Source organism: Clinocottus analis, unplaced genomic scaffold (genome assembly GCF_023055335.1).
Source record: "Clinocottus analis isolate CAN_PGR_092001 unplaced genomic scaffold, fCliAna1.0.p SCAF_11, whole genome shotgun sequence".
Lineage (NCBI taxonomy): Eukaryota > Metazoa > Chordata > Actinopteri > Perciformes > Cottidae > Clinocottus > Clinocottus analis.
The window spans coordinates 9,266,797-9,329,986 of NW_027175832.1; the positions used below are offsets into that span (position 1 = coordinate 9,266,797).

Below are 63,190 nucleotides of genomic sequence, written 5' to 3' on the forward strand. Positions count from 1 at the left end.
TGGTTGTATACACTTGAGTGGAAAATTAAGGAACTTTTATCGCATAATTTGGATTTGTTGAAGCATGATATCTTAATGTAAAGAACAGAACTACGGTCAGAGATGGGCAAAAATACATCAAATCGTATGTCGATACAAAATACCCTTCAAATAAATGTATTAAAATGAAATACAAAATACTGGTGCCAGAAAATGTAACAAATGCATTTAAAATACAGGAAATACTTTTTTTCTGGACTTTGGTATAGCAGTGCATCCAGGTTTGGGCTATATAATGTACACAAAGCTATTAAAAGACAACAACTTTATTGATTATGTATATATATACTCGTATTAATGGGACCTCAAACTTATAAAACAGGTCGATCAAATCAAGCATTCTGATTGGTTGAGAGTGAGTCAGGGTGTAGTTTATTCAGCCATAAAGTACTGCACAGCCTGTTTACATTTAGCAGAGCGTTTCATATCAGTGCACACTCAAGAAAACAAGTCGATTAAAATTGCGTGACCGTTAGTTGTCATTTAAAGCTTGACAGTTACGAAACATGTGGAGCTGGGGGTTTCTCTTGCGCCTATACTTGTATAATAATAATAAAATAACAACACGCTGCTCCGTTGACAGGACTGCAACCACTTTATTCTGGTCTCCCTTTTCACTCAAGCAAATCCTCCTCCCACCCCCACCCCACAACAAAAGCCCACTTTCGATGAGGTTGTCAGCGGTGAATATTGTGTTTGTGGTCCGTGTTCCTGCTGTACAGTCACACGTTGTTACAATCAGGAGAGAGAGCAGATAACACTCTGAGAGCAGGCTCATTAGTGGGGAGCGAGTGCGTAAAACTGGAAACTAAGATAAGGAATTTTAAAAGTTTGATCACAAAATCCTGATGATTTCCACTGAGAGATAATCACTGTCGGTAATTCCTCAACGTGATGCAAGTTCTCTAAACATCATGGAGAGGGGAATAATGGAGGAATGACGGACAGAAGCAGCGAGAGCACTTCTTTACATCGGTGGCTAAGTGTCATCCTCCACCCTGCTTTCAACCGGCCTGGTCGGTAAATCGCAGATTTTTACTAGGTAGCCATTTTTATATGTATGTGTGTGGCGGTGACGCTGGTGCAGAAGAGAAAGACACAAGCGCGGTTGAGTTGCCCTCCCGGGCGGGAAGGATTACCTGTTTTTTTGTAAGGCAGACAGAGATGGAAATTCTTTAAATACTGACACAAGTCCATGTTAGTCCTTTCCACTTTCACTGGGCTTGTGTAAACTGCTCTCCGTTTGCAAGCAAATAAAGAATCGCTCAATTCAAAAGTTGGGAGAAGCGACATATAGATTTGACTGAAAAATTTCAGGAAATAACAGCAACGTCAGGTTTCCTGTTTGCTCCTAGTGTGTGCTCCCCTGTGTGTTTCCCTCCTGTTTGTGTTGTTGTTGTTGTAGGCCATGTGCTGATGTTAGAGCTGCGTAACTTAAGACCGACATGAGTGACAGTCACGCTCAATGCGTGACACGAGAGATCCCTGCTACCTTAGTCTCTCTGCTCCTCCTGAGTTTCTGTTACAATTAAACATCTGCATACATATTAGGGGTGTTCAAACATATTCTATAATTCCTAATACTATTTCTCACTTTTCACGTCCAGGTTTGTGCCCAGTACATCATCTCTCTCACCAGAGACCCCAAGCCCACCCATTGATTATATTATTGATATTATTCAGTATAGTAGTGTTATTAAGGGCTTGTGTGATTATATGTACAGTACATCAACGGACCGAGTTGGCACAGTATCTGCGTGCGGATTGTGGTGGGCCAGTCTGGACCAAAAAGTCCAGGGCTGAATTTTTGTCCCAGTCCAGGCCTGTGTTTACCTATTTTCTCTGGAGATTTTTTGCTTGCCGATTATTTTTTTTTTACAGACTAGTAGAGCAAAAGACTAGCTATGAGTATCACAGGTTCTGATGAACTGCGCAGGACAAACATCCAGGAGAAATGGTTGATGGAGGAGCCAGCCAACATTCAAGAAGATCCTGAAAAAAATGCTGCTCGCCAGGAAATTAGTCCATTTAAGGGATGTTTTAGAGAAGGTTTAAAAATGAACTCACAAAAGAACAAGAACAGCGGGCTCTCCAGAAGAAGGATTTTGAGCGGGAACACGCAACTGTATTGAAGGAGTCTACCGCGTTTAAGAACAAATTCATCATAGAAAAATCAATCAGGCAGCAAAAGGAAGGAGAATTAAAAAAACTGAGGTGAGTGAAAATGATGTTTTAAGTTGTATTCAAAGTCGGAGGACGGGGTGGTGGAGTTAGTGTGTGAACCCTCTTAAAAAGGTAAATATAATGTTTTTTCATACTGATGAATAATTCATGTTTACGTATTTTCTCTGAAGATTTTTTGCTTGCCGATTTTTTTTTACAGATCAGTAGAGCAAAAGACTAGCCATGACTATCACAGGTTCTGATGAACTGCGCAGTGCAAACTGCCAGGAGAAATGGTTAATGGAGGAGCCAGCCAACATCCAAGAAGACCCTGAAAAAAATGCTGCTCGCCAGGAACATAAATTATGCCCTGTTTACACGAGGAGAAAACACATATATATTCATGCAGTTTTGCCTTTCATTTACACGAAAACGGAGATTTTATCACGGAAAACGATCATTTCTAAAAAAAACTCCGGCCAAAGCAGAGATCTATGAAAACTCTGTTTTCGTGTTTGCGTGTGCACTCAGTCAAATGGAGTTTTAGGTCCTCAAACGTCACCGTACACGACTAAAAATGCATCACGTCATATATGAGCGTCCTCTGTTTACGGTTTGCTTACTGATCACGGCGCTCGGTGGCGTATTTATGCGGTTTCATGTAAACAGAAACTTTTTGGGAAACGATCATGTGTGTACAACGTTATTTTTGAAAACGGAGGGGCAGAAATATTTGTTTCCGTAAACACCCGGCTACGTGTAAACGTGGCATATGTCCACTCAAGTGATCTTTTAGATAAGGTTTAAAAATGAACTCACAAAAGAACAAGAACAGCAGGCTCTCCAGAAGAAGGATTTTGAGTTTTTGGGCAAAGCTTTGTCTCAATGCACGCCGACAGCCTCTGCAGATGGCTCGCGAGCACCGAGCATGCAATAGCCTCCGATACTCTATAGGTGGTCAAACAAAATGTTCCGTTAAATAAGTCAACGAGTGGAACCGGAAAAATTAACCTACACAATATAGAGGAGGAATTCTGATTAACTGTAAATGCATATCACATATTCACAGACTATTTATTGAGTGACTATGGCAGTCGCATCTGAAAAGTATTTTTCTGCCCATCCGCACGTTGTTGGCTGGCGAAATCGCCAGCCTCACTACGGCGACCATAAACCAATCAGGCAACGCTCTTGTTCCGGTACGATCTGTTACTGTGTTTGCAACGCAGCATTAAGTTGAACTAGCTTGTTTGTTTTTTTTTACAGTGCGGACAGCTCCCGCTTTCTCCAGCTGGAGAACAAGCGACTCAAGGATGAGATCTAAAAAGAAATCGCAAAGCTGAGCGCAAATTGGCTAATAGTTACAAAACTCACAAAAGAACTCGAACAGCGGGCTCTCCAGAAGAAGGATTTTGAGCTCCCGCCCCTGCCCCCTCTGCTCAGCGCAGACGACGCCACACATCTTGACCAATCAAATGGGATAGGGATAGGATCTGAGCCTGGAGAAGTGCGTGATCTCTGCAGTGGCTCCCTGCTACCAAGATGTAATGTAAAATGTAGCATTCAGTTCAATGCAACATTAATTGTTGACAGTTTAAAAAATCCAACACTACAAAAAATTATTTGCGCTGGTTAGGGGGTACTTGGCTGAAAAAATTACGATAACACGATAACGTACTTGTCTCAACTCCAGCTAAACCAAGCTAATTGTGTGATATTTTTCAGTACAAGCGGCTGATTACCCATTGCAAATATTTCACATATAAACACTCGACTCTCTTTTTCTTTTTGCGACTCGCAGCTTAAATCCAACTGTCCTATTCTCACTTTGTTTGTTCTGCTAACGGTAGCTACCTTACTTAGCTTAGCTGCTAGCTATATCTTCCTTGTCTCCTGCTCAGCGTGTCAGACGTTAGCTACACGAAGATGGTGACGCCAGAGACCACAGTCAAATGTATTTCTGGGGCCAGGTCGTGCGACGTTCAGTTCTACCTCAAACTGTTGGCTAAAGAGAAACGTAAATACAGTAGGATTGTGATACACATCGGCGGTAATGAGTCCCGACTTCGCCACTCGGAGGTCACTAAAATCAATGTTGAGTCGTTGTGTTACGCCAAAACAATCTCGGACTCCGTAGTTTTCTCGGGCCCTCTCCCAAACACGGTGACTGCTTAAGTATTGCTGCATGGCAGCACTCCACCGTTGGTTGTCACGCTGGTGTCCAGCAAACAATGTGGGATTCGTAGTTAACTGACGGTCTTTCCGTGTACTCCTAAATATTAGATCTTTATCTTCTAAAGTTGTATTAGTAAATTAATTAATATTAGACAATCATATTGATTTGTTCTGTCTTACTGAAACCTGGCTGAGGCATGATGAATATGTCAGCCTAAATGAATTTACTCTTCCAAGTCATACTAATATTCAGATTCCTCGAGGCAATTGCAAGGAGGTGCCATCTTTGACTTGGGGCTGTAAATGGGTCCTAAACCTAGATTGAATTATAATTCGTTTGAAAGCCTTGCTGTTAGTATTTATTAGTTTCTTAGTTTATTCAGACAATAAAGTACTGTACAGCCTGTTTACATTAACCAGCGTTCCATTTCAGTGCACACTCAAAATAACAGGTAGATTTAAATTGCACGACCGTTAGTTGTCATTTCCAGCTTGACATTTACTGAACGTGTAGCGGGGGTTTCTCATGCGCCTATACCTTTATAATAATAAAATAACACGCTGCTCCGTTAAAACAAGATGTAAGACAAGACGGCAACCATTTTATTCTTGTCTCCCTTTTCACTCGAACAAATCCTTCTCTTTTTCCGTTTCCCCTCCACAATAAAAGCCTTATCTGTTTACGTACACACTGTAATAGCTTACACATGTTTCGTGTAAACTTAGATATCTTGGGGGAAGTGACTTTCGATGAGAATGTCAGCGGTAAATAATGTGTTTGTGGTCCCTGTTCCTACTGTACAGTCACACGTTGATACTGCTTACGATCAGGAGAGCAGACTAATTAGCGGGGAGCGAGCGCGTAAAACAGGAAACGAAGGTGAGGAACAAAAAGGGTTTGATCACAAAATAGTGTTGATTTCAAGTGAAAGATAATCACCGTCGGCAATTTCCCGACGTGAGGCAAGTTCTTTAAACATCATGGAGGGAGGAAATAACGGAGAAAAGACGGACGGAAGCAGCGAGAGCACTTATTTTCATCGGTGGCTGGGTGTCATCCTCTACCCTGCTTTCAACCGGCCAGGTAGTCAGTTTTATAGACCCGTATGTTCGTCCCGTATGTGTTTGGCGTTGCAATGCCATACACAACTTTTGGTGTCTACAACTATATTGGGTTGAAAGGCAGCTTACTAATACTGTTTATAATGTCGCTGGTAACCGTATTATAAAAGCAATAAGGTACTCGAGGCAGTACTGTATCTACTAACAACACCCTCGAACAGTACATTATTGAACAATACAGTACTGCCTCTCGGACCTTATTGCTTAAATATAACATCAACGATATTATGTTAACTTTTTCGCTTGAAGCCATCCTACTGAAAAGGTCCAGCAAGTCTGCTTTGATTGTCTCGTGATAATAATGCATTTTCCGTAGCCAAGAAGGAGCTCAATGATTTTAACAGCGACATGTCGGCTGTGTACCATACAATTCTTTTTATGCTCTCACTGTCTCATTTGTGCTCTCATCCTCTTCTCCGTCCTCTCTTTGTAAAAAAACAATCATATAAATGTGAAAAATAACATCTTTAGAAAAAAAATATGTACATTTGTATTTACCTTTTTTAAAAGAGGGTCCACACTTGCTCTCCTCCTCACCGTTGCAAAAACGAATAGAAAGAAATGTAAAAAAAAAAAATTTAAAAAGCAAAATTGTACGAATCAAGGTGAACATATGAATAATGCATTAGAATAAAAAAAGACAGACATCTATATTTACCTTTTTAAAAAGAGGAGGTTCACACTTACCCGACCCCTCCTCTGTCCTCTCTTTGTGAAAAAATAAATAATCTTAAGAGAAAATAGGTAAACATAAATTATCCATCAGTATGAAAAAACATTATAAAACATTATATTTACATTTGAAGAGGGTTTACACACTGACTCCACAACACCCTCCTCCTACTTTGAATACAACTTAAAACATCCTATAGAATGTAGAAATAAAACTTAACACAAAAAAACATGAAATAAAACGTAATACATATAATAAAACATCTAATAAAACGTAACACATCTAAAACGACTTAACACATCAGAACATCAAAACAACATCTAATAAAACGTAATACAAATAAAACTTAACATCTAATAAAACTTAATACATCAAGTAAAACTAAACACATCAAATACAACTTTTTTTCTTCTTTTTTTGTGTTCAACCAAACACATCAAATACAACTTAATACATCAAATACAACCTAATACATCAAATACAACTTGATACATCAAATACAACTCTTTTTTCTTCTTTTTTTTTGCTGTGTTCAACTAAACACATCAAATACAACTTAATACATCAAATAATAATAATGTATTTGTGATTTGGGGCTATATAAAATAAACTGAATTGAAGATTGTTGGTTATGTGTGAATTATGAACATTTTCAAGTCCATATATTGTCATGTGTGCACCATGTATGATCTGTATCACCTAAAAGTTATATTTAACACAAACAAATAATATGTTTTATTAGTATTTATCATTACTGGACAGCGGGTTCGCAGAAAGCAGCTTTGGTTGAGATAAACTTGTTTAACCTTGTTTACAACAGTCAAAAGGCAGTCCTAGTAGATAAATATATACTAATAATTGAAAACATTTGCAATCTTAGCATAACAATCATGTATTTTGGAGGTTCAGGAGTCACAGTGGTCTGAAAAAAAGTGAACGCACATCTTGATGTAACAAGTCGTCGAGGGTTTGACTGGGTTGCACGAACGTCTGCTTCTAGGTCCGGGTGCAAAAACTCCTAGTATTAAGTTTTTTTTCAAGATTTCGTTGAGGTAAAGTAGAAATGTCTGCTTAAGCCACTTAAAGATTTTTCAAACGTAAACAAGTGTAGCTACGTTTGAATATCATATAAACATATGACCGTCTGTAGCAACATGACCTCATCCAAAGGTCGGAACCATGGCAACCTTCAGGTTAACTGTCAATCAAAAACGTGCCAAAAAAAACAAAATGATTGAGACGTGCTGTCTCCTGTCATGTCTGAGACATGTGATATGTCAGGCACGGGTCCACCACAATTTAATTACAAACTTTTTACAAAACACGTCTTACATAAAGTAGAAATAATATAGAAATACATGTTTGGACCCAGTCCGTGGTCCTCATTTATGTAATTGCAAGTCCACAATTCATACTCCATCAATACAAATACAAATAGGATATAAAGCTCTGTGGAAAGGACATTTCCACAGACACTGTTGTAGCCAGTAGAACTGGAATAGCTTCATCAAAATGTCGTGACATTTCAATATATTGTTGTACAATGACCAAACGAAGGAAACTTAGCGCTAGCTCACAGAAATGCTCTAACTTAGCTTTCAGTTGAACGTGGACGTTGTCCAGAATGCCCAGCAGAGGAAACTTTGTTCTTCCTCCCGGCAAAGGTTGGCGCCAGGTCGGCCCTGGCATTGCTGGCAAACGGCCGCTCTTTGCACCACACATAAAAAAAACAGCAGTTCTTCATTGTGCTCCCACACGCTGTCGTTTTTTCTTCTCTTTTCTGTAAAAACATTAAGGTGATGACATATGAGATGTCTCCCCGCAGACACAGCCTGGAATCACTAACTCGTACTGCACACTGCAAAAGTTAAGCTAAGTGAGTGTTAGCAGTGGCTAACGTTAGTTTACTAGCTAGCTCCCTTCAGCGAACTGCCTTCTACACTTGTCTAGATTGTCTCCCGATGGTTATCTCAATATATACTTCAGATTATTAATAAAACAACCCGATGCTGCATTAGTTTGCACAAGACAGCAACCAACTTTTAGTCACACACTTCACCAGAACATTTCCTCTTTTTTCCATTTTCCCCATCACAATAAAAGCCCCAGAAACATAGACCAGGCCTAGAACACTGCTTGCTAGAGAACTGTTTAAGTACTCAATATAATAGCTTATGTAATAATAGTATTTTAAAGTGTAAAGAGCGAGTATTCTGTCCCGTCGTTTGAAGCCACCCGCTCAGCTTCAGAATCGGTCTCCTATTGTTTACCAGTTCACGTTTGAATTTTTAAGAAATGTTTAGCTAGGAAATCTTCCATTTCAGTGGTTAAAGCTAAATATAAGTAGAGAAACGGCAGAACAAACATAAAGCTCTCCCTGGTAGTGTTTGCCTCTCCTCTGTGGTTGTGTCAGGTCAGCGAGACTAAACAAGTTCTACACGTGAAATACACTTCCTAATATATGTAAAGAAAGGACATGTAATAGAAGTGTTTACAAATATTACAGTGGTGACTAACAATGAGAAATGCAAAAGGCTCAACCCAGTTTGAGCATTGTGCAATCTGAGGCGAAGCATCGTCACAGACAAACAATAAATGTAATAAAACTACAGCCATGCTGGTGGTGAGGGTATTATATGTAATACAACATATTGAAAGAATGTGGAATACAGAGCACTTGAGAAAAAAAAGAAGAGAAAAACACATTGCTATTCTTGGCCAACACAAGGCAACAACAAAAAAATAAAGAAGTGATGAAGTTTGGCCTTAAGGTGGCACCATAGGTATACAAATGTTACAAAATCCCAAAGTTAATCTTTTAAAAAGTGTCAACATTTAAAATGTGATTAAATTGTGTGCAAAGACAAAAGAGGTATATCTCAGAATAAACTAGGATGCTCAATGCAACACGAAATCCTTTACATACAGCAGCATGTTTCATCTGCATAAACTCATTATATTGGGACTATTGGTGCTCCACCACCAATTTAACCCGAGGTTGGCTACGATGTCAGACTGTGCATATAAGGTAACCATTGCTGCAGAAATGTTGACTCTTACAAGTCAACAGAAAGCACCAACTCAATTAATACAAATATAAATACTAGTGAATCTGTGTTCAGTACTACGTTCTGTGAGACATGCACATTATTTGGGTCATTTGCTGATAAAAATTGAGGGTAGAGCACCATTGGCCGCGTTTCCCAGATTGGTTAAGACACTCTTAACACAGTATTTTAAATGTCTTTAACAGATTTCAATTGTGTGGGTATGTCGACCAACATGTCCCACAATGCCAGTGGCTCTTCAAAAGAAACACACAACACTGCGAAAAGGTTTTAATTACTTTTAGATGTTTGACAGAAACATTTGTCTTTGACAATTCATCTGATATCTTCCATGTTTGTGAGTCGACAGGAGACATATGTCTCCATACATTTACCCAAAACATAATTGGTGCATGATAATCAATTATACCTGGGCCCCGTTCCTCGTACCTGGCAGTACGAGGAACGGCTAACTGAGTTAGCCGGATCATTTTCACGATAAGAATATATAAATCAATCCTTTTGGTTCCACAAAGGCTAATTTAAGTTAGCTGGACACACTTGGCAGCTCCCTTCCTCAGAGATCCCATTCATGAAGAGGCGATATTAGTTAGATTCGCTTTTTGTTGGCATAGAATTCTTCAAGATCGCTAAGGTCCTTCATCACATCATGACTTCCTATATGAGCAATATTGATTCTGCCGACAAGGACTAATTTATATTTACAAGACTTTCTCGAACCGTACATTGAACACCACACGCCACCGCCGAGCATCAACTGTCTCACATATTGGATGCAAAGCCTTGAGCTTTTTTGCGAGTGGTACATTTTTGTAGTGTTAGCGATGTGGAGAACATCGAGAAAGCCACTGCATGCCGCGCTGTTCATGAAGTTTATTCAGCGCTTAAGAAACTTGTTCATTACATTCCCTGGCCTCCTTCCAGTACTGGCCACCTCTCCAGAGGAGCTGCCCCCAGCTATGCCTCCATTATGGGCCAGAATAATTGTGCTGAAGTGCCAGCTCCTCAGCAGGAGTAAAATCTGAAGTCTTAGATCCTCCCCCTGTCTTGACCATATTAGCCCTCTTTTTGTTGATAAAATATGAAGGATATGACACTGACAAACTGTTCAATACATTACCATTGCACATATTGTATTGAATCACCATTCGGAATAATGTTTTTGTGTTTAGTTTTTATTTGCTCACATGTCCTCTGGATGGCTGGTTGCAACTACATGAGGGTTGAAAGCATTATATTACAGTGTTATTAGTACACCATACATATCATTATTGTAAAAAATGATTCAATTACAGAGAATCACACACAATTTATTTCACTGCTTCAATAGATTGCATTTCTGATTATAAATAATACACACATACATACATACATACATACATACATGTATGCATGCATACATTCATGCATACTAATCCGCCCATACACATATTCACACACAAATATTAAAACTCTTAGTTTAGTAATCTACACACACATGTACACACATATCAACCTTGTATCCTAAACAGTACGTTCTCCCAGAACTAAAACGCACTCTCAATTATGTTTACAAATATGTTTCTAATCAACATATCTGCTTGTTTTATCGCTTTCTGGGGAAACATACTTTTTAGGAGACAGGATTGCATATATAGTACACTATACATAAGCTCATACAGTACATATATTCTCATAAGTATCTATTCATTTGTATCAAATAGATACTCTTTGGGCTTGTTTTTATCTACTTATTCTGAAAAAGTTGAGATCATTATTCTCGCTGGCAAGATCTCATTCTATGATGCATCCCATTAAAACTACTGCTAAAAGGCACATTTAAAGAAATATAATCTGATTGATTGGGGTGATGAGGCACTTAAAATTAGCCTATACATTTCCCCAACACTTACGCATTTAACTTGTCTGCAAAATTTTGTCATGTGTCTTGTCTACATTACATTACATTACATGTCATTTAGCTGACGCTTTTATCCAAAGCGACTTACAATAAGTGCATTCAACCATAAGTACGAAGTAGGAACAACAAGAATCAAGACAGAACAATTTCTTAAATAAAGTCAAACTACTAAGTGCTATCAGTAAGAGCCATCAAAGTGCTGCCTAAGTGCTGCTGTCATTGTCTTTATTCAAAGTATAGTCGAAAAAGATGAGTTTTTAGTTTGCGGCGGAAGATGTAGACACTTTCTGCTGTCCTGATGTCAATGGGGAGCTCATTCCACCATCGAGGAGACAGCAGTGCAAACAGTCGTGATTTTGTTGAGTGTTGAGTTTGCAGCGACGGAGCGACAAGCTGATTGGCTGAAGCTGAGCGGAACGAACGAGCTGGTGTGTATGGTCTCACCATGTCCTGGATGTAGGTCGGACCTGATCTGTTCGTTGCACGGTACGTAAGTACCAATGTCTTGAAGCAGATGCGGGCGGCCACCGGTAGCCAGTGGAGGGCGCGGAGGAGTGGAGTAGTGTGAGTGAACTTCGGGAGGTTGAAGATCAGTCGAGCTGCTGCGTTCTGGATGAGCTGTAGAGGTCGAGTTGCATTGGCAGGTAGACCTGTCAGGAGGGAGTTGAAGTAGTCGAGGCGGGAGATGATCATGGCCTGGACCAGAATCTGTGCTGCCTTCTGTGTGAGCAGGGGACGTATTCTCCTGATGTTGTACAGCATGAACCTACAGGAGCGTGTTTTTGCGGTGATGTTGGCAGTCAGAGATCGTTTACTGTCAAGTGTCACACCGAGGTTCCTGGCGGTCGGGGCCAACACTGCGTTGTTGAAGGTGATCGTGAGGTCTTGGGTGGGGGAGCCTTTTCCTGGAAGGAAAAGCAGTTCAGTCTTGTCAGGTTTGATTTTCAGGTGGTGTGTGGACATCCACTGAGAGATGTCAGTCAGCAGGCAGAGATTCGCTCAGGTATCCCAGTTTCTGATTGGGGAAACGAGAGAATCAGTTGGGTGTCGTCAGCATAGCTATGGTAGGAGAAGCCATGCGAGCGAATGACAGAGCTGAGGGAGTTGGTGTACAGCGAGAAGAGGGGCGGACCGAGGACGGAGCCCTGAGGGACTCCAGCAGTCAGATGACAAGGTTCAGACACTGATCCTTTCCAACTTACCCAGTAAGTGCGATTGTCGAGGTATGATGAGAAGAGGGAGAGCGCAGTGCCTGAGATACCGAGATTCTGGAGTAAGGATCTGATGGTTCACGGTATCAAAGGCAGCAGTGAGGTCGAGAAGGATGAGGACAGAGGAGAGGGAGGCTGCTCGAGCAGTGTGGAGCTGCTTGGAGACAGCAAGGAGGGCCGTCTCTGTGGAGTGGCCTGCCTTGAATCCAGATTGATGAGGGTCCAGAAGGTTGTTCTGGTGCAGAAAGCAGGAGACTTGGTGAAAGATAGCTCGTTCCAGAGTTTTGGAAAGAAGGGGAAGGAGAGAGACAGGTCGGTAGTTGTTGACTTCGGACGGATTGAGAGTGGGTTTCTTCAGGAGAGGATTAACTCTTGCTTCCTTCATAGAGTTGGGGAAACAACCGGTTGCAAGGGAGGTGTTGATCAGATGGGTAAGAAAGGGAAGAAGGTCAGGAGCGATGGACTTGAGGATGTGAGATGGAATGGGGTCCAGAGGGCAGGTGGTTGGACGAGCGGAGGTCACCAAGGAGAGAACTTGATTGGGAGACAGGGTGTTGAAGGAGGACAGCGTGGAGGAGGACGGAGTTGATGGAGCCCTCGCTGCAGTGGCGGCGTTAGATTTTGCCATAATGATGGTCCTGAATTCCTCATATGCGTTCATGATCATCTCCTGCTCGTCCGCGGAAAAAAAACAACTCTTCCTTTGAGTTTATTCGCCGTTGTACTGTTAGAAAATCATGGTTTCGGTGATCGACGCTTCGCCCTTATGAAGTAGGATGGGCACGCGCAATTATCGTGATTACTAAAGTCTGGTTTGAATTAACCAGACTGTTTGAGCGCGGATCAGCTTTTGAGAAACCGAGGCAACCTGACTTCAATCATCGGGTTGATTTAAGCTGCTAATAGGACAATTGATCAGGTTAGTTGAACCTTGTACGAGTAACAGGGCCCTGGGCAGACATTTTGACATAGGATGAGCACAGGTGTCACTCATAACACTGACGATGTCTCTGCTCCATTCAAGCGGCCCCAGTGAGAGCGACAGTGAGCAGCAGCAGCAGGACCAGAAAGTCGTAGCAGCAAGGTGGAAGGAGGCTGTCATTCAGTTAATAATTTACACCTGTGCTCCATCAGCCTAATATATTATGTATATTATTAATCTCAAAGGTATACGTACATTTACAGTCAAATATGAGATCCATATTAACATTCAAGAATGAGCCGACGTATCTCGTCATATGCCAGTGACGGTGTGACACGTATTTAGGCCATCAACAGTTTCAATCCAGGGAGTTTGCATGACTATGTGGTGACGTTTGATGCGATTCCCAGTGGTTGCCACTAACGGTAATATAGTATATTTACCATAGACTTGATGTAGTGAAAGTCACGAAAACATGTGAGGAGAGAGGAAATGTGTTTAAAGAGAAATGAGACGTCCTTTCCTCTAAAGTGTCATGTGAAGTGACGTCTGTTTCTCGTGACGGATCAGCTGATGGATTAGCTGTCAGTCAGCTTTAACAGCTGGAGAGATTGTTGATAGAGTCTGTGTACATAATTAGTGTACTTATATTAATAAAGACATGTTTTCTCTCTGTAGCCTGTTTCCTGTTAAACAAACTGCATTGAGGATGTTCTGTGTCCTACTTGTACACACAGGACCAATTTATAAACTAGTAAAAAAAAAAAGTGTTTTGTCTCTCCAGCTCTCTGATTTTAATTAAAAAAATATCTAAAATAAAAGTAATGGAGGGAACTCAGATCAGAAAATGACAATTCTTTCTAATAAATGAAGAAAGTCGTTTGTAGTCTTTTTGTTGTTCAGACCTACAACATATATTTTAACCAGATGGTGAATTAGAAAACAAATCAAATATATAACTTGAGTTCAATCTTCACTCTGGTATGAAAACTCCAGTGATTTAATCTGAGCAGCTGCAGCATCCAATAAAATAACTGGTGAACAATGAGGGGGCGTGTTCGGCCATTAAAACACTTCTTTGTGTTTAGTAAAAAAGCTCCTCCAAAGGCCTTTTTTTCATTACTGCCACTCCACTGCAAAATTCAAATACACACAGGGCCCTCCCTGTTTCCCACAGAGTAGGAGATATTCCCACAGTAGTGGACCATCTCAAGTGGTTGTATTTTGGAACTAACAAGTCACAGTCCAGCACTAAGCTGTTTATTTTTGGCTCTGCTTTTCTGCAACAAAGCCCTCACAAAGCCTGTGTGAGCTGCCCCCCTCTTTCCTCCTGGCAAATACCTGTTGGACTATGCATGAGTGTACAATGGCTTCTTGGCTTCCTCCCTACATGCTTTCATGTGGTAGCAGTCAACCAATTAATCTCCATTCAGCCGCGTCACAGCTCCTTTCCCACCAGACTACCAAGAAGGGGGGGGGGGGTAATCTTCTTTGGCAAATGTTGTTTCCGCTTTGTTCTATATTTTACATATTGTACCTTTTACTTGATCTGCCCTCATACTGTTGCTGTTTTTTCTCCCAAATTTTCTCCTGCTGACTCATTCCTCCTTCTGCTCCCTTCTTTTTGGGGCCCAATAGCAAACGTTCTCAAGCCAGAAATCTGAGAAGCACTTCTTTTGAAGCTTAGCGAGACACTTTACACACACATCTTTTGCTCTTTATGCCGTATGTCACTAAATTTGTTCACATCCATGGCAAGAATTACAAATTCTATTTATTTATTTTTTCCCTTCCTCCTCACCCCCACCCCACCTAGCTCACAAATCGTCCACATTGCACCATATGTTACACCTTCCCAAATGAAAAACGTGAACCCAAGAAGAAACAAGGCAACAAATCCAACAATGATTTCAATCTCGACACACAAAAATAAAATTCAAGTAAATTCTTTGACCCCCTCCCCCGGTTCTCCCCTCATTTCCTCCTTATCAGAGTTAACAGTTGTCTCCTCTCCTCCTCCTCCTGCTTCCTCTCTATTCTCTTCATCTTGTAGTTCCACTTCGGGATCTGGAGCTGGTTGTGGTCACTGCTCCGTTTAAGTTTCTCCGGTATGAAGTTTGGAGCCGGGGCTTTGCAGAGCCTCACCTTGGGCACCACGATGCCCGGGCGCACGCTGCTCCTCCTCATCATGTTCAGAGGCAGGAGACTTGTTCGCCTCATAACCACTGTGGCCACGTCGCTCAGCAGCTGAGTCTGCAGGCTGGCCCTCCGATCCCTCGCCTTGGGGATGAGGAGGACCCGCGAGTTCTGGAAGAATCTCTTGTAGTTGTTCAGTCTGTCTGGGCCCAGGCGCTTCAGCTCCAACACACGCTGCCTCCTCAGGATCTCCTGCACGGCCTGGCGACGCTTGCCAATGCACGGCGGGCTGCCAGGGCACACCGTGCGGCAAGCCGTGGCGATGACTGGATTGGAAATGGCGGTGGTGATCTGGACCATGTGGTCAAAAACGCCGTCATCCACGGGGTTTACCCTGTTGTTCGTGTAAATCCTAATCGGGCAGCACGACAGGAAGTTGATCAAACGCCTCCTGCGGGACTTGGGTTCTTGAGCCTGGCTCACCAGCTCCTGCACAGGAAGATCAAACATTATAGTTGAAAGGAAATTCTATATTAGGACTGTTCTTTTTGTCTTAAACACTATTTTCTGCTGCAAAACGAAAGGGTGACGGAATCTGCTTCAACCGCAACAACGGCTGGTGCAACGACGTAACAGTGAATCTACAGCACTGTTCGTCGAACATGGAATCCCTGATCATCCACTGCAAACCCTTCTACTGCCCACGTAAGTTTGCTTCATTCAATTGGCCGGTATCTACGTGCCGCCGCAGGGCAACGTGCAGGAGGCACAGCGGACACTCGCCGAACAGATACGGTGTGTGGAGTGGACCTACACGGACTCTTTTGTTATTGTCCTCCGGGGCTTTGACAAAGGAAAGCTCAGCCATAAACTCCCTAAATACAGACAGTTTATTAAATGTATTACTAGAGAAAAGAGCATTCTGGACCACTGCTACACCACAATCAGCAGGGCTTGTGTACATGATTTCATGTGTTAGCAGTCAACAAACTAATCTCCATTTGGCTGCGTCACAGCTCCTTTTCCACCAGACTAACAAGAAAGGGGCACGAGTCGTCTTCTTTGGCAAATGTTGTTTCCGCTTTGTTCTATATTTTATATATTGTACCTTTGACTTGATCTGCCCTCATACTGTTGCTGTTTTTTCTCCCCCTGACTCATTCTTCTTTCTGCTCCCTTCACTCCCCCAGAACTAAAGAGTCCTGGTAGGTATGCTCCACACATCATATCTTTTTTAGCAAGTGTCCGCTGTGCCTCCATCCAAACCCAGGACGTCTGTTGGAAGCTGAACATCAGCTTCATCACAAAGCTCCATGAAGGAGGTATGCTTAGGGCACCAAAATGGCTAGCAGCAGCACTGACTTCTACACTGCCATTATTGAGTCCATCCCCTGCTCATCCATCACCGTCTGGCACTCTGCAGCCACTGCCAAGGACAAGAGCAGGCTGCAGCGCATCATCACTCTGCTGAGAGGGTGATTGGCTGCAGTCTGCCATTCCTCCAGGGACTTGTTCGCTTCCAGGACTGTGAAGCGGGCAAGGAAGACTGTCGCTGACCCCTCTCACCCTGAACATAAACTGTTTGAGTCCCTTCTCTCTGGCAGGAGGCGGCGGTCCATCAGGACCAAAACCTCACGGCACACGAATAATTTCTTCCCGCCGGCAGTCAGGCTCATCAATAGGGCCCGGATCACCCACTGACTGACCCTGTCACCCCCAGGACTATTTCTTCTTCTTATCGGTCACTCTCATGTATATCCCTTCACCCCGTATTTAAACACACGTCACTTAGACAGTACACTTCAACTTAAACAGACATGTCACTTTAATATACACTTTACATTCACGTTATCTGTTGTCGACGTACTTCATCTTATACTTAATTAAATAACAATAGCACTGTTGTTGTCGTTGACTGTTGTTTGTCTATGTTTTTGGAAACATTCTTGGCAAATAAACGGATTCTGATGAAATTCATGAATGTATTAACCTCCAACACGGGCCACTCCAGGGAGAAGGTGTCACAGAACTGCTCAGCACAAGGCCTTGACATCAGCTGATGCATCAGATGGGCCGTCTCGTATCGACCAGTGAAGAGAGCCCAATCCTTAGGCGTCAGACTGCGGCCGTTGTCCCGTGCCTGGATATCACCTCCTGGAAACATTAAGAACTAATCTGTAATCTGTAATCATTGCCGTAATCTACTCTACGTTCATCACCAACACATCAAATCAGCTCTCTACCCTAATACAGACATCTTATACACGTAACGCTCAGTTACTCGTCAGGAGAAGGAGAGAGGCTTTATGTCATTATATAGAGCGGGGGTCTATTGTACTTAATCATTAAATCAGTAATCAGTTTAGTTTTACCAGCTAGCATGAGAGCCCTGACGCACTCGGCCCGGCCCTGCATCGCAGCCTTCATCAAAGCTGTGAAACCGTGACAGTTCCTTCTCTCGATGTCCATCCTGGGGAAGTAGTTCAGCAGGTAGTTTAAGATGAACACGTGACCTGCGGACCGGGGAGAGACACAGACATGCGTTAAGATTGCTGTTTTCCATAGTTTGGAACAAGTAAAGCTTCTTTTGATATGCACCATATTGCCTTCGTCTTTTCAAAAAGCTTTTTTTTTTTAAATCTTCCATCTCACTTACACAATTTAATATATGTAAGCCTCTATGTGTGTACATGTGAAACTTTGTGATCGGTCTATGGTTAAATTCCCTTTTGTTCACAAAAGACTATTTAAAGGATTAATCAGTGATTGTTCAACCATGCTCGTGAGTCTTCTTATAAATGTATTAACCTCCAACACGGGCAGAAGGTGTCACAGAACTGCTCAGCATAATATTCATGCAAACAAATGTATTTTATTTTGTATTGTGACTAATATATATATATATATATATATATATATATATATATATATATATATATATATATATACTGTTATAGGTCGAATCAACTCCCCGGTATTGAATACTGTGGCTGGATCAATAGAAGACCTTTGTAATTTCATCTAAAGTTTTCTTCTCTGAAGTCAAGCATTTAAATGTCTTAATGCCGCACTGAGCAACTTTGAATGAATGTGTCCCCGCCTCCAATGCTGCCTTCAATTCTCTTTATACATCCATGATATTTTGTCAGCCACTCTGGGGATTTCATAAATCCCTTCATTGTTGCTGATAGGATTTAATGTCAAGCTGCAGCATATTACCATTCACAACAGCTTCTTAAACATTCACAACCTATGTTCCTAATTGAGTAAATCCCGTCTGAATCCAGACTAACAAGATCTTCTGAAATTCTTCGAAGTGATGACAATGCAGATTTTGCACACGCAACAGGACTTGGGTTTAATTCCCAATGCATGTCTAGACACTCGCTACTTTCAGTGGAGGGAGTTTTTCTTCTCATGTAATCGACCACCCCGTCGTAGTCGTGTGGACTCGCTGTCTTGGTCACCTGTTCCCTCTGAGGAGTTGCCAAGTACTTTGTCAGTAAAAGGTGATCGATACTTCTTTTAACAAAGGAGAAAATGAAGGGTAGTCTGCAGCTATTCATCAGAGCACATAGGGAGCCATTCGTCATTGTTAGCAGACCTGATGCCTCGGCGCCAAGTGGCTGCATCACTGTAGAAGCAAAGGTTTTCTAATGCGGCTGTCTAGTGGCAAACTTACACTTATTCTGGCCACTGGAAGCAACAGCCCTCATAATAGAATCAGGGCCTTTTAATTATGAGACTCATAATTAAAAGGCACTGATCTGCAATCAAATTTCTACCGCTGTAAAATATGCGCCAAGACTCTGTAGTCAGGGGGAGAAACATACAAGGAAACATGTCTCACTTGGGGGACCTTTAAGGACAATACAGTACATACGGTAAAATATAATAATGGGCTTCATGTAATCTGTGTCTGGACGGTCACTAACGGTGAAACTCAATAAGCTCTCTACCATCTCTGCAAAATATTTTTCTGGATCCCTGTCAAAGTCAGCACGCAGGATGAATCTGTCCGACTCAAATATGGGCTACTTGCAACTCCAATAACTTGGAATAGGTTGCTACTCAATCACTCAATGCTTAAATACTAAATTGATGTGCATGCAGAAGTTCATGCTTGTTTGGGAAAGGTCTTCCCTTTTTAATCGGAGAAGATTGTCATTTCAAGCGAGATCATACCAATAAGTGGCAATATGTGGATCATCGCAAATTCAATTACTCTGCAGTTACAGGAAAACTACATTTTTTTTGCAGCTTAAGTTTTATTTTTGTGGTACGGTCCATCGTTATGGAACCCAGCAAAAGCACTAAAAATAGGTTGTGACAAGAACAACACCGGCATCAACAGTTTGTAAAACAAGACAACAGTTTAAAAATATATATATAGTAGAAAGAAAAGTAAGGTAAATGATATTAAATGAAACTCAATTAAACTATTTAAACTAGTCATTGTCGACATGTCCAGCCAAAGTAAGCTGGGGCCACATCACCCTATTTTCCTCTTTAAAAAAGAAATATACAGGTTTTTGTTATAACAATATAATTATAATATATAATATATAACGAGCAAAGTGTATTTTTTTCATGCAATCAATTTGTGACATATTAAGCATGTATACATGTAATAATCTGCTATCTAGCAATACTGAGAAAGTCTTACAAGAACATGAAAATATGAACAAGAAAAGGACCACGTTAAAATATGATCCTTTACACATTATAAAAATTATATATTTTGTTTTCTTATATTATATAAAAGAAAACAAATGTTTTTGTCAATAAATATTACATTTTAAATGTAGATAATCATTTGTATTACAAGTAATATAATTAATGAATGATTATGTAAAACATTTTAAACCACAAAAACCACCATCCACGAACCACGAAACATAATAAACATGAATGATCATAAATATAGCACAATGTATGGCACGCATGAAATTAACTGTGAAGGCTCAGCTCAGTCACACAGGTGAAATAGAGTTTTCAGAGTTGGAAAACTTGGGCGATTATTAGTCTCCTATCCATACAGCAATGTTTAAGCTACTAACCAGCTAACTTAGCATAGCACAAAGACTGGAGATGGGGAAAACAGATGTCTACGTCTTTATGAGGAAAGGCCACAGATGTCACAGCGTATGTGTAGTCATCACAAGGATACATCATGGCAACGAGTACCACACAATCTGTCAGGCTTTCGCCATACGGAGGTGGGCGTGGTTTCATATAAAATGGGTGGGCGTGGTTTTATATAAAATGGGTGGGGCAACGCTGACCAAGAAATGGGTTAGCGTCTAAGTGCTAAGCTACATTAGACAGGACAAATCTCAATCAAGTGCAGTCTGTACACGGTCTGGAAGATTCCTTCTAAGAAATACTTGCACTAATAATCCTGTAATTTAAAGGTCGGAGGTGTGTGTTTACCTGCTTGTGCTGCAATAATAAGAGCGGTGTTGCCCTCATTGTCCTGCCAGTTAATATCAAGATACGGGCACTGAGAAAGGGCCATGACCACATCCACGTAGCCATGGTAGCACGCCACAATCAGACCTGACTGGAAGACACAAAAAAAACAACAGTGCTTGAGTTTCTTCTTCTGATTTTAGTTTTGCTTTTAAAACCACCAAAATGGCTCCTTGGGGCTACATGGAGCGTATTCTTGAATTCATAGCCACATTTCCTCATGGGAGAAAAATGTTCTCATAAAAATAAAATAATCAGTCATGATAGCTACAAGCAAGGCAAAAGACAGTTTTCCACACTACATAACAGACAAAAATACAGGACTGGTGACAGAATTATTTGAATACTCATGTAATCACAGACTCGAACTAACCAACGGTGTGACAGAATGTGAAGAAAGGCATCAGATATGCAAGAGTCAGACACACTGCAGGAGGTGTATTATGTAGATAAAGACCAGTGAAAACCTATGAGGTGGTATTGAGCAATTAGTGTCTGCCATATTGACAGGACACAACCCAAAGGGTACTGGATCTAGTTGTGCACGCTTTCTAGTCCACATTGGGAGTAGAATAATGTCTTTCTCACCAACTCAGTTGTTGTGATCTGACCTCACTCCAACACTGCCGAACAGAACAAGTCCAGTCATGCCATACCAAAAGTGATCAGCCGATCACACATTTTACAGGCAAACGCCAGTTTAACCACATTATCAACCATTGATTTGACCTTAAAGGGAGTGCCACTGTACTATCCAACATGGTCTGTTTGTGGGTATAGGGTCTGAATGAGGAAAAACAACATGTTGATGATAATAATAATTAATCCAGACACAGATCACATGCTAACAGCAGGTGTTATCCAGCTCTATGGGAAGTACAATGGCTCAAAGTTAAAGTAGAGAGTTCTTCTGTGAAACCAAATCAATGTTTTTAGTGGACAGAGTAACCAAGATTTAACTGCATACATCTTTAAAATGTATATATACATATATATATATATATATATATATATATATATATATATATATATATATATATATATATATATATATATATATATATATAAAATCATTTATTACTGTTGTTTTCTGTGGGATGTCGTCAGCCGTTCTTGGGCAACAATGCAAAAAAAAATTTAAATCCAGCAGAAATGTCTAATTTACAACCAAATTCTAACTTCCTAACCTTTTTAACTCTGCAGTTGTGATGCTGACGCTAATAGTTAAATGAGCTAAATGTGTATTAATAATTTAAATAACTTTGACCGAAATTACTTGAACATTACACGTGAGCTGCACATAATGTTACAAATCTGGGGTCATGCCCTCTGCATGTGACTTTCCTGAACAAATGGGAAATGGACTTTTACTTGAGTAGAGCTTTTCTAGTCTTCCGACCACTCAAAGCACTTTAACACGACATGTCACCATTTAGTGCCATTAATACACCAATGACAGGGCTACCATGCAAGCTGCCACCTGCCCATCAGGACGCTAACTAACATTCATACCTCGACTCATTGATACGTCACAGGCACAGCCCACGGTAGGACATTGGGGTTTAAGTCTCTTGCCCAATGACACATTGACACGGCCAAGGAGTGCAGGGGACCGAACCGCCAAGCCTCCGATGGAAGCATGGCATTGCTCCAACACTGAGCCACAGTCTACTCCGAAGAGAGAGCAGAAGTAAAACTGCTGGTGATAAAAAGGTAAATCTTCTTACAGTGAGGCAAGTGGTCTGTTTCGCGGTACCTCTGACCAAGTTCTCAGGTCAATGTCTTAGGGAGACCTTTAGAGGCTGAGCCCTGATGGCAAGCTGCTGCTCGACACTGCCTCTGTGCAGTTTGCACTCTCCATCTGTCACCGTAAGATTAACTAATAGCTCTGAACCCTGCTCCATAATTTGACCTTCAGCGGGTTGCACCAGGACCAGCAGGCCTGACCGCAAAACTCTTGTCCGACTGCCAGCGATCTTAGTTATTGGCCTTAACGTGATGAATTGTAGAATTATATATACATATATATTTGTATTGTTTGCAGAGTTCTGACTAAGCTGTGGACATAACACGTCACATCTTCCAAATTGATTTGGAGATTTGATTTTGAATGACATGATCGTCCCAGATGATACAACAGCTCTCCACTGTGAACTGCAGCTGCAACCATTGACAATCATCTCTAATACTGTAGAGGAGAGGCAGTGCATTGCTTACACCAGGATCAATAGTGTTGTAGTACTGCTCTCAAAATGCATCATCAAAGTTCAGCGAACAAGTTTGTGCGTTTCTAGCTGTTTACTTAGAATTCTAAGTACCTTTCAAAGTGATATTTTGCACAACACACAGCACTTCACAATATTCATTTGTACTTTTATTTACCAAAGCAGCCATTGATTTTCAATCAACTGACTGATGCTTGAGCTGTGTAACCTATCATAGTGAATGGTAAGTTTGCTAAAACTTTGGTCAAATATATACTATAGTTTCAAAGGTAAACTGTAGACAATTAAAATGAATCTGCTAATATTACCGCGTAATGATATGATAACATTATTGAAAACCAATGGCTGCCGTAAAGTAGTAAAAATATATATTGAAACCCTGAAGTTCATTTTATAACCTTTATTAGCTATATCAGATTTCCAATGGAAAAACATTGGGATTCTTTTGGTTTCAATCAGGGGAGGTGTCATGTTGCTGGTTTCAAGTGAGCAGAAAATCAAATATTGCATTAAAGACACCTACTCTTCTGTTCCGATCCGTCTCTTTCACTTCCTCTAGGGTCACGCCCTGCCTGATCATGATCTTGACGATGATGGTGTTGTTGTTGCAGCAGGCCTTGAAGAAGTTAATGGGTTCGGGGCTGTTGGGGATCGGCGAGTGGTACATGTGGGACACAACCGAATTGTCATGGGGATAAAAAGAATCGTCCGAGAGAATACTCTGTGTGTCTGAAAGGGCCTCGAAGTCCAACTCCTCGAACTCCTGGTAGATATCGTCCTCATCCTCCCAGTAGTTTGGCCTATAGTCAACTTCACTCTCGTCGTTATCGTCCTCTCCTGACACTTCACATTCATCGCCATTTCCGTCAACATTGGTGATGAACATGGCAGGTTTATCCATAACCACTTTGTGAGTCCTGGACAGAATCTCACCTCCGGACACTCCATTCTCCACAACCTTGAAACCTTCACTTTGTTCCTCTGTTATTAACACCATTTAAACCGTACCCTGCTCCACTCACTTAAAAAGATTGTGGGAAGACCTGTGGTTGAATATGTTGAATCATGCCAGGCGATTGACCTCTATCTGTTTCCGTCTCAGTAAGGGTTAGCAAGCGATTTGGTTCAGCAGGGGTCACAAGACATGAGAACATTACTCACTGTCCCAATCCCCTGTCATTGTCGAATGACCCCTTTCGGGATGCCATAGAGATTCAGATTTCCCAGAACCCTACGAGAAAAAGTCATCAAGAAAGGTTTGATCATATGCATGATCTGAGGAAGTTGCTCTGGATTGGTGAAGGGACCAAGAGAGTCGATGAAAACAAAGTGTCACATTCTCTGTCAGCGTCGCGATACAAAAAAAAGTCCAGGAGTTTCCATGAGTTACAAATTGTGGAAAAGTCCTTCTGATCCTTCCCAGAAGCCTCATCCATCAAATCTCTTAATCGCGGCTTCAGAACACAGACGAGCAGCTTGAATTCTTGAAGTCTGGATGAAAAGTTAAAGCTGAAGTTTTCCTCTGGAAAGCAGAACAGGCGTCCGTCTTGGTTGGAAATGCCGAACGGCCACCACAAATGACGACTTAATCACGATTCCCACATGGAGAAGCGCTGAGCTTCCTTTGATGATGGGATGAAAGACACCCTCTTGAACTGTGCAACGGTAATCCCTTTAGTCTCTCTCTCGCACTCTCTCTCTCTCTCTTTCTCTCTGAATGGAATAAGCAAGTGAGCCAGTGTCTTCTTATCACAAGACCACTAAATGCCCAGAAGACAGAGATTATGCAAAGTAAATGCACTGAACATTCATGCCGGTGGTTTACACCAACACTCATTGACAACCTTTGTTTTGACCGAGATATCCTCATCAGAGACTAAATGTCATCTTTGCAACAGGTCAAGCCAACCTGCCAGCCCAAATTGGATTTAACAGCCGCGTGACTTCATTTGTGTTCCAGGTTACAGTGGAAGATAAATATTGATGAAGATGGCATCAGGGCCTGAACTAAGGCAGACTTGTGTTTGAGCCCAATTCAATCTCCACTATGGGTTACAAATTGAGACAAGAACTTTGAAGTTTCCAACTATCAAGTTTCTCGATTCTGTTTCAAACCTGTGTGTTTGCGAAGTTGACATGGCTGACCTGTTAACCTAGAAACAAGTTGCCCTGGGATTTACTTTCGAGTGACAAATTTTATCATTGGGAATTTTCCGCCTGAATTTCAATAATCCAATTTGAGCACACTGGTTTTTTTGGTAACATAAATTTGTCTCGAATGCATTGAAGCAACCAGATTTGTAAAATGCAACGTACCAAAGTCAAGTTTTTGTATTATCACCACTACTGGAAATTTGAAAGAAGTATATAAAATCTGGTGGTTTTGAGAGTAAAATATTTTAGCGCCGCAAATTTAGTGGTGTTAAAATGTGAACATGAACCTTTCAGTTGTGGTCGTCTCACAGTTGCTTATAACTTGTAAATCATATTTTAAAGACATCTGCCCATCTCTAGTACAAAGCAAGGTAAAAATCCTGATTTACATTTTTTTCTTCTTATGCGCAGGTAAGTCTGAGAGGTGTAAAATAAATCAAACTCTCCCAGACACAACATGAATCTCTTCGCGGATCAAGGGGGGATGAATCGCATGCACTTAGACCATGATTTGCTCGCCACAAAGAGGTTTATCCTGTTTGTGTTTGCAAAAAATGAAGCACAGATTAAAGAAGAATGGCTTGAGACTGACAGTAGAAGTCTCGTTTCAGCTGCATGCGTTCCTCGTGCGCGCTTCATCTCCACAACTGTCAAGACTGTTTAGCTGTTGGCTTTTTTCCTTTTTCAACATACGACACTGACTTTTAAAAAAAAATAACAAACATCTTTTTCTACTGCTTTTTTAAATTAAAATTCTACTACCCAATAACCTTTTCGGAAAAAAGTTTTATTTCAACAAGCTATAGGTTTTACTACTTCAATTGAAAAACTTTACCAGGATGTTTTAAACCATCTGACATCCGTCAGTAACACTTAATTCAGACCATATTGTCTGCAGTGTGAGGAAGAAACGGCACTCTGATCCGATCATTTCAACTATTTATTATTGTGTCATATTACTTAACCAACATTTAAGAGACATTAGGGTATACCTTCATGATACAGTACATGCTACTGCTTTTTTTGCACATATAAAAATAGAAATCATTTGTTTCTAAAAATTCAAGATCAAAATTTGAATTGTCCAGCTCGGTTCAAGAAGATAATTAAAAGGTCACTTTATAGCATTATATTCATATATAATACGAGCATTCCACAGCAGCACTAAATTATTGTAAATCACAATCCATATCAATAAAAAAACAGATTGCCAAACCCCTGAAATCCATCCTGTAGTGAAACCCATTGTGCAGAGTCATTGTGAAATACGGACATATTTCAATCTTTTTGGGAGAAAAATTAAAAGGGTGTCATAAAACGTGGACATTAAAACATTTGCATGAGAAATTTGCATCTTTTAATTTTCTTTGAGACCGAACTCAATGTTTTGTCTTATTTCCTAAAAAAACCCACAAACTTTATAGTAACCAATTGCAGGGCACATCTTCCCCTCCTCCCACCACCAACTTAACTTCAAATTTTCATGTCGGGGTCCGCTTGAATGAGCCCGTTTACGACTATTCTAATCATTGTCATATTGCTTATTAACAGAGATGATGCTTGACTGCTTTGTGCGCACAACGTTAAACTATTGATATGTTTGTAAATTTAACGGCAAAACACTCATGCGCCTTATTTTCTCCCTGATAATGCTAAATTGTGAATAACAAAACCTTTGTTGGAAGAGGAGAGCCGGTTACGTTAAGGGTTGACAGCACAGTCCTGCAAAGCTTAGTCAGAGTTACATTGAGGAATATTGTAATAGGTCCAAGGGCCATTGAGTATTGGGCAAAGCTCAAATATAAAGTTACTCTGATGTGAAATGTACTCTTTAGTTTTTGACGATAAGGCCGTTTGGAGATGTATTCACAGCAATACAAAATGTGTATTAGAAAGGAAATTATGCGATTATATAAACCTAAAACAAGGAATGTGGGAACGTGCCACCGCGGACAACCAATTTCCTGCAGTAATAAACGGGTTGCAGTGACCAGAGTGAGATGAGTTTTCCAGTAACGTTCTATCATCTGTTAACATAGTTCACACGATGAAAATCAGTGTTGTAACTGTTGTCTCCTTACAGTTGACAGAATGCAGACAGGAAGAGTTTGAACAGCTAATTAGCAGCATGACTATTGTATACATTTATTTTTTTAATTCTCTCAGAATATATATTTCCTGGAAGATCCGTGTCACAGGCACAATCTGAAATGTTCCGAGGTTGTTGTTTCCAGTTGAAATATTCCTGACTTGATGTCTTCTCCTCAGAAAAGATACAACAACCCACATATTAAAAATAAAAGGAGAAAAAAATAACTTGTCCTGGGCTGTTTCCAGATTATCAATCATACATCTACATCTTTACTTCAAAAAAAAATCTCTAAGGACTTAGAGCTTACTCCAGAACACGAAAAACCAATAAACTCATGTCTAATAAAAACATGAAAGTAAAAAACAGTACAAATCACATCGCTACATCATGTGTGCCCCTCCTTTATAAGAGACAACCTCAACTTGAGGGGAGGCGTCATGTGAGACGGATCAACAACTACGGGGGCGTTCCTGCGATGGTCGACGCGTCCACGGCTCTGAAATGTCCAAAGCGCCTCAGTGAGAGACGCTCGGGGGTTAGCGAGACAATACTTCACGACAAACATTCAGAAGGGAAGCACAATCTGAGGTAAAAGCAACTCTCTCTCATCTGACTTCAACGGCAACTTTAAAAAATACTAATATTATAATTACAACTTAAAATATCAGCTGTGTCAAAGACAAAAAAAATAATTTAAAAAAATGGACAAAGGACGCACAGTTAGCAACTTTGTGATTCCGCTGAGTTTCAACTGTGCCGACTCTTTTGGTGGGTCGGCCGGTGAACCTCGCTCAGACTGTTTTGTCTTTACTCTTCGACACCTTTTGTCATCGGAGAAGACCGGGCGTCTAAAAGTTTAGAGGTTGGCGTTTGAAGCTGGCATTTGGCAGCCGAAGCACGGAGAGAACCTCCAAAAAAAACATAAGATTTCACCACAGGAAGGGCCGACCGCTCCCAGCGCTGGGCAGACCGAGTGAGCTCTACTGAGCTCCACAGCAGCGTTGGGCCTACGAGGAGGCGCTGTACGAGGAGGAGGATATCCTCTTGCGTTCGTAGTTCACAAGTCGCTGTCCGACCAGGTATCTGGAGGAGAAACGGGGGAAAGACGAAGCTGTTTGCAAATCGTTTTTAACATTTCAATGAACACAACTTATGTTGCTATTTGAGTGATCAACTTCAGTTTGGACTTTGATTTCCTGTACAGTGGTCCCTCGTTTATCGCGGCGGATACGTTCCAAAAACAACCCGCGATAGACGAAATCCGCGAAGTAGTGAGCTTTATTATTTTTTTTACCATTATTATACATATTTTTAAGGCCGTAAAACCCCTAACCACACACTTTATACAATTTTCTCAGACAGGCATTAACATTTTCTCACATTTCTCTCTTATTTAAACAATCTCAAAGTTTCGCGGATTTAAAAAATAAGCCTGAACATGTTTAAAAAATTTCATTTTAATGATCAATCCACGAGGTTCTCTGACACGCCTCTTTGTCCGGGAGTCGCTCCGCTGACTTTTTATCTGGACGTATTCTGTACTGTACAGGAGACGCTGCACGGATTAGATTGATTGACAAGGTGTACGGTACAGTCCCTCAGCTTAATGAGGGCGCAGAACACAATGCGCGTTCATTTTGTACGCTGTAAAAAAAAAAAAAAAAAGAAAAAAAAAAAATCTGCGAAATAGCGAGTCCGCGAAAGGTGAACCGCGATATAGCGAGACGACTGTAATGTGGTTTAAAAGGCCGTGGTGTGCATGCATGTGTGTGCGAAGGAGAAATTGATAAGGCGCATGCTCCCCCTGTAGCCTACATGAAAGTATCACAATCTAAGATACACATACACACAGCACAACAGTTCCTTAAACAATAAGCTAGCCCAAGCACATCTAAAAGGTCAGTGGTAAAGTACTAAAGCCCGCCTCTTGCTTGATTTGATTGGCTGCCTGGGCCGAAGTGTGACATTTACAAACGCCTGGCACCGAGAAGTTGAGAATTTTACCTTTTATGCAGATCTAAAAAAAAATTAAAAAAAACGCTACAAGAGCCATAGAAAAACAATGGTTTTACAGGCTAATAGCTCAGCGTGTTCTTAGGAAATGAGACACTTTGACACACTGAGCATGGAATATCTTGCTTGACAACACGGCGTACTAACAACTCAACACATCACATAGACAAAAGCACATTTAGCTTCACTAGAGTCAGCCCTTAGACCCGTCCTCTGGTTTGAGTGTGACGTTTTTACTCACTTTTTCTAATGTTGCACCCTACGAAAATAATTAACCAACTTCAATAAAATAAAAAAACATTCTACATGTTTTTGATTATATAAATCACATTATGTAGTACATATTTAAATATTGGATGCTATGAAAACTATCTTATGAAAATGCTTTTTTTTGCCATATCACACAGCTCTAGTCCCAGCATGGTTGGATGAAACACTGCCCCCCTGTGTTCGTTCACACTCGGTCTACTGACTTGTCGTTCTTTATGTGTTCGTAGAGGCGTCTGAACTGTCGGATCTGGAAGAACAGGATGGACAGCAGCAAGACCACCATCAGCAGGAAGGGGTAGATCCTCCTCTCCACCAGTGTCTGCATCTCTGGCTGCACACCTGTGTGTGCGTGTGTGTGTGTGTGTGTGTGTGGAGAAGAGAAGACAAATTAAACACTGGAACAGAATTGAGTCTGCATGTCTGTGAGGTCTCATGTCTGGGAACCAATGGACTTAGAGTTGACACAAAACAAATCAATTGCACTTTGGTTAAACTCATGATTACCTCAAGGGCTGGGGATCGTTGCCTGTTTAAACACCAGTGTTGTATTGAGCAAACAAAGACAATCTCTGCTTTGCAGAATAAGGACTTCTCATATGAGCTCTGTGTCCTAACTGGCCGGGATCTGCTGTGACCTGATGATATACACATGCGTCTCTCACAACTGGGCAGGAATTTTAGAATTCAGTCCGTACTCAAATCAACGACCAAATGAAGTCGGTTTTCTAGCACGTTGATACTCATCCGCTTGATGGGTGGTCAGCGTAATTAAAGTTGGTCAATCAAACTGAATTCCCATTGATTCAGGGGATTTCACGGTCTTTTATTATTATTATTATTATTATTATTATTATTATTATTATTATTATTATTATTAATAATTACCTGTTTAAGTATTATATTTATCCGGAATTTTTTTTGAATGGAAGTTAAACAAGATACATGTTTTTACTTAATGCAATTTAAAGTTCAGAGTATAAAGAATGTATCATGAATTTCAGTAAAAGGCAATGACAACTGGAAAGCAGTATTGTATTATTTCTCCATTATGAGCTGTTACGTAATCTCGTGTTTCAACTCCAGTTGATGTCCGATCTCTGTACTTCTAAGGTTCCCGTCACAGTAAAGTAAAGTGACAGTAGGGGGGGGTTTAAATTGTGTAGTGTGTAAAATGCTCAAAATAAATTAGGTTGGAATTGAGAACTCTGCGCTCAATTTCTCCAGCAGAGATTCCACTTTTGTTATTACAGAGAAAGGAGTACAAGTACCGGGGAAAAAAGGCACCGTTGGTATCCCTTGTTTCAACATTAATGTAAATAAGCAATGGATATTAAAATCATCATGTATAATAGTGCGGAATGAAAAAAAGAAAATCCTCTTTGACCCCAGTCAGAACATTTATCCTCGACCCTGATCCTGTAGCGTGCATGGAGACTCACCCAGCAGCGGCGTGATGCCTTTAGAGATGGTGTAGGGCACACTGAGGGACAGCAGCAGGACGCCGATGACCGGGGCGGCCAGCCCCCGTACGATGAAGTGGAGGTCAATGTTTCGGATACCGTTAGCGTACACCTGCAGGAGAGCGAGGGTGGTTTTTACTTCATCCACTCCTTTTTCTGACAACATTTTGATCTTTAAAATATGCATGGATATTAAAAGGCCTTTCAACGCCTTCATGACAAAGTGAACAATATATCTTCCACTGTACTTTGGATAAAGTGAAGGAACATTTCCCATGTTTTCTCATCTTTATGGTGATTTGTCCATTATTTTGTTCTTGATGACATGAAAGCTGGAAGGATGTGCGACTGACCTGCTCAATGACGGTTTTGAGCCACCACTGTGGGCCCATCAGAGTGATGGCAGCAATGATTTTAGCATGGAGCACACCCAGAGCCCAGTCCTGACACAGAAAAAACAACAGATCAGTGTTTGTAAAGTACTGTAAATTATGTATTAGGTTTATTGAAGAAAAGAATGGATCTAAAAGTGGAACACATTACAGGGAATATGTGCTCAAAGTAGAAGTAAACCTGATATGACCTGACAAATGGTTTTTAAGGTTTCAATTCTCAATATATACTAAATTGGTGTTTGATACCCCGTCCAACGCCTAAACAGTCTAATCACTTCTGAATCCATTTTTTCTCAGGTGGATGCAATCAAAGGGTCCTCACATTTGCATACGTACAGTTTGGGGTGCAGCGGATAATAAAACTCTCGGTTCAGATTCTTCGCTCCATTAAATTTGAACACATCGTGATAACGTTGCCCACTACTCATTTTCACTGAATTGAGCTGCACTGAAGACGTCCCTAAGATCTCCTCCTATCGATAACAATCAGCGGTAAAACGTTATGTCACACAATGTTGGTAAAATTGTGGCATTAGTCAGCGGTTCACATGCATGGCGAACAATGGGGGGGGAGGAGCTCCTACCTGCCAGGGGTAGAAGAGAGGGGTCTGGTTCAGTTGGACTCTGAGAGGAGCCACAATGACCAGCTCAAACAGCAGACCCAACAGCAGAGGAATCACCCCGGCCAAGAGCACGGCCACCACAATGGTCTTCAGGATCTGTTTGCAGGCAGACGTCACGTCAGAATGCAACAAATTGCGGGTCGCTACATATTGCACATATCGCCACCTATTGCGGGTGGAGCTTGTTTTTTTTGTTTTGTTTAAAAGATGCATTACCATAAGGGTCCACTCGTGGACCTTGATCATGATGATGGTCCGTCCCTGTGGCATCCAGGACAGCATCACGGTGGCACCTCGAATGAACAGCCAGCAGATGTACAGGCCACTGGCCGCTGTGTACAGCTCATGAACCACGGCGCTGCCCATCCAGAAAGACATTAGCCAGCGGCCTGCACACACTGGGAGAGAGGGAGAGGATGACGGGAGGTGTAAAGAATGACTTGAGGTAAGACGACAGGAAACAGCAAAATGCAGAACGTTTGAGCCCACAACTTACCTGGCAGTGTGAGGCAGAGCAGACTGGCCAGTAACAGTGTCACACACATAAAGGAAACCAGCAGAATGATCTTAACATACGAAAAAAACGACAAAATCACATTGCGAAAACGTTAAAAAGCTGCGCAGGCTTTAACAGTGGCAGAAGAACTGTATGACAAGAATGACAGCTGCGGGTCACCTTAAGGGTAAAGTTGATGGGCCGGTGGTACGACTGAAAGCCAACAGGCCCACCCTGCTGCAGGATGGCCTGGTGGGCGGCGTGAAGCCCCTCCCCCAAGCCAGGGATCCTGTCGTTCTGACGGCGACCTTGAGGGTTGCCGTTTGGTTGGTGGTCCTCGTCTTCGTGGTCCCCCAGCAGGTACGAGTGAAGGTCGCTGTGGGGAAGCCATGGGTGAGTAACTATCTTGAATATAACGGGATGCATTTGTGTGTGTGTGTGTGTGTGTGTGTGGAGGGGGGCATACAACATGTATCCAGCTGTGAACGTCCAGGCGTGGACGAGGCGCTTCAGCCACTGGCGAGTGTGACCCTGCTCCAGCAAAGCCGGCAGGACGACCTGAAGCAGCAGCAGCTCCAGCGACAGCTCGCTGACGGGGGCGTCGCTGCAGACACAAGACATGAAGGAAACCCGGTTCTGTTCACAATCCACTGTCATGTAACAGGAAGGAGCAGCTTTCAGTCACGGCCGAGTTAAGAACTGACAACATTGTCTTCAGCTTGGAGACACAGAGATAGACGATGAGTCGGTGTACCTGTACAGCATGACGTTGTATGGCAGGAATGTTGGAAAGAGCAGTTTAATGATTCTGATAGGAAGCCAAAGCATCAGCAGAACTATGGAGCCAAACACCACCTGGAAACACACAGACACACACACATATTGTTAATACCACAGTGCTTCTGTCGCCAAAGTTGTTCTCTGTTAACCTTAATAAACCTCATTATACACTTTCGATCAATGTATTCACAATGAAATTTGCCTGACTTATCATTTTACACCTTGACAAGTGGTTACTTTAACTTATCACTATGAAGTAAATTACACGTTATATAGCCAGCAGCATTTAGATCCACATTTGGTTTCACTTGAGCCTCACAAAGTAATTCTGCCCGTGACCGGTTACAAGATCATGAGAAAATGCAGAATCAATTTATGGCACAAAAAAAGGATGTCAAACAAGCGAACCGTAACAGGAAGAGAAAAGTGCTTTTGTTTTCCCTGAGAGCTATCGAAAGCTATCGCAAAGTAGCGGAAATGACATAAATAGTTATTTGACTTAAAGTTGAAAATGGGTCCATTGCTGCTTCAAGTTTATCTTTTCTCTGAAAGTTTGCAATGTATTTATAAATGTATTCGATGTAATACAACAGCATATTTAGAGTAAACAGAGACCTGGGCATTGATATGGTTAGGTTTGGGAGGGCTGAGAGGAGGAGAGGACTTGACTGACCACAGAGAGTATAAACCTCCGCAGGTGTCTGTAGATGGGCAGGTGGATCATCTCTTGGACTGGGTTGAAGTCGGGGTCGTTCAGGTTCCTTAGGAACCATAGCACGCCAGGCCGGAGCACCTGCAACCATGGAAACATGCACAACATTTTTAGAAGGCTGTAGGTGTGGGGGCTAGTCACAATACATAGTTGTGAGTGGTCAAAGTCCTGCGCTGACCTCTCGGAGCAGAAGGATGAAGGAGGCGAAGTAGAAGACGTAGACCATGCCAACCAGCCAGTGGAGGAACATGGTGGTGCCGGGGGCGGAGTCAAAACTCTGCTCCCTGTCTTTCAGAGTCGCATCAAACATCTCCTGCAGCCAACAAAGGACGTACTTAATATAGTGTGTGTGTGTGTGTGTGTGTGTGTGTGTGTGTGTGTGTGTGTGTGTGTGTGTGTGTGTGTGTGTGTGTGTGTGTGTGTGTGTGCGTGTTCAAAATGAAAAACTAATGTGTCCAGTAAATGTAATATGTTGAGTTTTTTTCCATCTCATAGTTAATCAAATTTCTGAATCAAATGTGTGCATTTCATTTGGTTGGTCATTCAGGGCCAGTATGTGACTATATCGACAGGATCAAATGAGTTTTTTTCTCTCCATTGATTGTCTTACCAGGGAGCAAATGTCGAGCCACCAACCACAAATCAGCGGGAACAAGCCAATCTCCATGACAACCAGCAGGGACACCTAAAAAAATAAATTATGAAAATGCAAGTTAGTTTATTGTAAACTAACTTGTTCCTGTAATCAGAATGTACCAAATTACTTAGACTGAAAGCATTGCTGGTTTGATAAAAAAGCGAAACAGATTTTTGGAAACATCCAATGCTTGCGTCTCTAACTCACCTTCACAACAATGTAGCAAACGCCCAAGAGCCGTCGGGACCGCTGTAACTTCACCAATGAAGCAAACGCCTAAAAGGAGGCGCGGTTAAGGACCAACACAAATGTGAGAGAAATTACATTCAGTCTGAATCTTAAGCATCAGAATTAACTCTTGGTCCAAAGATGGACCACTGACCTGACATTTAAGGTTCCTCTATGACAAGAAACATTTAGTAAAGGGTGGAAAAGCGATACACGGCTATAATAATCAACTAGGACTTTAGACCTGCTATGGGTCACTTCATGTACATATTGGTGTGTTGTATACAGAGGATACATGGCAGACTATGAGAGCTCCAGCCAGGAGGATGTAACCCAGTATGGTGGTGACGAGGCCGTCAAAGTGGGACGCTTTGACCTGCAACCAGATATAATATCATCATCAGAGAATTGCCATCACTGCATTTAAAAATAAAATAGTAGTTGTGTGACCAATGCACTTACGTATTCTTCAAAGCCCAGTCCAACCACAGTGAAATGGCCGATGTGATACGGGCAGAAAGCTGGAGGGAAACATATGGCTGAGGTTAGAATCTGTAGTTCAGCAGAGAGTGTGCAAGTGTGTATATTTATTTATAGTGAACACTTTAGATAGCAGAACACTAGAGGCTTGATTACTTCCCAAAGGTAATGACAGTATGTACAGTACATCAGCACTACATCACAGGCTTAACTCACCGAAGACGAGGATGAAGAGTGTGTTGAGAGAAACCACCCAGAACACATGCTCCTAGAGAAGACACGTGCACACACACGTGCACGCACACACACACACACACACACACACACACACACACACACACACACACACACACACACACACACACGTTAAGTACAGTTGACATGTCTGTGGGTCTGAGCCAAAGGCCACACAGAAGGTTGGCTAACTGCATCTTAGAGCTGACCTTTTCACCCCTGCATAATTATTACTAGTTCACATGTGAGGTTGACTTTCACTGTCATACTGTCCCAAGATCATTTCACTCTACAGTCCACTGTATTTATTGGAAATGGGGTTACACGGGCAATGAGGCTGACTGCTCAACCGCTAAGAGAAAAAACATCTATTTATTTGAGCGGCAATTAATGCTCACATGGTTGTACATTCACTGGACCCACTTTGATGCTAACTTACAATGGTTTCGTTATAACGGAGCTACAGGCGTAGATTCCGACGCAGTTAGCAACGGTGGCTATTCTAGAGTTCTCGAAGGGCGGTTCCCAGTGCAACGTTAGCATCTACGATGGCCACATTTATATGAAATATGCTGGGATGAAATAAACCAGAATTGCCCTTTGAGGCACACTTTGTACAAGAGTAGAAATAGTGTGTCAGTGTTTGTGTGCGTCTTACCAAGAAAACTAGGGAGCCATCCAGCCCCAGCATCTGGGAAACAAACAAAAAGCATACTGTCAGAATGATCCTTCATAACAGATAAACATGGGAATATTTCACGTTTCACTAACTGCTGCTATTATTCATAGCATCTGCAACGTCTACTAATACGACAAACGGCATCCCTGAAAGTGCTGCGTAAACACGTCACACAAGAGATGGATATTTCCCTGTCACAAAAGCCTTTATCTCCAATGCATCTGCCAACTAAAAGTTACCCTGCCTGCACGCTTTGCTTCTTCGAGCATCGTGGTCACAGCTGCATCCCACCACCACCACCACCACCACCACTTATTTGGGGGGGAATAAATAATCTAATATGTATATATATATATAAGCTTCCTACCCTTTCCCAGGTCAGCTCCTCTGCTGCACGGTCCCACTCCAGGGCGTTCCAGTTCAAGTCTTCTGCAGAGAATGAAAAGGAAACAACTGAAACGATAGGGAACACCTACATTGTGCAGAGAAAATATGTTTCTGTGGCTACATTACCATGAAGGTTGCCTTTCCTTACCATAGTTTAGATCTATTTATTCCTTCACAGAGGAATGAAAACACCAGTTCACACAAAGCTATGCATGTGCTTAATCATAAAACCATTCCCTCAGCATTCCTGGTCTTCTTTGTTTGATTAAACTGACCATAGCATATCAGTTCTCGACTTTCAAATCATAAATTACCCGGTTTATCAAGTAAGAATTGTGTCAATTCCTCATGACATCTAAAAAGGCTGAAAACCGCTCCTTTGAAAGTGTATCGCACGACTACGTTTCCATGTAGACACTGACCGTGTCCTCCATTATTGGCTTCGGCAGCATCCTCTTCCCTGCCCTCCTCATCGTCGTCGTCCTCCTCATCTTCCTCCCCATCGTCATTATCGTCCTCGTTGTCAAGTCCAGCCACGCCCCCCTGATTGCCGGGGTCATGTGGGTTGGCGGGTGCCTGTCTGTCTGGGACAGCGTCTACAGGTCGTTGGGCCGCAGCAGCAGCGGCCTGGGCGTCGACGTTGCCACCTGGAACCTGTAGAATCAAAAAACATCAAAGAAAGACGTATTACAGTTTTTTACCTACAGCATAGCTCACCCGCAGTCACTTTAGGGAGATTATGTGGCTTTCACTAAATCCTAAAGGTGTGATTTAATCAAGCTTTGTCTGACAATTAGAATCTAACGCTTTTGAGGTTCTTTGATGTGGCCCCAAGTCATAATTTTATTCTCTCAGACAGTGTGAAAATGTCTTAATGAGCATATCAGTTCTTGAGTCGTGGCAAGAAGTTAGTTCAGTGAGGTCAACACAAATACACATGACTTCATCCTCAAGTCCAAGTTGACTATTTGTTCCTGATTTGAGGAAATTCCCTCAAGGTGTTCTTAAGATATCGCTTTCACAAGAAGGAGATTGAACGTAAGGTTAGAGTGACCTCAGGCATCCGAAATCTGATCCGTTTGTCCTTCAGTACAGGTGGAACTTTGCACCAAATTTGGAAAAAAAAATACATCCCAAAACTTTGTAAAAATAAACCCAGACTCATTTTAGACCACATCAAACGAAGAATAAACAACTTCAATAATCATAAACTCCACTGGCCTATCAATTACAGATATGAAACTGACATATGTCCGAGTGCAGTAGTGGTAGAATATACAGGGCAGCTCCACCTCTGTGTGCAGATAGACATCAGTTGGAAACATATCACTGAACTCACCTCATTGGCCGGTGCTAGACCGTTAGGCTGGTTCGGAACGAGAGGGGGCGGATTCTGCTCCAACCACTGGGGGGCGCCGCCATGGACAATCTGCTCTCTGAGCCACACCAGGCTGATGAAGGCACACAGCGTGCAAGTGACCACGGAACAGCCCTGGAGGGAGTCTGCAAGCAGGTTTTGCCTGTGAGGGAGAAATGCCACATGACAATAAAGAGGATACAGTGTGAGAGAGGATAAAAAGCAAGATTGAGACCAGAGTGGAGGTTTAAACTTACGTTGAAAGCATGTCTAATGGCAGGGTAAGGAGAGAGCTCACAGAGCCGGTAAATAAACACTTGTAGATTCGACCTGTTAGAAAAGCAAACAAACACAAAATTGGAGAATAATTGGACGAGTGTCAGGCTGTGCTGAAAATTTTTAAATCTGATTTTAATTGTATTACATTTATGCAAAAAAAAATGGTTCCCTCCTTTTTTTATACAGTAAGTGATTAAATAAAGACATTACTTAAGCTTTGTTTCATTCCCTTAATTAAAGCAGTCCTTTGTGATTTAAAACAGTCACATCCATTTGTTTCTGCAAGTTTTTAGTACAGCTTCTAAGTTTAAAACAAGTTCAAGCTGTTAATTTTGTATTTAACTATTCCATAAACGTTGCTGGAAGCTAAACTAACACTAAAAACAATGTGCAACCGCTGATGAATATCTTACAGGCGGTGAGAGGCACCACGCTTAGCCAGGCAAAGGCCACCAGCGTGTAGTGGAACCAGTATCTGATGGCTGTTCCAATACTGGTGACCAGCCCCGCGAAGATGTCCTGGACAGGCAAGCGAGACGGCATGTCTGGAGAGTAGACTGGGCAAAAAGCGAGAAACGAGGGAGGCAGAATGAGGGAAATGGGTCGTCATAGGTAGGAAGTTTAGAGGAGCTAACAGCAAATGAATGCATGGCACTGACAAAACAAGCAACTTACTTGGTGTAAATGCAAACCTGTGCTTGCATAATTCACAGTATTCCTTTCTGCTGTGTTTCAACCACTGCAGTAAGCTGTGAAAACAAAAAAGGACACCTTTGTGAGTGTTACTCTTTTCATCCTGCAGGGAAATCAAGCAACTTTCCCATGATTCTTCACAGCTGAGAGGTAAGCACTCCCTCGCACAAAAAAAGCGGACTGACGATATAGACGAGACAGCAACCCACCTTTCACCTTGTGAATTCAGATTTAAGGAGAAGGAAATGAAAGAGGAGAAAGAATGCAACGTACCATTCTTGATGGATGAACTTGATGCTGCCGGTGCAAACGCAGGGGTGGTAGAGCGGCTTGTCCTGGGTGCCCTCAGACCGGCACACACGACAGATGTCCCCTGCACAGTAGGCATACAAGAACACAACTTGACACACCATGGAATTTCATGCTCCTGAGATGGAAGATTTCAAATCAACTCAGGACGCTGCATTTCTTTTTTTTTCTTTGCAGATCAGTAATTCATTTTGATTCAGACTGGTGACATGCTCTTGACATGATGACAAATGTGTAATGGCCTTTTTTTTTTTAAATGCATGCCAGCTTTCTCCAGCACGTGTAAGTTTCAGAATTATAAACACCCACTTGGGATAAGTGTGTATCTTAACAGTGAATACAAACAGTGCAGTTCCTATTCGTATGGCAAACTGTATTCCTTGAATTACTTGTGTCCCTAGATGACCAAAATAACTATAATTAACCATGGGAACATAAGGCGACCCACGTTAGGGTCGCCTGGTGTCCCCCCACCACGCACCGCTAGCCAAGTTGTCATACCATGAGTTAGGACTTAGTTAGCTTGTTTGGGGTTGACTTTAATGGCGAAACGGCCGCCCTCTAGGACGTCAACCCCATAACGTCCTACTTGTGGGAGCCGACGTGTCTATTAAAGCAAACCGACACCCATTGCTGCTGACGGTGTTTACCACAGCTGACAGCCAACGTAACAGCTGCAGCTAGCTAATGCCAGCGGTAGTTAGCTGGCAAGCTAATTGGCTAGCTTAGCGGTTACTTTTATATTTTACTTTTATTATTTTTTTAAAGTGAAACTTTGTCCGACTGCCAGAAAAAGCTGAACATAATCATTACCACTGACAACACTTAAGAAGTAGTTAGCGCGTGCTAAAGGCCTCGTTTGTATCGGTTGTGGTTAGTTAACACAGACAAGTTTTATCGAGTTTTAACATTAGCTACCTTCCTCTGCGGTGTCCATCTTGACTGGCTACTGCGGCGGCCCTGCTCCGCGCTCAGTCAGTATAAAAGCGATGACTGGCAGCCATGTACATGGACACATTTCAAGTCAGTGTTTAGTTGGAGCTCTGACTGTCTTTGGCGTCACCATACGTTTCACAATAACACCTGTTTTCCCCTTCACAGTGAATCAGCTAGCGGTCAGGACCTGCTCAAAGCCATAACTAGTGTGCGATATTTTCACCACCAGGTGGCAGCCAAGCGCAATCAACCTTTATTTATAATTACACACAAGCCGAAAAGAAAAAACAATTGGACACAGTGCAGGTTGTTTTTTTGTAGACAGAGTACAAACATAATGTGGTTGTCATTTACCGGCCACTTGGCAACACTTTTGTCCTTCTAGAAATAATAACAAATAATTCAACTTTCTATTTGAATCAAGTCATGCAATCATTCACGGCATATGACACTTATTTCTACTTTCATTGAGTCATTGACGGTACCATTCGTCTTCTTTTTATCCCTGGGCTTGTTTTGACATCACACATGTACCAAACACAAAATGCCTGGCTGATCATTCGCCTGCTTTTAGGCATGAGTGTGCAGACACGATGGGGCTGATAACCCTGTGATGACTGGAGGCAACCAACTTAAACAGGAGTGTAATGACTGATCCAGGATGCTGTCATTCAGTGTCTTTTCCCAACTTGATTCAATTTCACACTTGAACAGCCCAGCAATTTCAGTTCCACTCCAGTGTTTGCATTTAGGTCTGTGCCGGTTTGTCCTCATCTTCTGGAGTTGTCGTCGTCTTTGTCATTCGATGTTGCAGGTGGGATTTAAATGTCTTGGCATCGTATACCCACACGGCGTCTATGCCCTCCCCGGCAGTATGTTCAGGGATCCAAGTAGGGAAGGGAAAGCGGCAGGCCACCACCTTAGCTGTACCCGGTAACTCGCTTGCCAGTTTCAGCTCCAGCTGGTCCATCTGCACATATGGACAGCAAGAATTAGGATATCAAGAGTAATACTCTGGGATTCTGATAACTTAGCAAGATATAAAAAAATAAGGAAAGGGAAAAAAGGAACTCACCATTTGAGGGACTCCAAATATGACAACATTAGAGTACTGGGCAAAACTGACCTAACAACATTCAGAGAGAGAGAGAGACAGTGAAAATATATGTTTAATATCACCTAACATCTTTAACAATAACAAAAATGCTGCTGTGATCAAATAAATGTATTTCCCCAAAATGGGGTCACCACTACTAATTACTACGTTATTCAGGTGTCACTGACCTTCCATAGGTCTGAGATGTGGAAGGAGGTGGAGCTGTGGACTCCCTCTCTCATGGCTTTGTAGCGAGCATACCACACCAGCCAGGGGTTCAGCTCAAAGCCGGATGCTTGAAACCCGTGCTTGGCCGCTGCGATCACCTGCAAGGAGGGAGGGAGGACGAAGGGCCAATGAAATGGATGAGCAACAAACTATGGCAGCATTTAGAGGATGTCGATCCAGTCTGGTATTTACTTTGAGAATTCATGTTTGTTTCTCCTGCAGCAAAACTCATACATAACATTTCAGAGACTATTCAGTTAAGTATCTTCCTGTTGAAATCATATGGGAATTCCACCCCTCTCCTCATCCTTCAATAGAAGTGAACCACGTTGTGGTGATACATTACATACATTACATCTCAATTAGCCTTTGGTGACATTACGTGCATTATATTTTTTTTAATCTAGGATTTACACTTTATTCCACAGTATATATTTATGGGACATGTAGCCAACATATTGAGTAGGTCACCAACATCATTGTTTACTTCCATTGGTGTTAGGGAATAAAACAAATATTATAATATATATTTTTGCCTCCACATGTTAAGAGAACACAGCACTTACTATCCTTCCATCCCCACTGCCAATGTCCACCAGGGTCCCTGATCTGGATCGTAGCACCCCGAGGACGTTCTGCACCTGGGCTGTGGTCGCCGGGACGAACGGGAGGCAGTACTTCCGGAGTGCGGGAGCGACGAACGGAGCGGCGACCGCATACAGGGCGACCAGCGACCCCCCCAGCAGCCCCGTGACAATGACGCCCACGCGACTCCGGCTCTTTTTCTCCTTGACGTCGTTCTTCAATTGTCCCGCTGCGGAGTCCAGGAAAAGCCCCTCTTGTGACATGTCGCGAGCTTAACGGAACGCGAGTTAATTTTATCTGAACTTGAAGTGTACGAATGACAGCTGGGACCCGGGCTACAGTTTAGCTAACCGAGCTAGCAATCAAACCTATATTATTCAGTGCACACCTTCTCATTCTGCAAAGCCAAATGCTCAAAAAAGAAATAGAATTTACAAAAATAATCAGCCACTGGAAAAATAAAGGTCTTGTTTTTCGTGCCTTCAGATCTGTGCAGCGCTCGTTCTCATCCGATGGGATGACAAAGATGAGCGCACAAAGGTTCCCCTTCGTCTTCGTTCCATGGTCAGTGCCGTGAATACAAATAATTTAAAAGCGAGGTGGCAGCCTCTAAAATAAATACGCACACATTAAATGCCATTGTGCCATGCAGATTGAAGGGAGAACAAGATGTTTAATGAACAACAATAAATAGAGACATCCATGGAGTCAACTGAAGAAAAACGTCCAGAAATAAAACAGGAGCAAATCAAATTGAAAACACATCAATAAACATCAATAAGTTCATCCAAACAAACAAAAAAACAACAAACAAATTAATAAAATATCCCTTTGCAACACAATGTAAGTTCTAAGCCAGTATTATATCTGCCTTAACAGTATCCACATGTTTCTTCTTGCTGACTTCAGGCCTACATGACTAATAGGTTTATGATTCTGTCATATCCAGTCCTTGATAATATCCGTCAATTCCTGTTTGATTCTGGACCTAATCTGAACACAAAAACCTCTGTTTGGTGGAAGAAAAGTAATATTCAAAAGTTGCACCATTATCCTTGTTTTGGTGGTGGCATGATTTCCAAACATATTGAAAACACGTTGACACCTCATTCATAAAATAATCTTAAATATAAACAACGGACACAAAAAGGGAGCTGTGATGCATAGAACAGTGGTTCTCAAACTATGGGGCGCAACCTTCTCGTGGGGTTGGGAGGTATTACAGGTGGAGGTAGGGGGGAGGGGTGATATGCAGATTCTTTAAAAATAATCCTTTATTAATCCTACAGTCAGGGAATTATTCTCTGCATTTTACCCATACTTAGTAATTAAGGAGTTTTGTGCCACTGTAAAGCACTGGGGCTTCAGTGTCTTGCTCAAGGACACTTCAACATGAAACTATGGTGAGATAACAGGGATCCAAATGGCTTCCTTGGTAATGTTTTTGCCAAATATTAGTTCTTTTTTTTGCACATATATAACTTTATTTGCATTGTTTTAACAAAGCGATTGCACATGTTATTAGTTTTTGTCTGATGGAGCAATCTGGTTTACTTGAAGGGAGTTTACATTTTCTTTAATCTATTAATTAAAAAAAACACTGATGGAGGAGTCTCAAAATGTTGGACCATTTTGTTCCAATGTTGTTGCGGCGGTGGGGCCCAAACAATTTGCTTCCTCCAAAGTGTGTGGGTACAAAATGTCTTTCTCTTAAACTATTTACGATAAATACTCATGTGTGTGCTTCTTAAGCTCCAGTCCCCCCCTATTTGTGTTCCATACAATGTAAAGGTTCCCCTTTATTTGAGACCAAGAAATACTAAGAAGAGCTGAAAAGATCACCATTAATTCCTATAAGTTAACCTGAAATTGATTTAAAAAAGGGTTAGGGGTTACCAGCAGATACATGTCGAGGTGATGACCTCTTTTCCCCCTATAGCTTTATTTGTCGCCTGACATTAGAAGTCGTTAGACAGTGTGCGGTGGACAGCTTGGTCCTGTCCCGGCCCGCCCCTGTGGATCTGGTGGTGGTGCATGTGGTGCTGGCTGGTGGTGGGGCCTTCATCCACCACCGAATCCTCCTCCTCCTCCTCCGCCCTGTACCCCTCTCCCCCGTCCTGAGAGTAGCTGTGCTTCATCACCAGGATGCTCCTTCGCCCCGTTGGCGTGGTGTGGTGAGTGAGGCGCGGTGACTGCTGGCTTCCCATCGCCGGCGGGAGAGGCCCCCCGTCGGCCGCGATGGCACCGTCCCTCACGCTCAGGTTGCTGCGGCTGCCGTGGATGCTGCCGTGCATGCTGCCTTGGAAGGAGCCACAGTGATGGTCGCGGATGCACTTGGAGGTGGAGCGATGGAGCTTGTGGAACTTCTCGTAATCCTCGGTCATGGCGGCATCGGTCAGGTCGCCGGACGGGTCACGGCGCAGAGTGCAGAGCTCGTAGTGAGGGGGCTCAAAACCAGGGTGGAGCAGGGCGGGGTCAAAGTCATCTCTGTGGACACACACACACACACACACAGACACACACACACACACACACACACAGACACACTGATTTGTGCACTCATGGACTTTCTGAACTGCAAGTAAAGTAAAAGTATCGAAATATTAGCATCAAAATATACTGAAAATAAAAGTACTAAATACACAGAAAGGTTCAGAATAGGATACATTATGTTCAGAATCAGAATCATTTATTGCCATGTAAGTTTGCACAAATGAGGAATTTGTCCTGGCAGAAGGTGCTCAATATTTGACAACAACACTAACAATGAACATTTAACTATAAAATAAAAAATAACATAAAGAAAAAGTATACATATATATATATATATATATATATATATATATATATATATATATATGTATATATATATATGTATATATGTATATATATATACATATATATATACATATATATATATATATATATATATATATATATATATATATATATATATATATATATATATATATATATATATATATATATAATACAAAATGAAAGTATAAAAATTTTGATAAAAACAAGTTAGTAAATAAGTAAGTATGCAACAGTAAAACAACAAACAAAAATGATAATACTAATTATGTTATGGTCCACCGCTGGCCATGAGCCATTGTCTCTGTAAAAATATGTATTAGAGCAGCATGTTTTCCCCTTGTCTTCTTGTCTAGCCTGCCAAAAATATGGAATTTTGCTTAGAGATTCGCTGGAAGAAGGAAATCTCACCTGCGGATGATATATTTCTTGCGTGGCTGTTTGACCTGGATGATGACAGAGATGACGAGCAGGATGACCACCAGGCCACAGGTTACTCCAATGATAGTGATGTTCGTGTGGTCCAGCGTGTCCAGGATGCTGGCTTGCCTCTTCTCTATTAGGGAGACAACACGGAGAGGAATGACTTGTGCGTCCAGCCGCAGCCGACCTATTGGTCGCTTTCTCTGCCTTTTGTGTCATAGGGTACCTTTGCAGTGATTTTCGTCCCATGGGTAAACACAATTCTGGATACCGTTGCAGACAAGAGTGTGGTTGATGCACATGTTGCTATGGCAAAAGAAAGTTTCCGCTTCACACGGAGCTGAAGGAGAAAAGGCAAGTGTCATGCTGCTGTACACAGTAGACTGAATTATAGGTATTCATTAGATGGTATTCAGTGGCTCAATTTGCTTGTGTATGTTGTTGGTATGTTATTTAGTATTTAGTCCGTGTATCAGGTGTGCACATTGCAGGTTTACCACTTTGACAATGTGGACATTACCACCAGAGGGGAGTAAGATATTTTCCAATCAAAGTTTATTTTACTTTTTTAGCTTGGCAAGTTAAAAACACCCCACAACACTGACTATGTCATTCCCTAAAGTTGCTTTAACACCAAGCACGTTTTTTTTGTCTAAAAAGTTACGGAAATTTGTAAAAACTGGTTTTATGGGTTCTTATGAATGCACACATGTGCAGTACTTACTGAGGGAAAAAAAAATCTTTGCTGGAACCTTGATTTCAGAAAAATTCGACATATGCTTGACCATGAAATTCTTTATTATTGTTCCAAAAAATAATTGCAGTAATTTTGCATGGTAAGTATGGATTTTAGGAGCAATGGCGGTTTATTCCAGACAAATGGTCTCTTGGTCCATAAGCACATTTTTCTGGACAATTGGTGTTTCGTAAATGATTGGAAATAAAGCTCAGTATATTGCTTGAGATCGCCGAGCAGCTGGAATACGATGAAGACGGTAATGTAGCTGACATTCACTTGCTAACGTAAACGTGTGGGGATAGCCACAGAAGCTAAGGTTAGCTTTCTAACACTCTCTGTCTGGATAGGTTTGGGGTGTGCTGAGTGGACAAACGGGTCTGCATCGTTGTGCACCAGTCTCAAAATTCAAAGTTTTTTTGCTGAGGCATGGTTGATGATCACAGAGTTTGTAGGCTGTTAAACCAAACAATGAACTATAACAACCTTTTTCACGCTGCAATTAGCCATTTGATCCATTGTGATCCATTGTTAATTTTTTTTACATGTTTTTATTAATAAATGAATGCTTTCATCTCTACATTCTTGATTCAATGAGAATGAGAATCAAACCACCAAAGTAACTGGAGCCGACTTGATCGATTGAACATCCTTGATACTTAGAAAACTGTCATTCATCATTTGTTGCTACAGTCATGCCCCTTTGAAGTATTGTGCAGTTTTCTGATTTGGACAAATACACCTTCAAATAACCCTTGTCAAGAATGTTTTTTGTGACATTTTTTATATTGAAAGCAACTAATATATAGAGAGGTAACCAAAATGCCACTGGGGAAGCGGTATCATTTAATTGTTGGGACCTCCACTCTCACATTAAGGATGGTGCGTGCCTCTAAAAGAGAGCTAAATAATGATTCACTCACGCTCGTGGAAAGTTGTGAAGAGGATCCTGAATTTGCTCTTCCTGCTTCCCTCGTCTGCCCACATTCTCACCACGCCCACAGAGGACACCAGCATGACATCGTTGGCCACCGTGGAGCAGAACTTATTCTTCAGGTGCTCGACCGAGCTGCTGCCGTCATAGATGGCAACGAAGTTCCGTTTGCACTCATTCGAGTTGTGCATCTCATACTCCAGAAAGCGCATGTAGATCTGTGGGTAAGAGGCAGAAGGTTTTTTAAAGAAGTATTCCCCATTTTTTACAACAACCAATTTACCTTTCTCTAAGCCCCGCCCCCTGCTGCTATAGCAAACGAGCGGTGAGAGGTAGCGTGTAGCCCACACTGTCACTAACTGCTCTACCCAAATAAATCTTATACAATTTTTGGAAAAAGTGATTTCTGAGGGAAATATCTACAGTAAGCATTTAAAAACTTATATCCAGGATGTCAACCTGCATTCATAATTCATATCAATTATAATATATTAGTATTACAAGATAACGATAGAAGGTAAATTCTACATATAACAGTGTAAAAGTGAACCAAAACATTAACTTGTGATTGAAACAAAAGACAGTGAAATTAAGTTCCTGTAAAGCCTGGTAGGTCTTTATTTACTGTTAGAATCATTGAAAGGGTAAAGCAGCATGTTTAGACATTCAGTATACTATGATCCGATCATAGCCTAGCATCGGCCACCTCTGACTAGGGTCAGATCGGCCAGTCTGCGTTTGATAGGTGGAATTTAACGACGGCTCAATTCACATGTTAACACAGTGACACCAAAATGATCCCTCATTTATTGGCTTAACATTTGAGCAGAAGATTGCAACATTTCAGGTACATAATAACGTAAAAGTCGGGGTACAAGCAGCCGCTCCTATCTTCAGTGGGTGTCCCCGCTGTAGCAAGCTCCCTGCTGCTGCTAGTGCCTGCGTCCCCGCTGCCCGAATCGGGAGTCGAGCCGGAGCTGGTCCCGCTACCTTGGGTATTTGTTGGTGAGCTAGGAGGGAGCAAGCAGAGAGCTAGCAAGAGCGCTCGCTGTCTACAGCGGGGAGGTAGTGGGAACACCCGCCGAAGGTAGTAACGGCTTGTAACCCGACCTTTACGGTATATGATATAAATAATGCGTTGGAACTACTTAGACTCATGTACATGGCACACCACCACACAACAACACCAACAACAGTTTGAATTGTACAGACCCTCGATTTTGGAGGGGCCTTGATGTACCACCTGCAGTCCACAGCCTCAGTTGGCAGCGCCCGGCCCTCCCCTGCTATCTGGGTAGATTCCACAAAGCCTTCCGGGCCGCTCATCTCAAACTCACAAACTGCGGATAACAACATATTCGTGTTTATCAATGTGAGATTGTAAAAAATGGTTTGCTCAATATTATCCCTTCAGTAAAAATGAGGACTCAGTCACATTATATAAAAGTAGGTCAGCATCTGTATGATGACCTTGAGCTGTTACTGTCATCCACAGTTAAACAGTATCTGCATTTAACCTGCAGCAGGTCTATCGGATATTGTGACATATAATAACATAAATTAAATACTTACATGGCAGAGCTGGCAGTTCCCCAAGCCCATTGAACTCTGGATCTAAAAGCAGAACATAATGTCCAAATAAATAAATCTTTGGAATGTTTACTCAAGTCTCTCCACAATCAGGGGTCGCATGCAAATTAAACAGTTTTAAACTCATACTCCACGTACATGGAACATAAAAGGCTTCTCACATTGGTATGATAGAGGTACCAAATGTGTTCTCCTTATATGGATTTTAACTTGGATGTTATTTAAAACTGATCATTTCTTAGTGCATGTGCAATATTCACCGCATTACATTTAGCCCAAGAATACAGAAAAATAATCCAGTGCCCAAAAAATACCACAGAATAAAAATTATATTATTAAAGACATATTGCGAAACAAACTCACAGCTGGACCCGGCTTACACATAATCTATGTACGAGTGCATTCCCCCTGCTCTCATTTAAACTCCCCAGATGCCCTTCATCAAAAAAAAAGAGAAAAAACACACACAATTACTCTTCCCTGTCTTACTGCAAGAGACAGGGAGGAGAAATTGTGCTCTAAACCTTTGTGCTGATGAATCTTCTTGCTAGGTGGATTATAAATCCTGATATACCGGTTTAGTTGGGGACGGATTAGGCTTCATCAGCAGTGGCAACCTGGTGATAAAAATGTCCCTTCTTTTTTGTTTGCTAAATTCTCCTGCAGCTACGTAGTTTGACGTTGGGTGAGGGGAAACTTCCAAGTACGTCAATCAAATAATGCCACGTATACATTTGACACCCTATTAAAATTCAGGAAAGAAATGTGCTTGAGAGAACACAGAGTGGAGTGGAGATTGAGTTTATTTTAAAACCATAATCTCCCACATCTTTTACCATAAGGCAACACATTGGTCAGTACTGTGGAGTAAGAAGAGCAGGTGATAGACTCAAATCAGAAAAAAGGACACTTATTAATCCTCTCATGTTTCTTACCCCTGCCTCAGCTTCAGGTTTGTCCAGATTATTCCTAATCATTCCTACATGTAAGTGTGTGAGCGCAACAAAGCCACTCCCACAGGCTTTATACACAGATATATCAGAGTTTATGTAAAGCCCTTGAAATATCTTAATATTATTCAGCTGCAAGATGTGCGGTACAAACGTATACTATTGACTATTGGATGTGTCATTTTCCAGAAGAACAACAAATTTGCAAGCCTACTGATTAGTTATATATTTAGTTTCTGCTAAATCACTTGTGCACACAAAGAAGTGAGTATAAACTGGAGGAACACATGCAATAATAATAATTTAGTCTCCGCTAAAGTGTAACAATGATATAATTCTGTAGTTGTTGCACAATGTGTCTACAAATGTTCAAACTAGACAACATAAGATATTAAAAGCATTTAGCTGTAATAAGAAGAGTCACCGAAGATCCAAAAAGATATTATTTTAATCTTGCGCACATATTAATGTAAGAAGAACACAGTTCTGTCACATTGTTCACAACGTGCATAACAAAACCTGATCAATGTAGTACTAATCTACCTTTTCAAACTACTGCAGTTCATGAAGAAAGCGTGTAAGCATTCATTTTCTTCTGCCACCAGCGATGAGAGGAAATCGACAGGAGTTTAGCATTTGGCACGCGAGACTCATTGCATTTGATGTAAACAGACGAAAGCAGCTTCTCCTGATCTGCCAATATTGAAAAGTATCTTATGATAGTTCATGTCTTTTTTAGGAGCCTGTTTTTTATGTAATGTGTTCTAGACAAGTTATTTGGCTATATGTGTTGACAGCAATTGAATACTCTGACAAAAAGAAGAGAAAGGAATTTGTTCAATCATTTGATCCGGCTCGAATCAGATGATTGGACGGGTTACCTGCAGTTGTCAAGTTGTTTATGTTCGTAATGATAAATGATCAATTTGGAGGAGGGGCTTTGGAGGGAGATGGTCAGTGTTGTCGACTTTGCCGCCAGATTAAGCAATTTTTGGGGCGAGCCCTGCTCGTCAATCTGGTTTAATTTGCATGTTTTCCTTGACTCTTGTACAGCACTTTGTGACCTTTAAATGTGATAAGTGCAATATAAATAAACTTGACTTACTTACTTACTTTCTTACTAGCTAACTTCACCGTAGGCAACTTCTTTGATTAATTATTAATGTCCAAGCATTTCTCAAAAATGATAAAATGCTTAAATATGCTTCGGCAACTTGAAATGTGTGGGACGGACTCACAGCACTGTCGTCTAAAACTGAAGCATCCATTGCGGAATTAAAGGACAATATGCACAGGCTCAATTATTTTTGGAAGAAAGAAAGAAGGAAAGAAATAAAGAAAGGAAGAAAGAAAGACGGCGGGATGGCGGGACGGGATGCAGATTAATCTTTGCCCCCCGTCAGTGTAGGTGGCCTATAAAATCTGCTGCTAATGAAGCCTCTGCCTTGGACTCCCTTAAGCTGCTACTGCGGCTCAGCGCTGACAAGCTGTATTTCCCTGAAGACAAGCTTTCATTAACTTGTGTGTGTGTGTGTGTGTGTGTGTGTGTTTGTCTGTGTGTGCCCGCATGCAATGTATGTGCATGTGTTCACATAAATGCTCCCCTCGTCAGCTGCGATGCCTGCACTACAAATGCAATTGAGAGTACAGTCCCAGCAGCGTGCCTCTCAGAGCAATATCAAAGTTGCAATACTATTGTACTAAAAAACGATTTTGGACATCACATGCAAATGTGGTATTCCGATGTTTTAATCGGAATACGTGATTGGGCCCAAAGAGGTAGCCAGTTGGTATTTCCCACTTTGTTTGCTACACTCCCAAAAGGAACCGAGGAGGGAGGTCAGCCTCCCAACAGACCTTCAGAAAGTGCCTCACAAGGACATGCGCTTATGTGACGTTAGCGCGACAAAGTCCATGGAGGGTGGGGGAGGTCGGGGTGGATTTTAAAGGACTAAACATCTGTCAACGCTCTCCTTTTTAAAGCACGGCCTGCTCTACCACCTCCACCAGTGATTAGCAATACCCAGGGCAACTTAAATACTCAATGCTTTTATTTCACACAGAACTAACCAAAAATTCCACACTTTGGAAACAGCTCCTATTTTTATTTTAACCAGTTTTTTCAACGATTCATATGTGTAATTAATTAAAGGGTTAGGGTTATCGTGAGAAACTCAGCTTATTGGGGTCAAGAGAGCCTTTTAGCCTACAAACAGTGTAAGAAAGACAACCCAGACAGTTGGGTTTGTGTGTGTGCTGCATCGATCAGAAATCGCACGAGTCAACAAGCCAATCAAATTTGTTTCTTCTTCCTGTGTCATATGTCGGCTCAGGAGAATGACTATACCGACCCACGTCTTCAGAACTACCGTTACAAAGGTGCACCAATGCTTGTCTCGCAAGCCAATAAGTGCGGATGGGCACGGAGGATTTCAGACAGAAAACAGGTAACTTCACGTCAGAATCTTTTTTTTCAACCTGAAAACAAGCACAACATGTACCCTTTAGGTGACAATGAAATGCCTGGTCAGATTATAAACACTGGAACTTTAATGCTACATTTGTTAAATGAGAAAATCCCTTTCTTGAAAAATATGTCAGATTGAAGATTACCTTCCTCTATGAATTATATTATGCAAACAAAGAACAAATAGGATACACTATTTTTCTTTCTCTTTTCTTGAATTACAACAAGTATTTGGGAAAGGACAGATATCCCACCAAACCTTTAGTTCTTGGTAGTAAAGTTTGGTTAAGAGGAAGAAGATCGTATACTTTATTAATCCTGCGAGCTCAAATAAAACATTTCCACAGGCCCTATATGAGCTTAAGAGTGACCTGAAACTAATTTTGTGTACCGTAAAGCCAAAACGATGAGCTGAAAGATGGTAAGACACTACAGCAGCAGAACCAGGTGATGGTTGGGTTCATTGCCACAAGAAAACCCTTTCACAATTGTCAAGTTCTGTCAGCTGTTTAGTGCATTTCCCCACTTGAAAGGGATCGACCCATCCACTCGGATTTAACTGGACTTCACTCCAATGAAAAAAAACAACTTTTCCCTTTTTTATCTCCTTTTATTTTTGAGATTCAGTTCATGAAGTCGAAATTTTCCATTTCACTGAAAAAAAGCTCCCATTTAGCAAAGCTCCCTTTCCGCGACTAAGGGTGAAAAACCTTAAATAAAACAGAAAAAAAACCACATTTCAGAAAGCACCCTTTCCGTATGAAATCAAAACACCCGTGCCATCAACCCACACACAAGCGACATTTCACCGCATCAGCTGTGCCTCCACCAACATGTTTACAAACAATTGACGCTGCCACACGTAGATGTGCTGCGGAGGTGCGCCGCGCGTTCCAGCGCACGCGTCATTCTATATGGTGGCCATCACCAACAAAGTGTCTCTCCCTTACCGGCTGCCTCTCCGTGTCTGCAGATGTGTCTGTTCTTTCTGCACAGCGTCACGCTTCTCACGCTGTCAGATTTCTACTTTTCCCCGCAGCTACTTCCGGAGCCGATAGCTCCGCCCCCTTTTCAGGTGTCGGCAATAACGTTTCTAATTTCTGTTTATTATCTAGTCTACTTATTTATCTCCACATTATTTCTTTTTAATATATATACACACATATATATATTTTACTATAATCTAAATTCCACGTTTGACTTTACACCTCCCACTCGATCTCCCCATGGAACCACTGAGGAGATCGCCAACTTTCGAGGCAAACTGCAATTCCACTTGAGTTTTTAACGTCTACGTAGGGATGTTCTGGTCTTCAGTCGGGAGTAGGACAACCAACCGCCTGACGTCCCTGTGAAGAATAGTAGACTGGATCTTCTCCTTCTGTTCGCTTTGGACCGGACGACTTGCTCTTGCTTCCTTTGTTGGTCTCGTTACCGGAACATTGTAGTTTGGGAAGATCCTGATGTTGACGTCCCTCACGACTCCTCTACTGTCGGCATTTGTGCTGATGACTCTGCCAAGCTTGAATTGCCCCCTTAGCGCATTTTGGTCGCACAGCCAGACAACGTCCCCAACAGCGACATTTCTTTCTGCGGTGTGCCACTTGCTTCTCACAAACAAGTTGGGACCAGCAAGTTGGCTCCAATGCTTCCAGAACTTGGTAACCTCTGACTGCATTGCTCTGAGTCTTTTGTAGGGGTAGCTGGTAAAGTCGAATGTTTGGACATCTCCCCTTTGAGATGCCCGCCCAAGAAGGAGCGTGTTGGGTGTGATATATTGGATAGAGTCTTCCCGGCTCTGTACTCTGGCGTCAATTGGGCGCTCATTGGCCAGGTTGGCTGCTATGTGAAGAGTTGTCTGGAACTCGCTGTATGTGAGCTCGGACTCCCTTCCAAGGGTCTGGAGTGCTCTCTTTACGATGCGTACAGCAGCTTCAGCAGCACCATTCCTGTGTGGCGAGTCAGCTGGGTTGATTTTCCACATCCATTCCGTCCCATTTTTGGCCGCGTTCTCAAACAAGGCTGGTTTGTTTAGGCTGTCCAGAAACCTGTAAAGCTCCTCCAAGACTGGTTTTGCTCCAATGAAATTGGTGCCTGGGTCTGACCAGATCTTCCTTGGGTGTCCTCTGATTGCTGTGAACCTTTGGTAGGCCATCAGGAACCCTTCTGTTGATACTGTGTTTACCAACTCTGTGTGGATGGCTCTACTGGCCATGCAGCAGAAGACCACGCCCCAGACTTTTAGTTTCACTCTCTTCTTCACATCATCCTTGACTTGGTATGGTCCAAATAGGTCTATGGTTGTGAATTTGAAAGGCGCAGAAGGTTCTGTTCGTTCAGGCGGCAAGTCACCCATTACTTGTTGACATTTTCTTGCCTTTGCCTTCCTGCAGATTATGCAGCCATCAACAACCTTTTGGGCGATCCTCCTTCCTCGTATGACCCATGCCCTCTTTCTCATCTTGAGCAGGGTTCCAGCCACTCCATCGTGACTCTCTTGGTGGGCCTCCCGAGCAAGCAGTGTGGATACCCATGTGCTATAGGGTAGGATAGGGACTGCCACTTGATCTTCTTTGAAGATTTGCACTCGCCCACCACAAACTAATAGCCCGGAGTCTTCCTCCTTATAGACTACCAGTCTGTCCGTCGTGGTGCTCGGGAAGGTTGCGCCTTCTTGCATCGCAAGAAAGATATCTCTTAGGACGTCTTCTCGTTCTTTGACTGCGACGACTCCTGCCGAAGAGACTGCCTCCCACTTTGAGCTCTCTACGGCTCGATTTTGTCCCATGAACTTCTTTGCTGCTTTCCAGATCCATGCAATTGTTTTGACCAGTTGAGTCAAGCTACTGAAGCGCTTGACGTCCACGAGGTCTAGGACGGTTGATCCCGCTGGTGGTCTTCTTTGTTCAGTTCTTGCTCGGTGTTGATCTGACTCAGCTTCTTTCGCTTTGGCTCTCGTCGCAGCAGCAAATGTCTTTTTCTGCAGCTTGTTAATGCTCTCCCTGGCAGCGCTTGCTAGATCTTTTGCTGACTTGATTGGCCACTCACTTGCTGGTAGCTTTAGGAACTCAGGCCCATTTTGCCACTTCCGGCTGCTGCTCCACACAAGTCTGACTGGGGTTGTGACAGAGTGTGGGTTAGGAGCAATGAGGTGACTCACATACCACACTGGTCCTTTCCAGTCCTTTATTGCGTCCTTTGTCAATTTGATTGCCGCCCTTCGGTCAACCATGTCATGCACTTGCTCAGCATAGGCAACCTTCCACTCTGGTTCCTTGGCTAGCTGCTTTTCTGTTCTTTGAAATGTAGCCTCGACTGCCCTTCTGTTGTCATGCAGAGAGGCTGTATCTTCTAGCAAAGGATATCTGGAGTGCCAATGTGGATCCTTGCAGTAGCTATCGCTTTTGACATAGGTGAGGCCTTCCTTCATCAGTTCGACCTCCCTCTCCTCAGCAAGAGTCATTCCTTTGCCGCCTGGCTGGCATTTCCCACAGCGGCAACCCCCGCACTTCGGCTCACATGCTGCACCAATACTGTCCCATTTCCACCATTCAAGGAAATCTTTCCTGGTGGTTGATGTACTTGACTTGACGCTGGTGAGTTCCTCATACCTTACAGCTGCCGCTCTCATTGACCTTGCAAAGTGTGTTTTGGACATATGGGCTGATATATGGAGCTTCTCAAAGAGGTCAGGATGCGTTCCGCCCACAGTCTTCCCTAGTGGTCCGTCCCACAGTACAAGGTCTCCGACAGCTTTGATCCGTTGCGGGGCTAGTTGTCCTTCCCTGTGGCTTATGAGCAGATGCACTTGCTTGGGTCTCACAAGTTCATTTTGTGGTATGTTTGGAAAAAAGCTTTGTAGCTGCTCTGGCGTCACATTCCTGTGGACATTTGCTATTCTGTCCAGCCCATAGCAAACCATTTGATGGGTCCTGAGCGTGCCCTTGGGAGTCCTCACTCTGATCCTTAGAAGGTACCGCTTCGTTTCCACTTGAACCTTCATCCCTCCAACTCCATGGACCACAAGTGTAACTTCCTCCCTCCTGAGGTTCAGTTTGCTTGCCATACAGTGGGTTATATAATTTGTGTCGGAGGCCAAATCAATTAATGTCCCGATTTTTTGACCAGCGTTTGAGGTGACCTCGAGGAGCATCATAAGCACTGGTAGTTCCTCCAGCCCACTCTCCACAAGAAGACCTGGTGGATCCTTTGTGGTGCTGAGCACTCTCGACGTAGCGTTGGAGAACACATCCCGACATTGCTTTGCCAATTCTGGTGAAAGCTTCTTGAGGAACTCCTCCTGATCTTCCGTATGTCTCCTCCTGCTTGTATCCCTCCCTGGGCCGCATCTGTGCTTTTTCTCTGTGATGCTGCTTCTTCTCCCTGTAGCATTAGGGCACAGTGAGAAATGATGCTCAGGAGCGTGCTCATCTTTGCAGGCTTGGTTCTTACATAGAAAGTCAGTTTTACAGTATGAAGCGTCCTCATGAACTTCAAGGCATCTCTTGCATGCTCCCAATCTTCTTACTGCAGCCGTCTTCTCGGCTAGTCTCAGTGCACGGAACTGGTTGCAAAAGTAGAGTTTTTTCTTATGCTTTCCGTCACCACAGACTACGCACCCCAACTGGTCATCTTCTGATTTGGTAGACTTGGTTCTAGCATATCTTGGCTCGGTTCTGGTCTCTTTCCTATTCGGCTCTTCCTCTCTTAGCTGCTCGAGCTGCTCATATATGCTCTCTTGCGCTTTGAGGAATGCCAGGAGACTGTCAAAACGATTCCCTGCTGCCACCGCGTTCCTCCTGTCAGCGACATAGACGAGCCATTCCTTCTTTAGAGTTTCTGGAAGTTTACTCTCTATTGATTTCGCTACCAGAGGATTTTTAATTGCACCCGTGTCCCCAAGGTCGCTCAAATCCTGAAGCGCCTTTTCCACGGCTTGGATCAGCTCCACTATCTTTCGTGGCTGATGACTTTTGGCAGCTGGCATTCTCTGCAACTCCTCCACTATATCAATAGCAATAGCAATTTTATTGCCATAGCGGTTCTCCAGGACGCGGAAAATGTCAACTGCAGTGTTATAGCTGGTCAGGCGAAGGTCTCTTGCGATTCTCTCATCAAGACTGTCCAGTAGCTGAAACTTTCTCACCTCTGTCGAGCCGGTTGGCTCACCTTGCTTCTGGAGCGCTTCCCAGTCCTTTTTCCACCTGTGGAAATCACGTTTATTTCCCGTAAACTTTGGCAGGGCTATTGGTTTCAGTCTGATGGTGGCCGCCGTGGGCTCAAGTGGCCTCTGACCCTCCTCCTCTTTCCTGTCCTCCATGTAGTCAGCCTTCTTGGAAATCAATTTGGGAAGGAGGAGCTCCAGCCTCTTCATACGGCTCTGAAATTCCTTCTGCTCACTCGGTGGGATCCATTGTTTCCACCGACTACACGCCTCTTTTGCGGTCTTTACCAGTCCCTGCAGGTGGTTGAGCATGAAGTTGTATGCCTCCTGGCTACCATCGGGCCGTGCATCAGCGGCATGTTCACACACTTCCTCTGCTGCCTGCAATGCTGTTGATAATTCAACCTCTCCGAAGTTATCCCAGAGTGCCTCCTGAATCAGACTTTTGACCTCTCGTAGTTTTTCATTACACTCATTGAAGGTTTTTGCTATGTCGGCTTTCTGCTGTTTACTTAGCACAGCATCTTCCTCCGGTTCCAGCTCCGCCTCCAGTTCTGTAATGAATCCAGTCTCCACATCTTCATTTGCGCACATGACTTTTTCAGCTTCTTTTATGACGTTCTTGAAACTGTCTACGAGCTCCTTTTCAGACATTTCTCTATAGGTTCTGGTTATGCTATTGACTAAGCGTGTAAATAATCTTTTTGCTGTAGTCCGCTCCACCTTAAGTTGCTCAACTGACTTCTCAGCAGCTTGATCCGCCATGTTTGAATCCGCTCAGTCGTTGATTACAGTTGAGAAGATGTGTACTACTTCAATGCTTCATATGCTTTCACTTGATTGTCTTCTTTCCCCAGGATTCCAGTTTATTGCTTCTGCTGTTCCAGCTCAAGCTCCCAGATTTCCTTCTCCTGGTTTTCCAGACTTTCCCGTTATTGGTCCAGTTACTGGCCCCACGGTTTTTCACTGTCAAGTTCTGTCAGCTGTTTAGTGCATTTCCCCACTTGAAAGGGATCGACCCATCCACTCGGATTTAACTGGACTTCACTCCAATGAAAAAAAACAACTTTTCCCTTTTTTATCTCCTTTTATTTTTGAGATTCAGTTCATGAAGTCGAAATTTTCCATTTCACTGAAAAAAAGCTCCCATTTAGCAAAGCTCCCTTTCCGCGACTAAGGGTGAAAAACCTTAAATAAAACAGAAAAAAAACCACATTTCAGAAAGCACCCTTTCCGTATGAAATCAAAACACCCGTGCCATCAACCCACACACAAGCGACATTTCACCGCATCAGCTGTGCCTCCACCAACATGTTTACAAACAATTGACGCTGCCACACGTAGATGTGCTGCGGAGGTGCGCCGCGCGTTCCAGCGCACGCGTCATTCTATATGGTGGCCATCACCAACAAAGTGTCTCTCCCTTACCGGCTGCCTCTCCGTGTCTGCAGATGTGTCTGTTCTTTCTGCACAGCGTCACGCTTCTCACGCTGTCAGATTTCTACTTTTCCCCGCAGCTACTTCCGGAGCCGATAGCTCCGCCCCCTTTTCAGGTGTCGGCAATAACGTTTCTAATTTCTGTTTATTATCTAGTCTACTTATTTATCTCCACATTATTTCTTTTTAATATATATACACACATATATATATTTTACTATAATCTAAATTCCACGTTTGACTTTACAACAATCATCATATTTAACTGATCCATTGTTCATCTACACAAATACTGATTAATGCAGCTTAAAGGCCTAATTTACCAAACGCAAAAGCACGCATTGATAGATTATTTTAGTTCTCACCTTGCGTGAAGTTGTACCGGGCGGAGAAACCGATGGCCTCCAGTTCACCATCGGCCACAAACTTGATGTACAGGTACCTCCCGCTGGAGCGGACGTATGCCGGGCTCTCCTGCCCGCAGAAGCGACCAAGGATGGGGGAAAAACCGAAGGGCCCATCGCGGACCTCGATGTGGTCGAACTTACACTCCCAGGACGGCTCGATTGAATACTTGTCGTCAAAGAACAATTCGATGCACTGTCGGGGAGCGGCTGCAACAGGGAGGCGGGGGCAGAGGGCAGAGAGGTCAGAGAGGTCAAAGAGGTCAGAGAGGTCAGAGAGGTCAAAGAGGTCAGAGAGGTCAGGGACACGCTGGGATTAAAACAGCAGGGGGTAGACAGTGAGCGAGGGATAAAGCCTCACCTTCTATGATGTAGACACATTCCCTCTCAGGAGGGTATTTCTCAGGGTAGTTGGGTGAGGTGAAATACCCGCCCTCAGGCTCCTTGACCCATGCCCCACACTGCCCTGCTGGTGTCACACCTGAGTTGTTCTTCACTGGAGAAAGAGAGACAGGCAGATGAAAGTGTCACGTGATCAGCTGCACAGCTTTTTGAAAAGTTGCTTCTTTTTTAGTCTCAGATTGCAATCGAGAGAGTGGAGTGGTTGTTTTTTAAAATGTATTTTACAGTTCAAATACTAACTGTTCTTGTTAGCAACACAAAGCTACGTTAGCTTCCTGTTTTTAAATGGTAGGACACTATATGAAAGAGGCACAAAACAACTAGCACTCCATGGTTAGCAACCTGAACTATAGGTGATAACATATTTCAGTTATTGGATATGTCCAACAAGGAAGTTATAGGTTTTGACTGATTCAATCTGTCCCTGGATAATATTGATAATAAAGCGAATCATAATTATCAGTTCTTTTCAACAAATTGTTTTGTCTGATCAATTCCACTATTCAATTTAAATTTGAACCACATTAAAGACTTCTCCATATTTTTTTAAATTATTTTTTAGCCCTGCTCTCTACTGATGTGCTTCACAGCAAACAATACCCAACGACTGAGAAGAACGGTTGATGGTGAAGACTGAGCAGTGACTCAGGATGTGGTGATGTACCTTGAGCTTTTATTTTGGTAGCTGAGGCACCTGGCAGTTCAGGTGAGATGAGGCTTGCTGCTAAAGCTGAGAAAAGAGAAGAGAAGAGAACATTGGGATTATTTTTTTTCTTCTATTTGTTACAAATCTACATCAACTTCTTTACTAAGAAATACAAAGTCTTAAACCACATAGTGAACGGCACGCAACAACTTATATTTACAAAACAAGAAAGCACACCATCAAAAAAAACAGGATTATAAACCAATAAACTGATTATTTTTCTTCTAGGGCACGGATATTAACGCGTCTACAGTCAGATGTTTGCCTACATTACAACACAGCTGTGAACTCACCGATGGGCAGCAGAAGTGTGTACACCATTTCTGTTCCCTGAGGATGAGGAGCTCAGTCACAAATGTTGCCATTAAATAGTCGTTGATCAGACGTCCCCTCCTTGGGGAAAAGTGCCCATCAGTCCCTCACAAAATGCGCCAAAATGTTTGACCTCTCTCTCTCTGTCTCTGCCTCCCTCTCTCTGTCTCCCTCTCTCCCTCTCTGTCTCCCTCTCTCTTTCTGTCTCCCCGGGAGCTCAAAGGATTACTCTACAAACCTTCGCAATTTTTGCTCCACCTTTAGGCTGCATTAATCCTCTCAGAAGATACTCAGCCATTGACAAGGCTGCGCCTGTTCAAACTGGGCAGAGGCAACCCTGTGTGTGTGTGGAGGGGGGCGGGGGGGGGGGGGGGGGCACTTCAACACTACTTGTCATCATTCACACCCATTCATACACTGATATCGGTCAGGACTCTCACTAACAGCTGTACCCATTCACACACAGCAGGTGTACAAATCTATTTGTGCCGGACTCCCGGAGCCGGGGATCGAACCGCCAATCCTCTAACTAAAAGTCGACCCACTAAGCCACAGTATTTATGTACGTTTGTGCGTGCGCGTGTGTGTGCATCATTCAGTGAATTTGTGCCTACAAGATCACCTACAAAAATCAGTATTGTTGGAGTTTTTATTTGACCTAAATCAGGAATGTATTTGAATCCAGTGGTGGAAAAAGAGAAAAGATTCTTAACTTTAGTTTATGTTGCAAAAATCTCTGTCGTGATATAGTCAGTCAACGTAAAATGTACTGCAGACTGGTAACTATAAGCTGATGCTTTAACGTGAAAGCAGCATTTAAACGTTGATTAAGAGGGAGGTACTTTTAGGTACTGTTTGTGTAATGATTTGAGTTTTCTATTTCCTATTTTATTGTGTAGTCTTGTGTCTCTGCACTTCCTGCCCTGGTGATCGTCTGGAATTGTCTGTCTACCTTGTTCCTGATTGTGTATTCCCTTCACCTGTGCTGCCCTCATTGTGTCCACACAATGTTACCTCCCTCTTGTATTTATACACCGTTGTCGCCTGTCTCCTAGTTGGTTTGTAGTCTGTGTTCCCCGTGTGTTCCCCGTGTGTTCCCCGTGTGTTCCCCAGTGAGTAGTATGTCTCTGTTTAAATAGTTTTTTTTGTTGACATACATTACTTTAAACTGTTGCATGGGCATTTCGGTCCTCACTCTCAGAGCTTCCCGGGACAGTTTGCGCCGTTTGTTATAGTTTATCTCATACTTTGCCTAATAAAACAGCTTGTGTTGACAAATGGAAGAAGCTCTGTCACTTTGGCGAACAAATAATTCCGACACCAAACTTCGTGAGAGAAGAGAGGGATTCAACGACAAACAATTACGAGTCAACACAGCATTATGCAATTTTATTATTTCTTTACTTTAGAACGCTTGTGTGCTCCAGAAAAGACGTAAACTTCAATGCACACACCTCGCTGACAATGGTTTAACAAATCTGGTTGTGTTAAGAGATTGGAACCAAAATAGAATTCTGTGAGTCATCGATCATGACCTTTTTTTCAACCCCTTCTGGAGACAAAATAAAGACAGCCAATGTCTTGACATTGTCAATATGTATTGACCATTTAAACAATAATACACATATCATACACACTGACCACACTAGTCATTCAAAAAAGACAATTTAAACCACTGACCATTCGTAATGCAACATTAGCAAAGAAGCAGATTAAAAAAGTTACCATAAGGTGTGGCAGATCGGACAGCCGACAATTACCCAATGTGGCTTTATTTCAACGCTATGCTCCGCCCTAATCATCCTTCATCCTGATCTTGCTTTATTACTCTTTGAGTTTTCTCCGTCATTGTTTCTTTTGTCACACCTGTGTGATGGTTTTTAAAAATAGCCTCACTTTAGCCTATGAAAGCACGGCCACATTCATTTTACTCTGGCCACTTTCTGAGTGCATTGGCCCTCAGGTCAAAGCTTTCTCTTTGAGCCGTCAGTAACTCAAGATCGTGTTGGAAATCAAAGATGGGGCTGTTGATGGAGTCAAGCCAGGCTAGCCTGGCAATGTAATGCAACCATGTCTTCGGTATGTGTCCGTTAAATGGCCTGCATCGCTTAAAAGCCTCTCGCGCGTGGATCGATTGGTGCACCTCAGCCAAAAAGACGTCGCTAGCCGCGACGGGATCGCAGTTGAGGCTGAAGACAACGGAGGTCTCAGGAGCGGGTATGCGTCTCTTTCGGCTTCTGCTCACGTCTCCGCTGTTGGCCGCGCTTTCTGCGGCGGCCATGTTTTTTTGTGTGCTTTGCCTCAACGGCCGAACAGACCTCACTATCTCGTCCACCACTGTGGCGTTGGCAATACGCAGCAGGTGAACGCGCAGGCCATTTTGCACCAACATCCCGAGCATTTGGTTGACCCCTGCGAGGTCGCCGTTGCTCCGATCTCTCGCAGGGGACTCCTCCATCAGGAGCTGCCTGAAGTACCTAGAATCAAAACCACATACACACAAGAAATGAAGCAATCTGCAAATGCTAAAACCCACCGAATATGCAACGTGAATGCATTTTCAATGGTGGCGAACAAATTTTGCACACACGTGAACATGTATACAGAACACCCTTACAT

At 42.5% G+C, this 63,190-nt stretch overlaps 4 protein-coding genes across 6 annotated transcripts; all 4 read right to left on the bottom strand.

Annotated features, from left to right (window-relative positions):
• Positions 1 to 15,247: 15,247 nt before the first annotated feature.
• On the bottom strand, positions 15,248 to 24,103 carry ankrd33bb (ankyrin repeat domain 33Bb). Its single transcript, XM_068571475.1, has 5 exons — positions 23,630 to 24,103; positions 20,843 to 20,972; positions 17,782 to 17,922; positions 17,400 to 17,563; positions 15,248 to 15,898 (listed from the first exon to the last, which is right to left on the bottom strand). The coding sequence occupies exons 1-5, from the start codon at positions 24,101 to 24,103 to the stop codon at positions 15,248 to 15,250; spliced, it is 1,560 nt and encodes a 519-aa protein (XP_068427576.1).
• A 2,084-nt stretch (positions 24,104 to 26,187) lies between these two features.
• LOC137779332 (E3 ubiquitin-protein ligase MARCHF6-like) lies at positions 26,188 to 40,540 on the bottom strand. Of its 3 annotated transcripts, XM_068567005.1 has the most exons (26): positions 40,303 to 40,538; positions 39,349 to 39,448; positions 39,058 to 39,131; positions 38,796 to 38,939; positions 38,361 to 38,433; positions 38,086 to 38,266; positions 37,169 to 37,400; positions 36,727 to 36,788; positions 36,339 to 36,371; positions 35,663 to 35,714; positions 35,429 to 35,487; positions 35,262 to 35,342; positions 34,946 to 35,014; positions 34,712 to 34,786; positions 34,280 to 34,414; positions 34,063 to 34,182; positions 33,364 to 33,464; positions 33,076 to 33,213; positions 32,790 to 32,985; positions 32,610 to 32,679; positions 32,330 to 32,511; positions 32,075 to 32,209; positions 31,449 to 31,538; positions 31,075 to 31,207; positions 29,839 to 29,974; positions 26,188 to 28,435 (listed from the first exon to the last, which is right to left on the bottom strand). In XM_068567005.1, exons 1-26 carry the CDS (start codon positions 40,319 to 40,321, stop codon positions 28,360 to 28,362), a joined length of 2,766 nt encoding a protein of 921 aa, XP_068423106.1. In that variant the 5' UTR covers positions 40,322 to 40,538; the 3' UTR covers positions 26,188 to 28,359. The 3 variants fall into 3 exon arrangements, with proteins under 3 accessions (XP_068423106.1, XP_068423101.1, XP_068423094.1); XM_068567000.1 differs by having other exon boundaries at positions 32,790 to 33,213; positions 36,727 to 36,785; positions 40,303 to 40,540; XM_068566993.1 differs by having other exon boundaries at positions 32,790 to 33,213; positions 40,303 to 40,540.
• Positions 40,537 to 42,727, bottom strand: atpsckmt (fATP synthase c subunit lysine N-methyltransferase). The gene is made up of 4 exons (XM_068567018.1): positions 42,211 to 42,727; positions 41,605 to 41,742; positions 41,396 to 41,446; positions 40,537 to 41,290 (listed from the first exon to the last, which is right to left on the bottom strand). The coding sequence occupies exons 1-4, from the start codon at positions 42,490 to 42,492 to the stop codon at positions 41,069 to 41,071; spliced, it is 693 nt and encodes a 230-aa protein (XP_068423119.1). The 5' UTR covers positions 42,493 to 42,727; the 3' UTR covers positions 40,537 to 41,068.
• Positions 42,728 to 44,187: 1,460 nt separating this feature from the next.
• LOC137782061 (neuropilin and tolloid-like protein 1) lies at positions 44,188 to 60,580 on the bottom strand. The gene is made up of 10 exons (XM_068571153.1): positions 60,553 to 60,580; positions 60,218 to 60,283; positions 59,513 to 59,647; positions 59,113 to 59,361; positions 48,712 to 48,753; positions 48,352 to 48,479; positions 47,129 to 47,357; positions 45,696 to 45,809; positions 45,458 to 45,602; positions 44,188 to 44,716 (listed from the first exon to the last, which is right to left on the bottom strand). Exons 1-10 carry the CDS (start codon positions 60,578 to 60,580, stop codon positions 44,188 to 44,190), a joined length of 1,665 nt encoding a protein of 554 aa, XP_068427254.1.
• Between the last annotated feature and the right edge of the window lie 2,610 nt (positions 60,581 to 63,190).

Bases quoted from the DNA above. Each gene is read 5' to 3' on its own strand.
- atpsckmt (XM_068567018.1), bottom strand. From the start codon at position 42,492: ATGTCACAAGAGGGGCTTTTCCTGGACTCCGCAGCGGGACAATTGAAG. The intron at 41,743-42,210 runs GTAAGTGCTGTG...CCCTCCTTGCAG, and splicing joins GCAGTGGGGATGGAAGGATA to GTGATCGCAGCGGCCAAGCA. The intron at 41,291-41,395 runs GTGAGTTCCTTT...CCATATGTGCAG, and splicing joins TATTTGGAGTCCCTCAAATG to ATGGACCAGCTGGAGCTGAA.
- ankrd33bb (XM_068571475.1), bottom strand. From the start codon at position 24,103: ATGGTGTTAATAACAGAGGAACAAAGTGAAGGTTTCAAGGTTGTGGAG. The intron at 17,923-20,842 runs GTAAACACACAC...CCCGGTCCGCAG, and splicing joins TATTATTGCAGCACAAGCAG to GTCACGTGTTCATCTTAAAC. The intron at 15,899-17,399 runs GTTAATACATTC...CTTCCTGTGCAG, and splicing joins TGGAGTGGCCCGTGTTGGAG to GAGCTGGTGAGCCAGGCTCA.
- LOC137779332 (XM_068566993.1), bottom strand. The intron at 31,208-31,448 runs GTCAGTCGCACA...GCTCTCCTGCAG, and splicing joins TCAAAACCGTCATTGAGCAG to GTGTACGCTAACGGTATCCG. The intron at 28,436-29,838 runs GTCAGTAGACCG...TTTCTCCTCCAG, and splicing joins GAACACATAAAGAACGACAA to ATACCTGGTCGGACAGCGAC.
- LOC137782061 (XM_068571153.1), bottom strand. From the start codon at position 60,580: ATGGTGTACACACTTCTGCTGCCCATCG. The intron at 48,480-48,711 runs GTAAGTATTTAA...TGTTATCCGCAG, and splicing joins GGAACTGCCAGCTCTGCCAT to TTTGTGAGTTTGAGATGAGC. The intron at 44,717-45,457 runs GTGAGATTTCCT...GTGTGTCCACAG, and splicing joins AAGAAATATATCATCCGCAG to AGATGACTTTGACCCCGCCC.